This window comes from Salmo salar, unplaced genomic scaffold (genome assembly GCF_905237065.1).
Source record: "Salmo salar unplaced genomic scaffold, Ssal_v3.1, whole genome shotgun sequence".
In the NCBI taxonomy this organism is placed as follows: Eukaryota; Metazoa; Chordata; class Actinopteri; order Salmoniformes; family Salmonidae; genus Salmo; species Salmo salar.
The window spans coordinates 67,700-139,788 of record NW_025548850.1 but is presented as its reverse complement, the minus strand read 5'-3'; the positions used below and the strand labels follow the sequence as shown (position 1 = coordinate 139,788).

The 72,089-nt window shown below is 41.4% G+C and overlaps 1 long non-coding RNA gene and 1 other non-coding gene across 2 annotated transcripts; both read left to right on the top strand.

Moving 5' to 3' along the window:
* Positions 1 to 25,744: 25,744 nt before the first annotated feature.
* Positions 25,745 to 48,320, top strand: LOC123733373 (uncharacterized). The gene is made up of 4 exons (XR_006763747.1): positions 25,745 to 28,088; positions 34,449 to 34,547; positions 47,446 to 47,562; positions 48,257 to 48,320. It is a non-coding gene; the product is annotated as an uncharacterized lncRNA (long non-coding RNA).
* Positions 48,321 to 57,348: 9,028 nt separating this feature from the next.
* On the top strand, positions 57,349 to 57,440 carry trnae-uuc (transfer RNA glutamic acid (anticodon UUC)). Its single transcript is given in 2 exon segments — positions 57,349 to 57,388; positions 57,405 to 57,440. It is a non-coding gene; the product is annotated as a tRNA-Glu (tRNA).
* The last annotated feature ends 14,649 nt before the right edge of the window (positions 57,441 to 72,089 follow it).

The following is a 72,089-nucleotide window of genomic DNA, read 5'->3' as shown; positions in this document are numbered from 1 at the left end:
CGCTACATATTCATTTTCAGAAATGTTGGTAAATTAGCTTTTATTGTTTAAAGAAATTATTAATGAGATTGGTGTGTTTTTCACTATCTAATCATGACATGGTTTCAATGACAGACATGTATTTGTTTAAAATCTATCACTTAATGATTTCATTTCAGAGAGACAAATTTTGTTTTATGTTGGATAAAAGTAGAGACTCAGAGCTACAAAATGGTATATTCTATACACTACATTTGAGGAACAATGGGAAAGTAATTCTGCTTTCAAAGTTGATCAACTTGTAACATCACTTTTGAGAGAATGTCCTTTGAATGTTTTGGTACCTACTGGAGAGCTCTTCTTTGTCTACAGGGCTGTTACTTTGGCAGATAATGTCACCCATCTAAATAAATAGTTTTATATATATAATTAACTAAATGTATGGTGTTTTTGTTTTATGTCAGTTTAATTTTTTGTTATGCTATAAACATTTTATTTTATTATAAGTGGTAAAAGGAACTAGAAAATGTTATATTTTGCGATTCTGAGTAATTACTACTTTAGTAAAGAATTACACATTATTCAGTACTACTGCAGTTGCTACATAATTCCAATAGATGGCAGCATAAGACCACAAATGACATTTCAGAATATTAGTTTAGTTTTCTCCCTGGATGCACCACCACTCCCCCTCACAGGAAAACTCCTGGTGAGCTTCTTTCTGTCCCTTTCCACACTGCTACTGCAAGAGGAAGGACTGAAAAAGCATTTAACAGATTACTGTAAGTAATATAATGATGATTCATGTTTATTATTACCTGTTTTGATACTCATGTATTGAAATTCTACATCATTACTATAACGATTATCAATAAGCCTGAACATTAATTCAGTCACCTCTGGTTGAGAAAATCGTATTTTCCTGGTACATTCATTGTCAAATTCATCAACCAGCATCGAGCCACTCTACCTTCTCTCTCTAACTCAGCCCCGGTAAAAAGCTGGTGTCGTCACTCTGCCTTCTCTCTCTAGTAGTCAACTCAGCCCGGTAAAAAGCTGGTGTCTTCACTCTGCCTTCTCTCTCTAGTAGTCAACTCAGCCCCGGTAAAAAGCTGGTGTCTTCACTCTACCTTCTCTCTCTAGTAGTCAACTCAGCCCCGGTAAAAAGCTGGTGTCATCGCTCTGCCTTCTCTCTCTAGTAGTCAACTCAGCCCCGTAAAAAGCTGGTGTCGTCACTCTGTCTTCTCTCTCTAGTAGTCAACTCAGCCCTGGTAAAAAGCTGGTGTCTCACGCTCTGCCTTCTCCAGGGGCATGTTGAGGTAAATTTACTAACCGGGAGGGTTGAATTATGCAATTTATTGGTGGGCTGGAAGACGCACTCTTGTCTTTTCTATTCCGAGGTTGTTTACTCGCAATATCAGATATTAAGATGACTTTTTATAATGCATGTATACTGAGGTTGAGGTTCTGACTAGTGATAATTTACCCGGGGTTCAATACCTGCTATAGTCACTATTATTTTGCTCTCCCAAAAGCAACACAGCCCTAAAACGAGATATATATTTAACTAAAGTAATGAGTGACCGTTTTAGAAAATCATGGACATATAGTCAGTGGTTGCATGCTATTTTATTTAAATCATATTGCTGCTTGTAGCCTATAACTGATGCTTCATGGTCTTATGCTGCGATCTATTGGAAATATTTAGCAATTAAAAGTTATTAATGCACATTCAGACGTTGGTGAGGCAGCTGAGAATTAAAAAAATGGAATGTGTCCAGCCTACTTGAGGCGCCCGAAAATAATATTCAAAGATTGGTCCTTGGATATAGAGGAGTTAAACACTAAAGTTACCATCCATCTAGTGAAGAGAGGAGAACCGGACAGAGGTAGCCAGCATCCGTCAACGAGAGAGGGAGGATTGGATAACTAGGATGCTGCTGGTAGAGTAGCTAGCTAGTTTACCCAGCTGTACCGACTAGCTAGGATAACTAGGATGCTGCTGGTAGAGTAGCTAGCTAGCTTACCTAGCTGTACCGACTAACGAGGATAACTAGGATGCTGCTGGTAGAGTAACTAGCTAGCTTACCTAGCTGTACCGACTAGCGAGGATAACTAGGATGCTGCTGGTAGAGTAGCTAGCTAGTTTACCCAGCTGTACCGACTAGCTAGGATAACTAGGATGCTGCTGGTAGAGTAGCTAGCTAGATTACCTAGCTGTACCGACTAGCTAGGATAACTAGGATGCTGCTGGTAGAGTAGCTAGCTAGCTTACCTAGCTGTACCAACTAGCTAGGATAACTAGGATGCTGCTGGTAGAGTAGCTAGCTAGCTTGTACCGACTAGCTTGGCTAGCTAGCAGGACGTTCGTCTGTCGTTTGTCTCGATGATGATGACGAATCCGGTGAACCTCAAAATGAAACAAGGATAGAGAGTGAAAAGGATCTGGCTACACTCATACTGTCCCTGACCGTAAAGCAAAAAGCTAATTGAATAATAAACTTGTAGTGAACATCTCAACACGGTAGTGAACTCCACCGTTATTCCCCAAGATCACCACAGCCAACTCTGCGCGTAACCGGGACAATATGCTTGGCGCCACACCCTACGGGGACGCGGACAGTTCTGTATGGGGACGGGGACAGATCCAGAACGCGGACATAAGCAGTGCCACACAATCAACTAAACCCAGTCTTTACAGTGGGTTACATTAGTGATATTCATTTTTATTATTATGTTAAACAAACATTTATTATAACAATATTTTGAGATCTGGGCCCATGTCCACAAAGCGTCTCAGAGTAGAAAATTGGTCATATAAGTGCTGAGAATAAAGACATTTGACACTTATGTGTATAAATTTAAGCTATGCATGAAGTCTCTAGTCCCACCTAGTCGGTAGATATTTAGGACACCTCGTGAGCTGTCCTAAGTAGTTAAGAGTTAACAGCAGGTGTCTTGATAATACTATAGAATAATGCAGCGAGTCAGTGGTTCCTGCTCCACATGTAAATGCTTTGGAGTAGTTAAAAATAATGTTTTATATTTCTATATGATCAATCCATTAATAATATATGTCTTGTGCTTTTGGCAATGATTTTTCAATCCATAAAACAGTGTACGGGTGCTGGAAAAAACAGATGGAATTGATCTGACCACTGGAGGTCTGCTGGGTTCACATCCTCAAAACATTCACCTTTCGTTGATCATAACTCGAGAGATTCTTCTTCACTGAACCCCAAAATATATATAACTTTTAGTGATTCCATATATTAAGGAAGTGATAGAAGCCTTTTTGGTTCTATAAGGAACCTTCTTTTCTAACAGTGTAAAATTAACACGTTTTTCATTTGATTATTTAATTATCTACATCATGTTATTTCAAGATATCCCTTTGGAGCGCAACATCACGTTGTTAAGAAATTATCCTAAATTGGGCATGGCTTTAAAATGGGAAATTGAATGCATCTAGGGTGTTCCAGCAAAACAATGGATATATAGAGTTTTGCAATAAACATTTTTTTATACACAATCTAAAGAAATTCATAAATAATCTGAGAACAGTAATATTGAAGGTACCCATTAGCAACCATTTCTGATTAAAAAACAAATGTGAACATTTTTGGAAATATCATTTTTGAAATAAACTATTCATAATTCTTAAACAAAATTGTCATCTCACCTCTTAGATTTTGTGTCATGTTCCCCAGAGAGACTCATTTTAGAGACAGGCTCCCCCTCCTCTCTCTCCCCAGAGAGACTCATTTTAGAGGCAGGACCCCCCCTCCTCTCTCTCCCCAGAGAGACTCATTTTAGAGAACCGACCCCTAAACAGAGATCCCATGTTGGTTGTGGTTAACACATGACAACTAAACAGAGATCCAGCATGTTGGTTGTGGTTAACACAGTGACAACTAAACAGAGATCCAGCATGTTGGTTGTGGTTAACACAGTGACAACTAAACAGAGATCCAGCATGTTGGTTGTGGTTAACACAGTGACAACTAAACGAGATCCGTGTTTGGTTAACACAGTGACCCTAAACAGAGATCCAGCATGTTGGTTGTGGTTAACACAGTGACAACTAAACAGAGATCCAGCATGTTGGTTGTGGTTAACACAGTGACAACTAAACAGAGATCCAGCATGTTGGTTGTGGTTAACACAGGGCCAACTAATTATTGAAGGTCAATTGTTCTCTTTTATTCATTATCTCTTAGAAATAAAACATTTACTAACAGACATAGAAAGACACATCCAAACAGTCAGGTGATTTAATATTTTTCACAATTTCTCCATGTAGTGGAACTAATAATAATAAAACAATTTAACAACAATAATATTAATAATAATAATGTCTAACTTTCTCTTTTAATAATTTCTCTCATTCTAGTGTGTTGCTTTGTTTAACAGGTATGATATTATTATGCTGTTACTGAATTCAGTTCATAATAACAATGTTAAGAAAAGTATGTTCAGTAGTTTCATACCAAATTACACAGGAAGTAGGAGTTCATTGTAGTTTAGAAAATAACAAATATTCTGATATTCTGAAAGATGATTTACAACTATGATACATTAAAATTTTTACAAATTGTAAAATAACCACAATAAACAAATCGTATAATACGATATATGAACAATATGTTTTTGAATTTGACTTGCCTACGCCCAGTTAGCGCCATTTTGTATGATTGAACTGTCACATAACTGTCCCAGGTGAAATGGACTTTTAAATCTGAGTGTTTTACTGTCAGTCACTATACTAAAATAACACCATACATTTAATTTCTCTACACACTTTACAATAATCACTGGGAAGATTCTTACCTTGTAGCCTGAATTCACAACCAGAACATGTCAAGTCATTGAGATATTTTCCGTTGTGCTGAGAGAGCAGCTTCCTGATAACAAGTGGCTCTGTATCTATGTTCTAGGTACACTTGATCTTTGGATGTAATAATATCTGGTCAAAGTCTAGTGACACAACAGCATAGTATATCATAAACATAACAGTAGTTGGCCAGAAAAGGCCATGACATACTATAAAACAGGGTTTGTCAACTAGATTTGGCTTCGGGTGTCACGGTTGTCATAGAGAGGAGCGGACCAAAGTGCAGCGTGATTATCGTTCCACATATTTTATTGAACTGTGAAACTATGCAATACATACACATAAACTAAAGAATAAAAAAACAACAAACCGTGATGCAGAGGTGAAACATACACTACTCAAAAACAATCTCCCACAAACCCAGGTGGGAAAAACACCTACTTAAGTATGATCTCCAATTAGAGACAACGATGACCAGCTGCCTCCAATTGAAGATCATCCCAAACAAAACCAAACATAGAAATACAAAACTAGAAAACAACATAGAAAAACTAAACTAGAAAACCCCCTGTCACTCCCTGACCTACTCTACCATAGAAAAGAACAGCTTTCTATGGTCAGGACGTGATAGTACCCCCCCCCCAAAGGTGCGGACTCCGGATGCACCTAAAAAAAATTAGAAAAAAAGGGAGGGTTAGGGAGGGTGACTAATGTCTATGGCGGCTCTGATGCAGTACGCAGAACCTTCTCATCCCGCTGGATCCTCCAGCAGAGGCGTCGGCTCCGGTTCGGGGCATAACCCCCTCTCCGCCCGCTGATCCCTCTGCTTTTGTGTCACCGGACCTTGGATCATCACCGGATGTTCTGGACTGCGGACTGTCGCTGAAGACTCTGGACAGCGGGCCGTCTCAGGAGGTTCCGGACTGCGGGCCGTCGCTGCAGGCTCCGCACCATGGATCATCATTGCAGGCTCCGTGCCGTGGATCACCACTGGTGGCTCCGTGCCATGGATCATAACTGGAGTCTTCGTGCCATGGATCATCACTGGAGGCTCCGGGCCATGGATCATCCCAACAGCCTTCTTGCCATGGATTATCACTGGAGACTCCAGGCCATGGATCATCACTGGAGGCTTCGTGCCATGGATCATCACTGGAGGCTTCGTGCCATGGATCATCATTGGAGGCTTCGGACCATGGATCATCACTGGAGGCTTTTTACGTGGAGCCGGAACAGGTCTCACCGGACTGGGGAACGTCGCTGGAGGCTCCGGACTGGGGACGTTGCCTGGAAGCTCTGGACTGGGAAGGCGTACTGGAGGCCTGATGCGTGGGGCTGGCACAGGTGGCGCCAGACTGGTAACACACAACTCAGGGCAAGGAGCAGGAACAAGACACACCGGACTGGGCAGGCGCACTAGAGACCTGATGTGTGGGGCTGGAACAGGTGGCGCCCGACTGGTGACAAGCACCTCAGGGCAAGTGCGAGGAGCAGGAACAGGGCGTACCAGGCTGGATAGACTCACTGGAGGCCTGGTACGTGGGGCAGGCACAGAGCTCACCGGGCTGTGAATGCGCACTGGCGACACAGTGTGCATCACCGCATAACACGGTGCTTGCTCAGTCACTCGCTCCCCAAGGTAAGCATGAGGAGCTGGCTCAGGTCTCCAACCTGACTGTGCCAATCTCCCCGTGTGCCCCCCAATTTTTTGGGAGGGGGTGTCTGCCTCTCGTGCTTCCCCTTGTTGCCGCGCTCTCGCTGCCTCCACCTGTTCTCATGGGAGGCGCTTTTCTCCTGCCCCTAATTCCTCCAAAAGCCCTGGATATACTCCTCCTAATCTCCGCAATAGTCCACAGGTCCATATCACGCTGCTTGGTCCTTTGGTGGTGGGAGATTCTGTCACGTTGTCTTAGAGAGGAGCGGACCAAAGTCCAGCGTGATTATCGTTCCACATATTATATTGAACTGTGAAACTATGCAATACATACACATAAACTAAAGAACAAAAAAACAACAAACCGTGACGTAGAGGTGAAACATACACTACTCAAAAACAATCTCCCACAAAACCAGTTGGGAAAAACACCTACTTAAGTATGGTCTCCAATTAGAGACAATGATGACCAGCTGCCTCTAATTGGAGATCATCCCAAACAAAACCCAACATAGAAATACAAAACTAGAAAACAACATAGAAAAACTAAACTAGAAAACCCCCCTGTCACGCCCTGACCTACTCTACCATAGAAAATAACAGCTTTCTATGGTCAGGACGTGACATCGGGATAATTTTTTTCTGAGTTAAAGTCGGCAGGCCAGAACATAATTAGCATATAATATTAGCACAATTAATACGCCTACACTACAAATTGAACAACATGTTTACAACATTTGATTAGTAGATAGTACATTCAGTGACAATAAATAATTTAGATCTGATTAAGTTCATAAAATCACCATTATCTCTATTCAATTATAACTTTTTGTTTATTTCTCTGTGTGTTGATTGGTGGGGAAAAACAGGTCTACGTAGCCTACTGTAGTCTACACTACTTTATTAATATCAACATTCATTCAGAACAATTAGCTTGATAGCAAGAGAACATGTCGCTCTCAAAAAGTAACAAAAGAAATGTGGATAATGAAAATCAAAGTTTCAGGGAAGAACGGACAGAGAGATATCCATTCATCTGACCATCTTTCTCCAATGCCAAGCCAGTGTGTCTTGTTGTAATAAAAATGTCACTGTTTGCAAAGAATTCAATCTCAGACGGCATTATGAATCTAAGCATGGTACTTTCAAAGTGGACTTCCCGCCCCAGACAGGGGCCCGAAGCAGAAACACTGAAGCATTAACTACAACCTACAAACACAGCAGTAGAATCCTCCTTCGTGGCCTGATCCAACAACAGAAGGTCCAAGTGCTTTCCTAAAAGCATCCTGGGTTCTAACCAAACACAACATGCCCTTCACAGAAGCAGAGCTGTTTAAAAAGAGCATGGTGACAGTTTTGGAGGAATTGGCTACAGACAAGTCTATGGATAGAATAATTGCGTCTGTCAAACAGGTGCCCCTGTCTGTGACAACAGCCAGACAGTGTGTCTGTGCTCTGAAGGATGATCTGCATAGGATTGTTCTGGAGGTGCTCAGTCAGGCTGAGCATTTTCCCCTGGCTATTGATGAGAGAACTGACAACACCGATGTAGCACAGTTGTGTGTATATGTCCGTTATTTTCATGGAAATGACTTTAAAGAAGAGGCCATCCAGGATGATCTCCTGCTTCACAACAACGTGCGCTGGCTGAGTAAAGGAAAAGCAAGCTGGTGACAGAACCAGAGGAGTCCATCCAGGATGATCTCCTGCTTCACAACAACGTGCGCTGGCTGAGTAAAGGAAAAGCTCTAGAGCCATTCTGTGAGCTGCATGACCAGGTTGTGTATTTAGTCAGAAAAATCTAAATGAGGGCAGCAGCTGACCACCTTCGTATTCTGAGGAATTCCTCTCTAATGTTGTTTTTTTTGGCGACATTCTGTAACTTAAACGGGTTAAATCTGCATTTACAAGGAAGAGGGAAAACAGTCGTGGACTTGAGGCCTTTACTAGGAAGCTTGAGTTGTTGGATTTGGACTTGTCCTCTGGAAGGCTACTGCACTTCAGCACACTGAAGAAACGACAGGCAGAGAGAGACCAGGCCGATTTGGAAGATTTCATCAAATAGCTGAGGGACAACTTCTCCACCAGATCTGATATCAGTGCGTTTGTTCGAGATCCTTTCACAGTCCGCCCAGGTGGGGAATTCTCCTCCCTTGCTAAGAAAACGATACCCTCGCTGGATTAGGCCGCAATTCAAACTGATCTGATTGAATTCCAACCATCGAGCCAAATCAGAGATGCACTCATGGAGTGCCGAGTCCTTGTGTGTGTTTTGGGTGGCAGCTCAGAGGAATACAGCACAATAAAGATACTTGCCTTTTAAGTGCTAACAATGTTTGGATCGACTCCTGCAACTCCTCCTTTTACTCTTTGAACGCAATCAAGACTCACGACAGGAACGGCTTAATCAACCACGACGAACGGCTTTCACATGAGTCAATCAAGACTCACGACAGGAACCAGCTTTCACATGAGTCAATCAAGACTCACGACAGGAACCGACTTTCACATTAGTCAATGGAGGACTGCCTGGGCATCAACATCACATCCCTCTCACCTGACATCCACAAGATCGTGTCCGAGGGGAAATGCAACTTTTCCCATTAAGTAAATAACTTAGTTTTTAATAAATAGTCATATAGGCTGCTAACATTATTGTAATTATTATTATTATTATAATTGTTATTATTGCTATTATTATTATTGTGATTGTTAGTGCTTATCAATGGCTATTTTAGGTCTCATGCTGACAGTATTTTCTGTTTGTTTTGTCGTTACAGGAGCAGATTATCCCCAGACTCCTGATACAGGGCTACAGACACTCAGGTTACTATGGTCACTCTGGTACAGGGCTACAGACACTCAGGTTACTCTGGTACAGGGCTACAGACACTCAGGTTACTCTGGTCACTCCTGATACAGGGCTACAGACACTCAGGTTACTCTGGTCACTCTGATACAGGGCTACAGACACTCAGGTTACTCTGGTCACTCTGATACAGGGCTACAGACACTCAGGTTACTCTGATACAGGGCTACAGACACTCAGGTTACTCTGATACAGGGCTACAGACACTCAGGTTACTCTGGTCACTCTGATACAGGGCTACAGACACTCAGGTTACTCTGGTCACTCTGATACAGGGCTACAGACACTCAGGTTACTCTGATACAGGGCTACAGACACTCAGGTTACTCTGGTCACTCCTGGTACAGGGCTACAGACATTCAGGTTACTCTGGTCACTCCTGATACAGGGCTACAGACACTCAGGTTACTCTGGTCACTCCTGATACAGGGCTACAGACACTCAGGTTACTCTGGTCACTCTGGTACAGGGCTACAGACACTCAGGTTACTCTGGTCACTCTGATACAGGGCTACAGACACTCAGGTTACTCTGGTCACTCTGATACAGGGCTACAGACACTCAGGTTACTCTGGTCACTTCTGATACAGGGCTACAGACACTCAGGTTACTCTGGTCACTCCTGATACAGGGCTACAGACACTCAGGTTACTCTGGTCACTCTGATACAGGGCTACAGACACTCAGGTTACTCTGGTCACTCCTGATACAGGGCTACAGACACTCAGGTTACTCTGGTCACTCTGATACAGGGCTACAGACACTCAGGTTACTCTGGTCACTCTGGTACAGGGCTACAGACACTCAGACACAGACATCACCTTTTATTATTTAAATGATTGTTTTATGTAGGATGCTGCCTTTTTGGCCATGTTGCAGTTGTAAGTCGGCCTAAGAAATAAATACAAATCCCTCTTCTATTAGGCCATGTTGTTGTCTTGTGAAAGATGCTGTTCAGCCACACAGCCTAGCTCAGCCAGTTAAGTTATTTATATGGGCCTTCGTCCCCACACAGCCTAGCTCAGACAGTTAAGTTATTTATATGGGCCTTCACCCCCACACAGCCTAGCTCAGCCAGTTAAGTTATTTATATGGACCTTCGCCCCCACACAGCCTAGCTCAGCCAGTTAAGTTATTTATATGGGCCTTTGCCCCCACACAGCCTAGCTCAGACAGTTAAGTTATTTATATGGGCCTTCGCCCCCACATAGCCTAGCTCAGCCAGTTAAGTTATTTATATGGGCCTTCGCCCCCACACAGCCTAGCTCAGACAGTTAAGTTATTTATATGGGCCTTCGCCCCCACACAGCCTAGCTCAGACAGTTAAGTTATTTATATGGGCCTTCGCCCCCACATAGCCTAGCACAGCCAGTTAAGTTATTTATATGGGCCTTCGCCCCCACACAGCCTAGCTCAGCCAATTAAGTTATTTATATGGGCCTTCGCCCCCACACAGCCTAGCTCAGACAGTTAAGTTATTTATATGGGCCTGCGCCCCCACACAGCCTAGCTCAGACAGTTAAGTTAATTTATATGTGCCTTCACTCTGAAGAAATAGACTCCAATTAAGCCCTCTTGTTGTTTTTAAAGTCAAATTAAAAGGAAGATTATTGTTGAAATGAATTACTTGACTGGTGTAGATTTCTCCACCTGTTGATTGGCGCCACTTGCATAACAAGTTAGCTATATTTTCAGCACCAGGTGCTGTTCACCTCCTATTGATTGTGCTGCTATATTATCAGCACCAGGTGCTGTTCACCTCCTATTGATTGTGCTGCTATATTATCAGCACCAGGTGCTGTTCACCTCCTATTGATTGTGCTGCTATATTTTCAGCACCAGGTGCTTTTCACCTCCTATTGATTGTGCTGCTATATTTTCAGCACCAGGTGCTGTTCACCTCCTATTGATTGTGCTGCTATATTATCAGCACCAGGTGCTGTTCACCTCCTATTGATTGTGCTGCTATATTTTCAGCACCAGGTGCTGTTCACCTCCTATTGATTGTGCTGCTATATTTTCAGCACCAGGTGCTGTTCACCTCCTATTGATTGCGCTGCAGTTGCCGCTTTAGGTTTCAGCCCCATAAAATGGTCCTCTACCTGCTTTATTAGTCTCCTACATTCTCTCCTCTTGAATGAAGTTAAAATGTAACTTGTGCATTATTTAGGGAGGTCACATTGTAGATACACTACACCACCATTATTTAGGGAGGTCACATTGTAGATACACTACACCACCATTATTTAGGGAGGTCACATTGTAGATATACTACACCACCATTATTTAGGGAGGTCACATTGTAGATACTCTACACCACCATTATTTAGGGAGGTCACATTGTAGATACACTACACCACCATTATTTAGGGAGGGTAACATTGTAGATACTCTACACCACCATTATTTAGGGAGGTCACATTGTAGATACTCTACACCACCATTATTTAGGGAGGTCACATTGTAGATACTCTACACCACCATTATTTAGGGAGGTCACATTGTAGATACACTACACCACCATTATTTAGGGAGGTCACATTGTAGATTCACTACACCACCATTATTTAGGGAGGTCATATTGTAGATACACTACACCACCATTATTTAGGGAGGTCACATTGTAGATACTCTACACCACCATTATTTAGGGAGGGTCACATTGTAGATACTCTACACCACCATTATTTAGGGAGGTCACATTGTAGATACACTACACCACCATTATTTAGGGGGGTCACATTGTAGATACTCTACACCACCATTATTTAGGGAGGTCACATTGTAGATACTCTACACCACCATTATTTAGGGAGGTCACATTGTAGATACACTACACCACCATTATTTAGGGGGGTCACATTGTAGATACTCTACACCACCATTATTTAGGGAGGGTCACATTGTAGATACTCTACACCACCATTATTTAGGGAGGTCACATTGTAGATACACTACACCACCATTATTTAGGGGGTCACATTGTAGATACACTACACCACCATTATTTAGGGAGGGTCACATTGTAGATACTCTACACCACCATTATTTAGGGAGGTCACATTGTAGATACACTACACCACCATTATTTAGGGGGTCACATTGTAGATACTCTACACCACCATCTAGAATACAGTAGGACCTCTTTCCATTTGTCCTTTTGAAACACACAGAAAACTATAGTATTTAGCCTAAAGCAGCATATGATTTTACAGTAGACTATAGATGTAGGCTACTGTATAGTCACATGGCTCAGTGTTAAAATGTTAGAGCAGCACATTGATCTGAACAAATCCTCTGAGTGAATGTCCCTTAATGAGAAAGAATTATCAAAATGAATGAGAATACTGCATTTTGAAATGCAAATACTATTGAGTCTGTAGACAAATTGAAATAGTGATTCGGATGTCAGTGGATCTGTGTGAGGGATGCATCAGATGAATTAAGGCATTTTGGAGGGGTTGAATGTTGCACCATTGATAAAGCAGATCAACTGAGCTAGGGTTAGAGTTAGGAAGAAAACTACAAAAAGACGCCATATTTGTAGTTCACAACTCTTAAGCAAGACTAACCGATGTCTTTATATAGCCTTGCTACTCTTATTTTCAAATGTATTTTTATTGTTGTTTTATTTCTTTACTTACCTACACACACACACACACACACACACACACACACACACACACACACACACACACACACACACACACACACACACACACACACACACACACACACACACACACACACACACACACACACATACCTTTTTTTCGCACTATTGGTTAGAGCCTGTAAGGAAGCATTTCACTCTAAGGTCTGTTGCATTCGGCGCACGTGACAAATAAACTTTGATTTGATTTGAGACCTATTTATTACAATAAAGTCCACCACTGTAAGAGTCCTCAGTTGTAGTGAGAACATTGTGTCATATGTTTAAGGGGGGTTTCATGACTGTGATTCCAAAATGTTCCAGTGCTGAGGAACTGTGTGTCATTTTTTTCCCAGTACGGGAAAATAAAAATGTATGAAATGTCTGCATTCACTACTGTAAATCGCTCTGGATAAGAGCGTCTGCTAAATGACTAAAATGTAAATGTTAAAACTGTAATGGTTTGAATACACCTGGGCTTTCTGTGAAGAACTACAACTCCCTGTTTCACGTTGCATCGCGTCCAGCGACGGCAACCGGAAATGGCGCCGGAATTGTAGTTCTAACCCCTTTGTGGGTTAGTAGAAAGAGGAGGAAGGGAAGCGCTACTAAGGTACACAATAGTAAATGTTGGTAGACAGAAGGTGCTCTTTGGTAAAAGGGGTGAGTTGGTCATCAAATAGAAAGGAGGACCAAGGCACTCTTCATATAATTGATTAAAATGCCTTTATTAGTATGGCATGTTCAATAGAAACAATGTTTTTGTTTAGAATAATTATTTATTAAATGTGCTACTTTGACCCCACCATGGCCTCCAGTCTCCCCTCTCCTGCAAAGTGAATTTATCTGAAATGACAAGGTTATTTAAAGATGACAATGGTGATCTAGATATTCACATGACAATATTTACACTATAATATACATTGATGATGGTGATCTAGATATTCAAATGACAATATTTGCAAAATAATCTACATTGACTTGCCTATTTAAATAAAGGTTAAATAAAATATATTTACAAACTCCACAACTAACAGGTCAATAAAAAGACAATACTTTAGAGGAAGCAAACCTGTCTATTCCATTAGACTCTTGGGGTATATCAGGCTCAAATCAGGTTCTCCTCACCATGACATCAATAGTAAATGACATGCAACAATGGCCTGTATCACATCTAACAATTAAACAGAAATGTGCTTCTTTCAACCCCAAAAGAGCAAAAAAAACATACCATTATAAACAAAGGGGAGGAATACAATGACATCAATTAAAAAGCAATGGACATGTTAAAAACAACACACCATCAGCCTCATTCATCTATTCCTCCATCAATATCACCATCGTTGTTGTAGTCATCAGCCTCATTCATCTGTTCCTCCATCAATATCACCATTGTTGTTGTAGTCATCACCCTCAGCCTCATTCATCTATTCCTCCATCAATATCACCATCGTTGTTGTAGTCATCACCCTCAGCCTCATTCATCTATTCCTCCATCAATATCACCATCGTTGTTGTAGTCATCACCCTCAGCCTCATTCATCTATTCCTCCATCAATATCACCATCGTTGTTGTAGTCATCACCCTCAGCCTCATTCATCTATTCCTCCATCAATATCACCATCGTTGTTGTAGTCATCACCCTCAGCCTCATTCATCTATTCCTCCATCAATATCACCATCGTTGTTGTAGTCATCACCCTCAGCCTCATTCATCTATTCCTCCATCAATATCACCATCGTTGTTGTAGTCATCACCCTCAGCCTCATTCATCTATTCCTCCATCAATATCACCATCGTTGTTGTAGTCATCACCATCAGCCTCATTCATCTATTCCTCCATCAATATCACCATCGTTGTTGTAGTCATCACCCTCAGCCTCATTCATCTATTCCTCCATCAATATCACCATCGTTGTTGTAGTCATCACCCTCAGCCTCATTCATCTATTCCTCCATCAATATCACCATCGTTGTCATCGTCGTCGTCGACATCATAATAGTCATCCTCCTCTTCATAGTTTCTGCCCTCAATAAAAGCCCTTCTGAACGATTCACATTGTCCTTCTGCGTGCTGTATCTCATCAAGCTTTCCAGCAAGGACAGCTCTTTCCCCAAGACAACATCCATCTTGCTCTGTGTAATGTTGTAAGGCTTCCACGATCAGTTCCTGCTCTGTGTAACGTTGTAAGGCCTCCACGATCAGTTCCTGCTCTGTGTAACGTTGTAAGGCCTCCACGATCAGTTCCTGCTCTGTGTAACGTTGTAAGGCCTCCACGATCAGTTCCTGCTCTGTGTAACGTTGTAAGGCCTCCACGATCAGTTCCTGCTCTGTGTAACGTTGTAAGGCCTCCACGATCAGTTCCTGCTCTGTGTAATGTTGTAAGGCCTCCACGATCAGTTCCTGCTCTGTGTAATGTTGTAAGGCCTCCACGATCAGTTCCTGCTCTGTGTAATGTTGTAAGGCCTCCACGATCAGTTCCTGCTCTGTGTAATGTTGTAAGGCCTCCACGATCAGTTCCTGCTCTGTGTAATGTTGTAAGGCCTCCACGATCAGTTCCTGCTCTGTGTAATGTTGTAAGGCCTCCACGATCAGTTCCTGCTCTGTGTAATGTTGTAAGGCCTCCACGATCAGTTCCTGCTCTGTGTAATGTTGTAAGGCCTCCACGATCAGTTCCTGCTCTGTGTAATGTTGTAAGGTCTCCACGATCAGTTCCTGCTCTGTGTAATGTTGTAAGGCCTCCACGATCAGTTCCTGCTCTGTGTAATGTTGTAAGGCCTCCACGATCAGTTCCTGCTCTGTGTAATGTTGTAAGGCCTCCACGATCAGTTCCTGCTCTGTGTAATGTTGTAAGGCCTCCACGATCAGTTCCTGCTCTGTGTAATGTTGTAAGGCCTCCACGATCAGTTCCTGCTCTGTGTAATGTTGTAAGGCCTCCACGATCAGTTCCTGCTCTGTGTAATGTTGTAAGGCCTCCACGATCAGTTCCTGCTCTGTGTAATGTTGTAAGGCCTCCACGATCAGTTCCTGCTCTGTGTAATGTTGTAAGGCCTCCACGATCAGTTCCTGCTCTGTGTAATGTTGTAGGGCCTCCACGATCAGTTCCTGCTCTGTGTAATGTTGTAAGGCCTCCACGATCAGTTCCTGCTCTGTGTAATGTCGTAAGTCCTCCACGATCAGTTCCTGCTCTGTGTAATGTCGTAAGGCCTCCACGATCAGTTCCTGCTCTGTGTAATGTCGTAAGGCCTCCACGATCAGTTCCTGCTCTGTGTAATGTCGTAAGGCCTCCACGATCAGTTCCTGCTCTGTGTAATGTTGTAAGGCCTCCACGATCAGTTCCTGCTCTGTGTAATGTCGTAAGGCCTCCACGATCAGTTCCTGCTCTGTGTAATGTTGTAAGGCCTCCACGATCAGTTCCTGCTCTGTGTAATGTTGTAAGGCCTCCACGATCAGTTCCTGCTCTGTGTAATGTTGTAAGGCCTCCACGATCAGTTCCTGCTCTGTGTATTGTTGTAAGGCCTCCACGATCAGTTCCTGCTCTGTGTAATGTTGTAAGGCCTCCACGATCAGTTCCTGCTCTGTGTAATGTTGTAAGGCCTCCACGATCAGTTCCTGCTCTGTGTAATGTTGTAAGGCCTCCACGATCAGTTCCTGCTCTGTGTAATGTTGTAAGGCCTCCACGATCAGTTCCTGCTCTGTGTAATGTTGTAAGGCCTCCACGATCAGTTCCTGCTCTGTGTAATGTTGTAAGGCCTCCACAATCAGTTCCTGCTCTGTGTAATGTTGTAAGGCCTCCACGATCAGTTCCTGCTCTGTGTAATGTTGTAAGGCCTCCACGATCAGTTCCTGCTCTGTGTAATGTTGTAAGGCCTCCACGATCAGTTCCTGCTCTGTGTAATGTTGTAAGGCCTCCACGATCAGTTCCTGCTCTGTGTAATGTTGTAAGGCCTCCACGATCAGTTCCTGCTCTGTGTAATGTTGTAAGGCCTCCACGATCAGTTCCTGCTCTGTGTAATGTTGTAAGGCCTCCACGATCAGTTCCTGCTCTGTGTAATGTTGTAAGGCCTCCACGATCAGTTCCTGCTCATGTGAGTAGAACATCTTGGCAGTGAAGACATCATCCTCAATCTACCGCTTCTCTTCACAAAGAGCACCAAGAGCCTTAGCTTGAGGTGCACCTCCCCATCATCCTCTGCTCCTCCTGCTCTCCAGGACCAATCAGTGCTGTCCACCTGCATTGCATCCTCATACACCAGGGCCTGTAGGAGCTGTGAGGACAAACCTCGTCTCCTCAGGTTGTAGTCCTTCACATGTGTTTTTATGCTACTACCGACCGTGGCCTTTTGGACAGGCAGTTGGCAATACCTTGACCATCTATTGATAACAGATAATCAATACCTTGACCATCTATTGATAACAGATAATCAATACCTTGACCATCTATTTATAACAGATAATCAATACCTTGACCATCTATTGATAACAGATAATCAATACCTTGACCATCTATTGATAACAGATAATCAATACCTTGACCATCTATTGATAACAGATAATCAATACCTTGACCATCTATTTATAACAGATAATCAATACCTTGACCATCTATTGATAACAGATAATCAATACCTTGACCATCTATTGATAACAGATAATCAATACCTTGACCATCTATTTATAACAGATAATCAATACCTTGACCATCTATTGATAACAGATAATCAATACCTTGACCATCTATTGATAACAGATAATCAATACCTTGACCATCTATTTATAACAGATAATCAATACCTTGACCATCTATTGATAACAGATAATCAATACCTTGACCATCTATTGATAACAGATAATCAATACCTTGACCATCAATTAATAACAGATAATCAATACCTTGACCATCAATTAATAACAGATAATCAATACCTTGACCATCTATTGATAACAGATAATCAATACCTTGACCATCTATTTATAACAGATAATCAATACCTTGACCATCTATTGATAACAGATAATCAATACCTTGACCATCAATTAATAACAGATAATCAATACCTTGACCATCAATTAATAACAGATAATCAATACCATGACCATCTATTGATAACAGATAATCAATACCTTGACCATCAATTAATGACAGATAATCAATACCTTGACCATCGATTGATAACAGATAATCAATACCTTGACCATCTATTGATAACAGATAATCAATACCTTGACCATGTATTGATAACAGATAATCAATACCTTGACCATCAATTAATAACAGATCATCAATACCTTGACCATTGATTGATAATAGATAATCTGTCACAGCTGTTGAAAGGAGTAGACCAAGGTGCAGCGTGGAAGATGTTCATCTTGTATTTATTTTACTCAGAACACTCTGACAATCAAACAAAACGACAGCAAAACAGTTCTGTCAGGTTTCACCAACTAAACAGAAAATAACTTCCCACAAGGACAAAGGAAAAACAGGCTGCCTACGTATGGCTTCCAATCAGAGACAACGAAAGACACCTGCCTCTGATTGGAAACCATACCCGGCCAAAACATAGAAAATAAAACATAGATTGCCCACCCACCTATCACACCCTGGCCTAGCTAAACAGAGAAAACACAGCTCTCCTAGGTCAGAGTGTGACATAATCAATACCTTGACCATCTATTGATAACAGATAATACAGACAGAAAATATGTTAAAGGTAATCCAATCTAAACAAAAAATAAATCAAAAATGACCTAAAGCTGCTATAAAATTACTCTGATTACCATCCAACAATGGATCATTAGCAACAGAAACCAAGTTCAGAAACAGATACAAATAAACATTATTATTGTGTTTGACCACCCAGAATTATCATAGAACTGATATGAGTTGACTTTTTTCCTATTGTTGAATATATATCTATAACCTGCATATTTTCAGGCCACAGAGGAACCTCCGTTCTAGCAGCAGACTGAAGGTTCCCTCCAGATTGGTCCTCAATCTGTTACTCTGCAGTCTGTGGAGTGCAGTCTGGAAGAGACTGCAGGTGGGGGACCATCAATCTGTTCCTCTGCAGTCTGTGGAGTGCAGTCTGGAAGAGACTGCTGGTGGGGGACCATCAATCTGTTCCTCTGCAGTCTGTGGAGTGCAGTCTGGAAGAGACTGCTGGTGGGGACCATCAATCTGTTACTCTGCAGTCTGTGGAGTGCAGTCTGGAAGAGACTGCTGGTGGGGGACCATCAATCTGTTACTCTGCAGTCTGTGGAGTGCAGTCTGGAAGAGACTGCTGGTGTGGGACCATCAATCTGTTACTCTGCAGTCTGTGGAGTGCAGTCTGGAAGAGACTGCTGATGGGGGACCATCGATGGAGGATGGATGCTGTTCTTCCTCTCCATCGTCTTCAGTTTTCTGTCATCAGAAAGGTTCTAAATACTTTGACCAGGGAGATCAATTATATTCATTGATCTAACAATTACACTGTTAAAAACTGAGTAAGTACCTATCGAACTGCACAAGCTGAAAACCAGCTGTTCCATCTCCACTTTCCTGCTGTACCCTGAAAATAAAACATGGATTACAGAGGGCATACAATAATGCATGTCGAAAAATAACAACTTTGTTTAGTCATTTGAAATGCATTACATACATAGCAATTGTATGTTGCTGGGGCATTGCAACATATTGCTCCTCCCAGCACAGAACAGGTTTTTGCCTCTCAAGGGTGACACTGACATTCCTGCCCCAATCCCTAATGGTGTCCAGTGTTGTTCCTACAACATAACAACACTGACATTCCTGCCCCAATCCCTAATGGTGTCCAGTGTTCTTCCTACAACATAACAACACTGACATTCCTGCCCCAATCCCTAATGGTGTCCAGTGTTGTTCCTACAACATAACAACACTGACATTCCTGCCCCAATCCCTAATGGTGTCCAGTGTTGTTCCTACAACATAACAACACTGACATTCCTGCCCCAATCCCTAATGGTGTCCAGTGTTGTTCCTACAACATAACAACACTGACATTCCTGCCCCAATCCCTAATGGTGTCCAGTGTTGTTCCCACAACATAACAACACTGATATTCCTGCCCCAATCCCTAATGGTGTCCAGTGTTGTTCCTACAACATAACAACACTGACATTCCTGCCCCAATCCCTAATGGTGTCCAGTGTTGTTCCCACAACATAACAACACTGACATTCCTGCCCCAATCCCTAATGGTGTCCAGTGTTGTTCCCACAACATAACAACACTGACATTCCTGCCCCAATCCCTAATGGTGTCCAGTGTTGTTCCTACAACATAACAACACTGACATTCCTGCCCCAATCCCTAATGGTGTCCAGTGTTGTTCCTAAAACATAACAACAGTGACAGATGTGACAACATTTCTAATCAATACTGAAATTCTATGCTTAGATTATTGATACAATGGTTTACCTGGAAGAGACTGTGCAATTTCTTCCATTTCCCTTTTTGCCTCTGTTGCAACTTCTGTTGCTGGGGAAACCCTCTATGGCAGAGAGTCCACTACATCAAAACAACAGGAAATGTTAGGAACATCACTAGAGTCAACCAGCATCAAGTAAATGAATAACAATTCCAAGTGTACTAACGTAGCCTCTGGCGTTTTCCCATGGTGGAGAAGTGCATCAGTCAGGAGGTCAATAAGATGGGACGGCCTCATTTCTTTGGTGACCTTCCCAAAGCGCCTCAGATACGACCACAGCCTCTCCATCTGCTCCCCATCTGCCAGTCAAGCACCTTCCACATATCGGGTGTTGAATTTCATCTAGAAATATAAAATCATGTCATACCATGGTAAAAGGGTTATTTGGTTAAAACCTTATAAAATATGAATTAATACCTACTGATAATATTAATGATCCTGTTCAAGTACCTGACATGGCAAGTCATGTCCATCAGCATGGAAACCTGGAACAACCAATCTGGTCCCATGATTCAATTCAGGAAAGTTTCTCTAAAAAGTTATGGACAAAATGTTCATGTTAAAACTGTTTTTGGAGAAACTGATATTAAAATGTTAAAATCAATGAGATCTTGAATAAATAAAGTTCATTACCATGTAGCTGCATCTGGCATCAATGTCCTCCATGAAGATGAGGTTGATGTTCTGGCCTCTCATCCCCTCCTTCATCTCTCAGCAGGTTCACTGCATCTGGCATCAATGTCCTCCATGAAGATGAGACTGATGTTCTGGCCTCTCATCCCCTCCTTCATCTCTCAGCAGGTTCACTGCATCTGGCATCAATGTCCTCCATGAAGATGAGGCTGATGTTCTGGCCTCTCATCCCCTCCTTCATCTCTCAGCAGGTTCACTGCATCTGACATCAATTTCCTCCATGAAGATGAGACTGATGTTCTGGCCTCTCATCCCCTCCTTCATCTCTCAGCAGGTTCACTGCATCTGGCATCAATGTCCTCCATGAAGATGAGGTTGATGTTCTGGCCTCTCATCCCCTCCTTCATCTCTCAGCAGGTTCACTGCATCTGGCATCAATGTCCTCCATGAAGATGAGGTTGATGTTCTGGCCTCTCATCCCCTCCTTCATCTCTCAGCAGGTTCACTGCATCTGGCATCAATGTCCTCCATGAAGATGAGGTTGATGTTCTGGCCTCTCATCCCCTCCTTCATCTCTCAGCAGGTTCACTGCATTTGACAAACTACAGAAGAAGTACATCATTATCTGCACTAAATAACTAAATACAATTTACTAAATTAACTCAATTAATCAACACTGAAATAAAATACTGAAAAAGAAACTGAAAAAAACTCCTTATTACTGCATCCCACCTTTCACCCTTTTTCATGTTCAGGAAGTGAAGCGGGTGGTCATGCTGGCAGGAAACCCCAACACGCCTGTCTCCTACAATTTCCTTGTTTTGGGTTTGGACCTGATGGCATTGCCTGCTTGAAATCCATGGCAACCCTAAAATATCTATAATAATATAAAGCACAATACAAGTATTATGTACTGAAATGCTTCCTTGCAGGTTAACCTCTTGACAATACAACAACAATAGAACAAGTCAGTAGCTAAGTTAATAAAAAAAGTAATACAATAGTAATAAACCCTTCATTCATCAGTATCCTGAACATAGCTGGGTGTTTCTGGGATAGAGGGTTGATATTAAAGTCAGTACTACAATAGTAATAAACCCTTCATTCATCAGTACCCTGAACATAGCTGGGTGTTTCTGGGATAGAGGGTTGATATTAAAGTCAGTACTACAATAGTAATAAACCCTTCCTTCATCAGTACCCTGAACATAGCTGGGTGTTTCTGGGATAGAGGGTTGATATAAAAGTCTATATATTAAGATGTAAGCAATACAATAAGCAATACCCCCAGGCTATATGAATATAAAGAGACATGAGACAAAACAATCATAATGAATCAGATTACATGGAGAGGGGGACCTGATCCTAGATCATAATGAATCAGATTACATGGAGAGGGGGGACCTGATCCTAGATCATAATGAATCAGATTACATGGAGAGGGGGGACCTGATCCTAGATCATAATGAATCAGATTACATGGAGAGGGGGGACCTGATCCTAGATCATAATGAATCAGATTACATGGAGAGGGGGACCTGATCCTATGTCATAATGAATCAGATTACATGGAGAGGGGGACCTGATCCTAGATCATAATGAATCAGATTACATGGAGAGGGGGACCTGATCCTAGATCATAATGAATCAGATTACATGGAGAGGGGGACCTGATCCTATGTCATAATGAATCAGATTACATGGAGAGGAGGACCTGATCCTAGATCATAATGAATCAGATTACATGGAGAGGGGGGACCTGATCCTAGATCATAATGAATCAGATTACATGGAGAGGGGGGACCTGATCCTAGATCATAATGAATCAGATTACATGGAGAGGGGGACCTGATCCTAGATCATAATGAATCAGATTACATGGAGAGGGGGACCTGATCCTAGATCATAATGAATCAGATTACATGGAGAGGGGGACCTGATCCTGATTCAGCACTCCTCCTTTGAGACACTGCCTTTATGAATAAGGAATGCTGTTGTAAAGTGTAGTTACAGCAGGTGTTTACTGCCATCTAGTGGAAGATACCAATAAAACACTTTATTATCAGGGTGGGGAGACGGCTGAGTGCAGGATCCATGGTGAGATGACAAAAGAGGAAAACACACTATATGGAGAGAAGTACAAATAAAGTATTTCTGAACAATAAAGGACAGAGTTAGAGAATAAATACCTGTAATGACATATTATTACTAGTTAGTAGAGGCTCTTCTGTCATCATTATTTTCCCATACACCAGTGACGTCAGAAGGGACGTGATTTCCTCATATGAAAGTGAAAGTAACTGTGTAGTCTACACCGTTACAAAATGACTGTAGAAAATGTAGCGCACATTTCTCTGCAACATTAGAAGCAGGATAAATGTGTTGATTTGAAGGACAGACTGACAGACTCTGGTAAGTCTTGGCTACATATAACTATTATAAAGTTAGGTCGTAGTCAGACATTCAATAGACAGAGTAACCTTGAGATATGATTCTTTATCATGCTGACCAACCTGGACCCGGTTTCTGCGATAGAATTTAGACTTAACGCTGGAAACGCATAAGAAGTGGTAAACGATCATTAACAAAATACAGTGTTGAGTAAACGCTATTTTACAAATAAAAAGGTGTGTAAGTGCGTTTACGTGGGTTTACCCTCCACCACATCCCCGTTGAGGTGGTGTGCAGCGTAGAGTGCATAGTCATTTAGTCTCTATGGGCCAGATGGTGAGGGCCACAGCATAGTCCTTTAGTCTCTATGGGCCAGATGGTGGGGGCCACAGCATAGTCCTTTAGTCTCTATGGGCCAGATTTTTACATTTTACATTTTAGTCATTTAGCAGACGCTCTTATCCAGAGCGACTTACAAATTGGTGCATTCACCTATAATATCCAGTGGAACAACCACTTTACAATAGTGCATCTAAATCTTTTAAGGGGGGGGTTAGAAGGATTACCTTATCCTATCCCAGGTATTCCTTGAAGAGGTGGGGTTTCAGGTGTCTCCGGAAGGTGGTGATTGACTCCGCTGTCCTGGCGTCGTGAGGGAGCTTGTTCCACCATTGGGGTGCCAGAGCAGCGAACAGTTTTGACTGGGCTGAGCGGGAACTGTGCTTCCTCAGAGGTAGGGAGGCGAGCAGGCCAGAGGTGGATGAACGGAGTGCCCTTGTTTGGGTGTAGGGCCTGATCAGAGCCTGAAGGTACGGAGGTGCCGTTCCCCTCACAGCTCCGTAGGCAAGCACCATGGTCTTGTAGCGGATGCGAGCTTCGACTGGAAGCCAGTGGAGAGAGCGGAGGAGCGGGGTGACGTGAGAGAACTTGGGAAGGTTGAACACCAGACGGGCTGCGGCGTTCTGGATGAGTTGTAGGGGTTTAATGGCACAGGCAGGGAGCCCAGCCAACAGCGAGTTGCAGTAATCCAGACGGGAGATGACAAGTGCCTGGATTAGGACCTGCGCCGCTTCCTGTGTGAGGCAGGGTCGTACTCTGCGAATGTTGTAGAGCATGAACCTACAGGATCGGGTCACCGCCTTGATGTTAGTGGAGAACGACAGGGTGTTGTCCAGGGTCACGCCAAGGCTCTTAGCACTCTGGGAGGAGGACACAAGGGAGTTGTCAACCGTGATGGCGAGATCATGGAACGGGCAGTCCTTCCCCGGGAGGAAGAGCAGCTCCGTCTTGCCGAGGTTCAGCTTGAGGTGGTGATCCGTCATCCACACTGATATGTCTGCCAGACATGCAGAGATGCGATTCGCCACCTGGTTGTCAGAAGGGGGAAAGGAGAAGATTAATTGTGTGTCATCTGCATAGCAATGATATGAGAGACCATGTGAGGATATGACAGAGCCAAGTGACTTGGTGTATAGCGAGAATAGGAGTGGGCCAAGAACAGAGCCCTGGGGGACACCAGTGGTGAGAGCACGTGGTGCGGAGACAGATTCTCGCCACGCCACCTGGTAGGAGCGACCTGTCAGGTAGGACGCAATCCAAGCGTGCGCGGTGCCAGAGATGCCCAGCTCGGAGAGGGTGGAGAGGAGGATCTGATGGTTCACAGTATCAAAGGCAGCAGATAGGTCTAGAAGGATGAGAGCAGAGGAGAGAGAGTTAGCTTTAGCAGTGCGGAGAGCCTCCGTGACACAGAGAAGAGCAGTCTCAGTTGAATGCCCAGTCTTGAAACCTGACTGATTAGGATCAAGAAGGTCATTCTGAGAGAGATAGCAAGAGAGCTGGCCAAGCACGGCGCGTTCAAGAGTTTTGGAGAGAAAGGAAAGAAGGGATACTGGCCTGTAGTTGTTGACATCGGAGGGGTCGAGTGTAGGTTTTTTCAGAAGGGGTGCAACTCTCGCTCTCTTGAAGACGGAAGGGACGTAGCCAGCGGTCAAGGATGCGTTGATGAGCGAGGTGAGGGCCACAGCATGGGAAAAGAAACTGTTCAGATGGGGGTCTATAACATCCAATCACATACTCCTCAAGATGAGGCTCATGATTTATAAGTTATATACCTTTTAATCTTTACATATATTGTCTTTATTTAAACCAAGGTAGTTTGAGTTAGTAGCGATGAAGTAGCAACTGTCAGCTGCTGTAAACCTGTGACAGTCTTCATAAGAGAGTTGATCTCGTATCAGTTTAGCTGTTTATATCATATTGATACTGCTGTTAACCATCTGACAGTCTTCATAGGAGAGCTGATCTCAGATCAGTTTAGCTTATTATATCATATTGATACTGCTGTAAACCTGTGACAGTCTTCATAGGAGAGCTGATCTCGGATCAGTTTAGCTTATTATATCATATTGATACTGCTGTAAACCTGTGACAGTCTTCATAGGAGAGCTGATCTCAGATCAGTTTAGCTGTTTATATCATATTGATACTCCTGTAAAGTCAGGTTACAGCAGGTGTTTACTGCCATCTAGTGGAAGATATTTTATTTTTATTTCACTTTTATTTAACTAGGTAAGTCAGAACAAATTCTTATTAACAATGACGGCCTACCCCGGCCAAACCTTGACGACGCTGTGCCAATTGTGCGCCGCCCTATGGGACTCCCAGTCATGCAGCCTGGACTCTAACCAGGTACTGCAGTGACGCAAGAGGCGGGACTCTGCACCACTCGGGAGGCGGCTGAGCTGAAACAGAAAGTAAAGTTGTTCTTTTGTACAGGATCCATTTTGAGACGACAGAGCAGAAAACACTATATGGAGACTATTGAAAAATGAAGTAAGTATTTCTGAACATTAATTTATTCTAAAGGACAGAGTAAGAGAATGAATACCTGGAATGAGATATTACTAGTTAGAACTGCTACTTGAGCGGAGTTGCTGACAGACAGCAGTTTTCAAAGTGGAAACTAATCAGTAGGTCTACATGTTATCAGTAAAACGTCTGGTAAAGATGGTGGAGGAGCTTTTACATTATATGGTTTAATGTTTATCTCAGGGTTTCTCAATCCTTTAGTTATTATCCAGCACTTACACACCTGATTCAACTAGTCATCAAATATTTTAAGACAGTTTAATATTTGAGGCATACAAATTAACATTCTCAAATGAAAACCTTTTGGGTTTGGTAGGTCTGTTAACAATTATTATAGTCCTACAGTAACTCATATGTTGGAGATTAAAAAAACACACAACTAAACCTGGTTTCGAGTAAATGATAAGTTTAGCTTAAATAATGTAAGAGAGATGTCTCAAAGAAGGACTATAAAAAAAAATGTAAGCAAGATTCGGTACAATGTCACGAGTTACTGATGTCACATGCAACTGACTGTTAGCGCCACCCTCTGGTTAATATTGTTATATAAAGTGAAAGTAAGGGTGTAGTCTACGCCGTTACAAACTGACTGTAGAAACTGTAGCGCACATTTCTCTGCAACATTAGAAGCAGGATAAATGTGTTGATTTGAAGGACAGACGGACAGACTCTGGTAAGTCTTGGCTACATATAACTATTATAAAGTTAGGTCGTAGTCAGACATTCAATAGACAGAGTAGGCTTGAGATATGATTCTTTATCATGCTGACCAACCTGGGCCCGGTTTCCGCGATAGAATTTAGACTTAACGCTGGAAACGCATAATAAGTGGTAAATGATAATTAACAAAATACAGTGTTGAGGAAACGCTATTTTACAAATAAAAGGTGCGTAAGTGCGTTTACGTGGGTTTACCCTCCACCACATCCCCGTTGATGCGGTGTGCAGCGTAGAGTGCATAGTCATTCAGTCTCTATGGGCCAGATGGTGAGGGCCACAGCATAGTCCTTTAGTCTCTATGGGAAAATAAACTGTTCAGATGGGGGTCTATAACATCCAATCACATACTCCTCAAGATGAGGCTCATGATTGATAAGTTATATACCTTTTAATCTTTACATATATTGTCTTTATTTAAACCAAGGTAGTTTGAGTTAGTAGCGATGAAGTAGCAACTGTCAGCTGCTGTAAACCTGTGACAGTATTCATAGGAGAGCTGATCTCGGATCAGTTTAGCTTATTATATCATATTGATACTGCTGTAAACCTGTGACAGTCTTCATAGGAGAGCTGATCTCGGATCAGTTTAGCTTATTATATCATATTGATACTGCTGTAAACCTGTGACAGTCTTCATAAGAGAGCTGATCTCAGATCAGTTTAGCTGTTTATATCATATTGATACTCCTGTAAAGTCAGGTTACAGCAGGTGTTTACTGCCATCTAGTGGAAGATATTTTATTTTTATTTCACTTTTATTTAACTAGGTAAGTCAGAACAAATTCTTATTAACAATGACGGCCTACCCCGGCCAAACCTTGACGACGCTGTGCCAATTGTGCGCCGCCCTATGGAACTCCCAGTCATGCAGCCTGGACTCTAACCAGGTACTGCAGTGACGCAAGAGGCGGGACTCTGCACCACTCGGGAGGCGGCTGAGCTGAAACAGAAAGTAAAGTTGTTCTTTTGTTCAGGATCCATTTTGAGACGACAGAGCAGAAAACACTATATGGAGATTATTGAAAAATAAAGTAAGTATCTTTGAACAATAATTTATTCTAATGGACAGAGTAAGAGAATGAGTACCTGGAATGAGATATTACTAGTTAGTAGAACTGCTACTTGAGCTGAGTTGCTGACAGACAGCAGTTTTCAAAGTGGAAACTAATCAGTAGGTCTACATGTTATCAGTAAAACGTCTGGTAAAGATGGTGGAGGAGCTTTTACATTATATGGTTTTATGTTTATCTCAGGGTTTCTCAATCCTTTTGTTCTTACCAGCACTTACACACCTGATTCAACTAATCATTAAATATTTTAAGACAGTTTAATATTTGAGGCATACAAATGAACATTCTCAAATTAAAACATTTTGGGTTTGTAGGCCTGTTAACAATTATTATAGTCCTAGAGTAAGGAGGGAAAAACACACAACTAAACCTGGTTGAGTAAATTCTACATTTAGCTAAAATAATGTAAAAGAGATGTCTTGAAGAAGGACTATAATAAAAACTGAAGCAAGATTCGGTACAATGTCATGATTTACTGCTGCAGCATGCAACTGACTGTTAGCGCCACTCTCTGGTTACTGTTGTTATATAAAGGTGTGACGAAGAGATCCCTGAAGTCTCCTCTGGTTACTGTTGTTATATAAAGATACTAATTGATTCTTAAAGAATATAACTTATAAATCATGAGCCTCATCTTGAGGAGTCACCTGTGACAGTATTCATAAAGATTAGGAGAGCTGATCTAGGGTCAGTTTAGCCTTTTTGATCATAATGAATCAGATTACATGGAGAGGGGGGGACCTGATCCTAGATCATAATGACTCAGATTTCATCGAGAGGGGGGACCTGATCCTAGATCATAATGAATCAGATTACATGGAGAGGGGGGACCTGATTTTAAATCATAATGAATCCGATTACATGGAGAGGGGGGACCTGATCCTAGATCATAATGAATCAGATTACATGGAGAGGGGGACCTGATCCTAGATCATAATGAATCAGATTACATGGAGAGGGGGACCTGATCCTAGATCATAATGAATCAGATTACATGGATAGGGGGGACCTGATCCTAGATCATAATGAATCAGATTACATGGAGAGGAGAGACCTGATCCTAGATCATAATGAATCAGATTACATGGAGAGGGGGACCTGATCCTAGATCATAATGAATCAGATTACATGGAGAGGGGGACCTGGTCCTAGATCATAATGAATCAGATTACATGGAGAGGGGGACCTGATCCTAGATCATAATGAATCAGATTACATGGAGAGGGGGGGACCTGATCCTAGATCATAATGAATCAGATTAGATGGAGAGGGGGGACCTGATCCTAGATCATAATGAATCAGATTACATGGAGAGGGGGACCTGATCCTAGATCATAATGAATCAGATTACATGGAGAGGGGGACCTGATCCTAGATCATAATGAATCAGATTACATGGAGAGGAGGGACCTGATCCTAGATCAGTACTCCAACTCTGGGACACTGCCTGTATGAAACCGTACACATAGTTATAAAGTCTAGTTACAGCAGGTGTTTACTGCCCTCTAGTGGAAGATACCAATAAAACACTTTATTATCAGGGTGGGGAGACGGCTGATTGAAACAGAAAGTAAAGTTGTTCTTTTTGTACAGGATCCATTTTGAGACGACAGAGCAGAAAACACTATATGGAGAGAACTAAAAACTAAAAACTAAACTAAAAACTATCTTTGAACAATAATTTATTCTAATGGACAGAGTAAGAGAATGAATATCTGGAATGAGATATTACTAGTTAGTAGAACTGCTACTTGAGCTGAGTTGCTGACAGACAGCAGTTTTCAAAGTGGAAACTAATCAGTAGGTCTACATGTTATCAGTAAAACGTCTGGTAAAGATGGTGGAGGAGCTTTTACATTATATGGTTTTATGTTTATCTCAGGGTTTCTCAATCCTTTTGTTCTTACCAGCACGTACACACCGGATTCAACTAATCATCAAATATTTTAAGACAGTTTAATATTTGAGACATACAAATTAACATTCTCAAATTAAAACCTTTTGGGTTTGTAGGCCTGTTAACAATTATTAAAGTCCTACAGTAACTCATATTTTGGAGAGAAAAAAAACACAACTAAACTTGGTTTCGAGTAAATTATATGTTTAGCTAAAATAACGTAAGAGAGATGTCTTAAAGAAACGTGTCTGGGTTTAGAACTCTGCGTCTCAGTGCCCTGCGACAGTGGGAAGTTTGTTTTGCATGGCCCGGTGCTACAGGTGAGTGGAGTTTTATTTAAGGACCAATGGAATGGTCTAAAATGTGCAAACTCTACTCACCCGGGGAGCCGGGCAATGCAAAACAAATTCACCCCAGTGACCGTTACTTTATTTCCTTATATGAAACTGAAAGTAACTTTGTAGCCCACGCAGTTACAAAATGTCTGTTGAAACTGTGGCTCATATGTCTCTAGAACGTTACAACAGTGGTGGAAAAAGTACTAAATTCTCATACTGGAGTAAAAGTAAAGATACCTTCATAGAAAATGACTCAATTAAAAGTGAAAGTCACCCAGTAAAATACTACTTCAGTAGAAGTCTAAAAGTATTTGGTTTCAAATATAATTAAGTATCAAAAGTAAATGTAATTGCTAAAATATACTTAATAAGCATCAAAAGTAAAAGTAAAGTAGTAATAATTAAAAATTCCTTATTTTAAGCAAACAAGACGGCACAATTTTCTTGTTATTTTAATTTACGGATAGCCTTGGTCACACTCCAACACTCAGACATCATTTAAAAATGAAGCATTTGTGTTTAGTGAGTCCTCCAGATCAGAGGAAGTAGAGATGACCAGGGATGTTCTCTTGATAAGTGTGCAAATTGGACAATTTTCTGTCCTGCTAAGCATTCAAAATGTGACGAGTACTTTTGGGTGTCAGGGAAAATGTACGGAGTAAAAAGTATTTCATTTTCTTTATGAATGTAGTGAAGTAAAGGTAAAAGTTGTTAAGTTGATACACCTTCTGCTTTGTGGGGGACTGTCAACCCTTACAATGACACTAATGGCGTCAGTCCAGCAACTGACCCGATGACTCCCACTGGTGAATCACTTTGCGATATCACAGACCGATATCCTCGTCTCAGTTTGCAGGTACTGAAGAGGTTGCCACACACGGACGCGGTGGTGATTGACAGTGAGTCCACCAGATCAGTGAGTCCACCAGATCAGAGGCAGTAGGGATGACCAGGGATGTTCTCTTGATAAGTGATCAAATTGAACAATTTTCTGTCCTGCTAAGCATTCAAAATGTCCTTTTGGGTGTCAGAGAAAATGTATGGAGTAAAAAGTACATCATTTTCTTCATGAATGTATTGAAGTAAAAGTAAAAGTTGTTAAAAATATAAATAGTAAAGTAAAGGACAGATTCCCCAAAAACTACATAAGTAGTACTTTAAAGTATTTTTACTGAAGTACTTTACACCACTGCATTAGAAGACAGATACGTGTGTTGATTTGAAAGAAAGACGGGCAGATTCTGGTAGGTAGGCTACAAACTATTATAAAGTTAGGTCGTCGTCAGACATTCAACAGTCACAGTAGGTTTGAGCTACAGTATGATCACTAATCATGCCGACCAACCTGATGGTCTCTGTTGGAAATGTTGTGAAAAGTATCTGGCCTCGGCTATAAATATATTGCATTACTCATCTCATATGAAAATATACTGTATTCTATACTACTGTATCTTAGTCTATGTATTACTCATCTCATATGTATATACTGTATTCTATCCTATTCTACTGTATCTCTCTATGTATTACTCATCTCATATGTATATACTGTATTCTATCCTATTCTACTGTATCTGTCTATGTATTACTCATCTCATATGTATATACTGTATTCTATACTATTCTACTGTATCTGTCTATGTATTACTCATCTCATATGTATATACTGTATTCTATACTATTCTACTGTATCTGTCTATGTATTACTCATCTCATATGTATATTCTGTATTCTATTCTACTGTATCTTAGTCTATGTATTACTCATCTCATATGTATATACTGTATTCTATTCTACTGTATCTGTCTATGTATTACTCATCTCATATGTATATACTGTATTCTATACTACTGTATCTGTCTATGTATTACTCATCTCATATCTATATACTGTATTCTATTCTACTGTATCTTAGTCTATGTATTACTCATCTCATATGTATATACCTTCCTCACCTCGCTCATCAACTCATCCTTGACCGCTGGCTACGTCCCTTCCGTCTTCAAGAGAGCGAGAGTTGCACCCCTTCTGAAAAAACCTACACTCGATCCCTCCGATGTCAACAACTACAGACCAGTATCCCTTCTTTCTTTTCTCTCCAAAACTCTTGAACGTGCTGTCCTTGGCCAGCTCTCCTGCTATCTCTCTCAGAATGACCTTCTTGATCCTAATCAGTCAGGTTTCAAGACTGGGCATTCAACTGAGACTGCTCTTCTCTGTGTCACGGAGGCTCTCCGCACTGCTAAAGCTAACTCTCTCTGGTGGTATCCTATGATGGTGCCACGTTGAAAGTCACTGAGCTCTTCAGTACGGGTCATTCTACTGCTAATGTTTGTCTATGGAGATTGCATGGCGGTCTGCTTGATTTTATACACCTGTCAGCAACAGGTGAATCCACTAATTTGAAGGTCTGTCCACATACTTTTGTATATATAGTGTAGATGCTCTGTCCTGCTACTGGTAGCACTATAACGTTATGTGAACTGATCTGAACAGGTTTAGACTGGTCATCTATGATATGTAGGTTATATACAGTACATTCTCTGTCCTGCTAGTGGTAGGACTATAACATTATGTTGATCTAAACAGGTTTAGACTGGTCATCTATGGTATGTAGGTTATATACAGTACATTCTCTGTCCTGCTAGTGGTAGGACTATAACATTATGTTGATCTGAACAGGTTTAGACTGGTCATTTATGATATGTAGGTTATATACAGTACATTCTCTGTCCTGCTAGTGGTAGGACTATAACATTATGTGAACTGACCTGAACAGGTTTAGACTGGTCATCTATGATATGTAGGTTATATACAGTACATTCTCTGTCCTGCTAGTGGTAGGACTATAACATTATGTTGATCTGAACAGGTTTAGACTGGTCATCTATGATATGTAGGTTATATACAGTACATTCTCTGTCCTGCTACTGGTAGGACTATAACATTATGTGAACTGACCTGAACAGGTTTAGACTGGTCATCTATGATATGTAGGTTATATACAGTACATTCTCTGTCCTGCTAGTGGTAGGACTATAACATTATGTTGATCTGAACAGGTTTAGACTGGTCATTTATGATATGTAGGTTATATACAGTACATTCTCTGTCCTGCTAGTGGTAGGACTATAACATTATGTGAACTGACCTGAACAGGTTTAGACTGGTCATCTATGATATGTAGGTTATATACAGTACATTCTCTGTCCTGCTACTGGTAGGACTATAACATTATGTTGATCTGAACAGGTTTAGACTGGTCATCTATGATATGTAGGTTATATACAGTACATTCTCTGTCCTGCTACTGGTAGGACAAAGATTTCCCCCTCAGATCAATCATGTCCGTTTTAGCCCTTCTGTCTATATTCTCAGATACATTGAGAAAATAACAGATTGAAAGACAATAAATAGCCTACTGTTAGTGAATACAAATAATTGTGAGACATGTTCGTGTGTTGCTGTACTGTCTATAACTACCTTAACAAACAGTGACAAATTATTATTATTGACAGTTACCATGGAGATCAAATGTCACAACATGTGATGCATTAAATCACCTGACTGTTTCTATGTCTGTTAGTAAATGTTTTATTTCTCAAAGAGATAATGAATAAATGAGAACAATAATTAGTTGTCATTGTGTTAACCACAACCAACATGCTGGATCTCTGTTTAGTTGTCACTGTGTTAACCACAACCAACATGCTGGATCTCTGTTTAGTTGTCACTGTGTTAACCACAACCAACATGCTGGATCTCTGTTTAGTTGTCACTGTGTTGACCACAACCAACATGTTGGATCTCTGTTTAGTTGTCACTGTGTTGACCACAACCAATATGCTGGATCTCTGTTTAGTTGTTACTGTGTTAACCACAACCAACATGCTGGATCTCTGTTTAGTTGTCACTGTGTTAACCACAACCAACATGCTGGATCTCTGTTTAGTTGTCACTGTGTTGACCACAACCAACATGCTGGATCTCTGTTTAGTTGTCACTGTGTTAACCACAACCAACATGCTGGATCTCTGTTTAGTTGTCACTGTGTTGACCACAACCAACATGCTGGATCTCTGTTTACAGGGGTCAGTGCTCTAAAATGAGTCTCTCTGGGGAGAGAGATGAGGGGGGCCCTGCCTCTAAAATACATCTCTCTGGGGGACATGACACCAAAGCTAAGAGGTAATATGACAATTTTATGAATAATTTATTACGTTTATTTCCTAAATAAATAGCTATCTGAAGATGAATGCAGTTACTGTAAATCTCTGGATAAGAGCATCTATAATAATTTAGGATTATTTTTTAACAACGTGGTACTGATCAACGAATGGTGATTGTTTTGAGGATGTGAACCCAGCAGCCCTCCAGTGGTCAGATCAATTCCGCCTGTTTTTGTCAGCCACAGGTCCAAGTCCAATCCTGTTTCTCTTCAGAAATAAGCATGAGTTAATCTGACGAAATGAAGAGCAAATGCTATGCAGACATACATGGTATCGCTTGTTATACATAATTATTAGACATAAATCACTGCCAAAAGCACAATACATACTGTTGCATGTAGGTCTATAATATTTATGGTTTGATTATATAGAAATATCAAACATTATTTTTAACCAATCTTGTAAGGGGTGCGTAACTGGTGGCAGGGAAGTCAGACACAGGAGAGCAGATCTAGGTAATAGACGGAGCAGTTTAATTTCAAATCCAACGTCATAAAGAAAAAACCAACATGGGTACAATACCCGACACGCACCAGTAAACATGAGCACAAGCACTTACAACAAACAATTCCACACAAAGACATGGGGGGAACAGAGGGTTAAATACACAACACTTAATGATGGAAATGAGAACCAGGTGTGTAGGAAAACAAGACAAAACAAATGGAAAATTAAAAGTGGATCGACGATGGCTAGAAGACTGGTGACGCCGACCACTGAATGCCGCCCGAACAGTCCCAAAGCATGGGTACCTTCAATATTACTGTTCTCAGATTTTGTATTAATAGATTTTAGATGTGTATCATTTTTTTTGTAATTAATTGCAAAATGCTATATATCCATTGTTTAGCTGGAATGGAATGTTCGTATCCTGTATATTTGGCTGTGATATGTGGTTGTCTCAGCTACCTATCTTAAGATGAATGAACTTACTGTAAATCTCTCTGGATAAGAGCATCTGCTAAATCAGGGGTTCTCAATCCGGGGTCTGTGGAGGTACTGCAGGGGTTCCACAGCACCCTGACTGTACTCGTTGCAATGTAAGACATTTGATAGCATTTTAACCTCTTGGGGCTAGGTGGGACGCTAGCGTGCCACCCGTGGTGCACTCCATCAACAGCAGGTGCATTTCAAGAGCGGCAAATTTGAATCCAAATAAATGTCAAAATTCAAATTTTTCAAAAATACAACTATGTTACACCATTTGAAAGATAAACATCTCCTTAATCTAACCACGTTTTACGATTTCAAAAAGGTTTTACGGCGAAAGCATAAATTTAGAGTATGTTAGGACAGTACATTTACAAGAGTTGTGTGTAATGTTTTGTCAAGTCAAAGACAGGGTCACCAAAACCATAAAACCAGCTAAAATGATGCACTAACCTTTTACAATCTCCATCAGATGACACTCCTAGGACATTATGTTAGACAATGCATGCATTTTTAGTTCTATCAAGTTCATATTTATATCCAAAAACAGCGTTTTACTATGGCATTGATGTTGAGGAAATCGTTTCCCTCCAATAACCGGCAGTCAAGTCAGCGTCACAAATTAAATAATTAAAATTAGAAAACATTGGTAAAATATTATATTGTCATTTAAAGAATTATAGATTTACATCTCTTGAACTCAATCAACTTGCCAGATTTAAAAATAACCTTACTGGGAAATCACACTTTGCAATAATCTGAGCACTGCGCCCAGAAAAATACGCGTTGCGATACAGACTAGACGTCATGTTGGGGAGATCTAAAATCGAAAATACTATGTAAATAATCCATTACCTTTGATTCTCTTCATCAGATGTCACTTCCAGGTATCACAGGTCCATAACGAATGTAGTTTTGTTCAAAAAAGCTCATCATTTATGTCCAAAAATCTCCGTCTCGTTAGCACATGATGTAAGCCAGCCGGACTTCTCGTCATGAACGAGGGGAAAAAATATATTTCCGTTCGTTCAAACATGTCAAACGTTGTATAGCATAAATCATTAGGGCCTTTTTAACCAGAACATGAATAATATTCAAGGTGGACGAATGCATACTCTTTTATAACGTATTGGAACGAGGGTACCCAACATGAACTCGCGGCAAGGTGTCTAATGGGCCATCATCGTTCCATGGCTCTTGTTCGGTCAGATCTCCCTCCAGAAGACTCAAAACACTTTGTAAAGGCTGGTGACATCTAGTGGAAGCAATAGGAAGTGCCAAAATATTCCTAAACCCCTGTGTTTTTCAATGGGATAGGTTTAAAGTCAATACAACACATCAGGTATCCACTTCCTGTCAGAAAATGTCTCAGGGTTTTGCCTGCCAAATGAGTTCTGTTATACTCACAGACACCATTCAAACAGTTTTGGAAACTTTAGAGTGTTTTCTATCCATATATAATAAGTATATGCATATTCTAGTTACTGGGTAGGATTAGTAACCAGATTAAATCGGGTACATTTTTTTTATCCAGACGTGCAAATGCTGCCCCCTAGACCCAACAGGTTAACATGACACGACCACTTTGCCTACTCTTAATTATTTCCTAATATAATGGAATGCATATTTTCTTTACCAATTCTGATCATTGTTACAAGCAGAATGTTGACAATATTACCGTTATATCAACACACTCTTCACACCCGTTTACCAACTCTAAATAGCTTTGGCTGTCACGTCCTGACCAGCAGAGGGCGTAATTGTGTTAGTTTTGGTCAGGATGTGGCAGGGTTTTTGTGTGTGTTAAGTGTTGTGTTGGCGATTGGACTCCCAATTGAAGGCAGGTGTGTTGAGTTGCCTTTGATTGGGAGTCCTATATAGTAGTGTGTGTTTTTCTTTGGGGTTGTGGGTAGTTGTTTGTGAGCACTGCTTGTTTAGCCTGCCACACTGTTCGTGTCGTGAGTATCGTTGATTGTTTGTTTTCCCATGGATGCTTTGCATATTTCATTAACCTGTTAGGGCTAGGGGGCAGCATTGACACGGCTGGATAAAAAACATACCCGATTTAATCTGGTTACCACTCCTACTCAGTAACTAGAATATGCATATACTTATTACATATGGATAGAAAACACCCTAAATTTTCTAAAACTGTTTGAATGGTGTCTGTGAGTATAACAGAACTCAAATGGCAGGTCAAAACCTGAGAGATTCCTTTACAGGAAGTGGCCTGTCTGACCATTTCTGGAACTTCTTTGCCATCTCTATCATTTACTAAGGATCTCTGCTCTAACGTGACACTTCCCACGTCGTCCATAGGCTCTCATAGCCCGGGAAAAAAGAGAATGTCGTCATTCCAGCCCCAGGCTGAAACACATTATCGCCTTTCTCAAGTGGCCCATCAAGAGACACTAGCTTATGCGCGTGACCCCGACCGCCCCCACCTTTGGGATTTTTTCCTCTGTTTGCCGAAAAGGAGATTCCCTGTCGGAATTTTATCGCTTTTCTACGAGAAAAATGACGTAAAAATTGATTTTAAACAGCGGTTGACATGCTTCGACGTACGGCAATTGAATACTTTGAATTTTATTGTCAGGAATTGCGCCAAGCGCGGACACTTCTTTACTATTTCGGATAGTGTCTGGACGCATACGAACAAAACGCCGCTATTCGGATATAACGATGGATTATTTTGGACCAAACCAACATTTGTTATTGAAGTAGACGTCCTGGGTGTGCATTCTGACGAAGACAACAAAAGGTAATGACATTTTTATAATAGTAAATATGATTATGGTGAGTGCTAAACTTGCCGGGTGTCTAAATAGCGAGCCCGTGATGCCTGGGCTATATACTTAGAATATTGCAAAATGTGCTTTCACCAAAAAGCTATTTTAAAATCGGACATATCGAGTGCATAGAGGAGGTCTGTATCTATAATTCTTAAAATAATTGTTATGCTTTTTGTGAACGTTTATCGTGAGTAATTTAGTAAAATGTTAGCGAATTCCCCGTAAGTTTGCGGGGGTATGCTAGTTCTGAACGTCACATGCTAATGTAAAAAGCTGTTTTTTGATATAAATATGAACTTGATTGAACAAAACATGCATGTATTGTATAACATAATGTCCTAGGGTTGTCATCTGATGAAGATCATCAAAGGTGAGTGCTGCATTTAGCTGTCTTCTGGGTTTTGGTGACATTATATGCTGGCTTGAAAAATGGGTGTCTGATTATTTCTGGCTTGGTACTCTGCTGACATAATCTAATGTTTTGCTTTCGTTGTAAAGCCTTTTTGAAATCGGACAGTGTGGTTAGATTAACGAGAGTCTTATCTTTAAATGGCTGTAAAATAGTCATATGTTTGAGAAATTGAAGTAATAGGATTTTGAAGATTTTGAAAATCGCGCCACAGGCTGGCAGTGGATGTTACGTAGGTGGGACGAATTCGTCCCGCCGGTCCCATAGAGGTTAAATAATATGAGTATCCACATACCCGCTGCGCCTTGGTCCTCCTTTCCTAACGACAATTGTGACAGAACTACCCACCACAAAAGGACCAAGAAGCGGAAGAGGAGGGAGCCACAGGAGAACAGCATGGATGGATGGACGTGGGCGGAGTTAAGGATGAGCGTTTCCAGGGCTATGGAAGAGTTAAGTAAACTCGAGAGGCAGCCCCAATAATTTTTTTGGGGGGGGCACAAGGGCAGTTTTGCGGGGCAGGAATGGAGCCCCAGGCCAGCTCCCCGCACTAGCCCTGAGGTGAGTGTCTCCAGGCTGGCACGTCCAGTACCAGCCCCACGCATCAGGCGTCTAGTGTGTCAGCCCAGCCTCGCCAGTCAAGAGTCGCCAGAGCTGCCCGCCAGTCAAGAGTCGCCAGAGCTGCCCGCCAGTCAAGAGTCGCCAGAGCCGCCCGCCAGTCAAGAGTCGCCAGAGCTGCCCGCCAGTCAAGAGTCACCAGAGCTGCCCGCCAGTCAAGAGTCGCCAGAGCTGCCCGCCAGTCAAGAGTCGCCAGAGCTGCCCGCCAGTCAAGAGTCGCCAGAGCTGCCCGCCAGTCAAGAGTCGCCAGAGCTGCCCGCCAGTCAAGAGTCGCCAGAGCCGCCCGCCAGTCAAGAGTCGCCAGAGCCGCCCGCCAGTCATGAGTCGCCAGAGCCGCCCGCCAGTCATGAGTCGCCAGAGCCGCCCGCCAGTCATGAGTCGCCAGAGCCGCCCGCCAGTCATGAGTCGCCAGAGCCGCCCGCCAGTCATGAGTCGCCAGAGCCGCCCGCCAGTCATGAGTCGCAAGAGCCGCCCACTAGTCAGGAGCCGCCAGAGTGGCCCGTCTGCCCGGAGATGCCAGAGTGGCCCGACTGCCCGAGTCTGCCAGGGTGCCCCGTCTGTCCTCCTGCCCAGCCCGAGTGGCCCGCCTGTCCTCCGGCCCAGCCCGAGTGGCCCGCCTGTCCTCCGGCCCAGCCCGAGTGGCCCGCCTGTCCTCCGGCCCAGCCCGAGTGGCCCGCCTGTCCTCCGGCCCAGCCCGAGTGGCCCGCCTGTCCTCTGGCCCAGCCCGAGTGGCCCGCCTGTCCTCCGGTCCAGCCCGAGTGGCCCGCATGTCCTCCGGCCCAGCCAGAGTGGTCCGTCTGCCAGGGTCAGCCCAAGTGGCCCGTCTGCCCGGCGCAGCTATCGGCGCCACCGAAGTGGGCGACGCCGAAGGTGGAGCGAGGTCCACGTCCTGCACCTGAGCCACCTCTAGGAGAGGTGGGTTGGGGAGGGAGGGTGTAGCACAGTGCCGTCGTTGACGGCAGCCACCCTCCCTTCCCTCCCTTATTGTTTAGGGGGATATTTTTTGTTGTTTGGGGGTTTGTTTTTTCTTTTAGGTGCATTCCGGGGTCTGGACCTTGAGGGGGGGGTACTGTCACGTCCTGACCAGCAGAGGGCGTAATTGTGTTAGTTTTGGTCAGGATGTGGCAGGGTTTTTGTGTGTGTTAAGTGTTGTGTTGGTGATTGGACTCCCAATTGAAGGCAGGTGTGTTGAGTTGCCTTTGATTGGGAGTCCTATATAGTAGTGTGTGTTTTTCTTTGGGGTTGTGGGTAGTTGTTTGTGAGCACTGCTTGTTTAGCCTGCCACACTGTTCGTGTCGTGAGTATCGTTGATTGTTTGTTTTCCTGTGGATGCTTTGCATATTTCATTAAATAATATGAGTATCCACATACCAGCTGCGCCTTGGTCCTCCTTTCCTAACGACAAGTGTGACATTGGCATAGTAGGAATCAAGTCCCTTGCCAATAATGTTGCCTACAACGTTGCATACAAGAAGAATTAGTCAGGTGACACTCAAGTCGTTACTCATGATATCTAGACGGATATCGATGTCTTATTCAGTTGAACTAATAAGTGAAATTGCCAGATTTACATTCTCAAGTGGATCTTTTAAATAATATCCAAATTGATGAGTTTTCTAAATGAGACATTGTAATCTTTTTTCCACATTAACCACATTAACCATTAACCTCTCAGGTTAATTAAAGTTTAAATCCCAAATAGCTTATACAGGTTTGATTTATCATTAAAATGGATCAATCAGTAAAATGTGGTTTTTGTAAAAACCCATTCAGTAATCCAGTACTGACAGAAGTCCCGCCCCAGCGGGAATCCCATGTGGCTTCGGCCCAAGGAAGAAGTGTACCATAGTGGGGAGTGTTCCCAACATTTGATCTACTGTTTACACTTATGAAATCCAATCAATGGAGATTGTATGGATTATCGTCTCATTCAATTTAATAAGTTAAATTGTTGAACATACCTTAATGTTCTTCCAATCAAATGAGACACTTTTAAACTTCTCATATTAACCTGGATGAAGCAACCTCTCAGGTTAATTCAAGTTTAATACCCAGATAGCCTACCCAGGTAGGATTAATCATTGGCATTGATTAATTAATTCAATTTGCTTTTGCAAATTCATTCACGTCCAACTTCCACATTACTGGTACAGTACTGATGGTTCGTCAACATCTATAAATAGATTAAACTTGTCTTTGCAGCTTCCAATGAATTCCAAGCCCAAACATTGAAAAAAAAATAGGAACATTTTTCCTCAAAATAATGTGCTAGCTATCAAAGGAGGTGGTAAACCACTCCTCCGCTAATTAATAACAGCTGAAGCACGTGCAAGACATGGCTAACATGAGGGCACAGGTGGAGAGAACTGAGCAATTATTGACAAAAGCAGGAAATGAAAACATTCGGCTAGTCGAGGAACTGCGTTTGAAATCTGAACAATTAAAAGTAATTGCAAATACTTATGACGATGAACGAGCACAAACTCTTCAACAAAATCGTTGTCTCCAGGAACAACTCGATTTAGCCAAAACTAAATACGATGTAGTCCACTCCAAACTAGATAAATCTGTCGAGTTATCTATAAACAGGAGCGCACAATTTGATAACATGCAGGCAGTTTTGTTGAACGTTACTCAAGGTAACAATGTTCTACTCCAAATTCTGCAGACCAAAGACGATCAGTTAATGAACACAATGACAAAGTTGGATGACAAATCAGCAGAACTTATTGAAGTCGCTGACCAAATGAATGATGAGAGAACTCAGGTGATGAGGATGGAAATATTGATTTCTAAGCAAGCAGAGGAAATCTCATCACTGAATCTCTCGCTCCGTACTCAAGACCTCTATCTGCAAACCATGACAGATAAGTTTGAGACTGAAAAGAGCAGAGGTGACACTCACGTGTCCAAAATCAGTACTCTAAGTACTCAAGTGGACTCTGCCATGCAGCAGAATACCACCCTTAGGTACCATCTGGAGGAAGTCCAGAATGGTCACGTTTTACAGCATGACTATCCATCCAAGCAACCGGAGTCTGGTACTCAAAGGAGTGATGACGATAGGTTTCAGACATTGCCTCCATCATGTGTCCTTCAGTCTTCTCCTCTTGGCCATTCGGCACTGAGTAATATGGAGCCTCTTGGCCAACAAAGCCAAAGCTTGGCTTCTCCTCTTGGCCTTTCGGCCCCAATTTCTCCACAGGATGAAGCCAACCCTCTCCGCCAGCTTGGCGCGGAATACCTTGACAAACTCGTCAAGAATTTCCCCACCTTTGACCCCGTTCCAGGTCAGCCAAACGATACTGAGACGTTCCTAGCTGACATAGAGGATGCGTTGGGTGGCTACCCGAATGCTACGGGTTCTGACAGGGTTTACCTGTTGAAGTGAACGTCGAATAGACACGTGACAAGGTTCATTCGTCTACCACAGCAACACGTGCTAAATGACTACGCTAAACTTGCCACAGCTTTGAAATTAGAATTCAGTGGTTCTGCGACTCGCAAACGCGATAGCTCACTGGCTAACACGGTCAAACAAGCTCGGAACGAACACCCACAAGCTTTCTATCATAGGCTTCGTTCAGCTTACTTTGGCCTACTCACGGAAACAGGAATGGAAGAGCTGTTACCATTCAAACAAATGTCTTTGTCGAACATGTATCCCACCTTCATTACCTACTTGGGCCCTGCAGCCCACGTTGGCTTGCCTATCTTACAACTCAGAGAGCTTGCAAGCACAGCTTTTGAGGCATCACAAGCTCGCAACGCTAAGAGCCCTGACCACTTGGTTTTGAAGTTTGACCAGGAGCACTCACTCCAGTTAGAGGGTACATTATCAGGTATTGGAGCATCGAGAGATGACGCACAACAACAGTTTCTACCACGAAACCATGATTCCAATAACCGCCGCGGTCAAAATAACTGTAAAGTACGTCGCCTTCAAAACAACTACAATCGACCTGTTCGCTACATTCCTGCACCCAACTCACACAAAGTGTCAGAGCACAAGGGTAACAAAGGGTTGAGGGACGATCAAAACGTAGACCAATGTTCCCCAGAAGTTCCACTTCATGAAGAACTAAAGCGAGAAACATTTGAGAAAAGGGTAAAAGATAAGTCACAAGGACTAGACGAGGAATTACCGGACACCAGGTCTGCAGGAATTAACACCCATAGCAAGGACGTTAAAGTTCAAATTTCTCCCACTCTCATTCAAGACCCTATCCAGGGCCCTTTGGATCAAGAAACAAGCTTTGTCTATAGACTCTGATACAAAGGTTGCGAAGAAAAAGGTCAAATGCTTCGTTAAAGCCAAGTCCAATCAAAATCGGAAAAGTCAATCTGCTTCCACCTTGAACAGAAATGGCACATCACGTCGTTGCGAACGACCACTCCACTTTGTGGGGAATATGTCCACTAACCACGAATCTAAACGGCCATACCTGGAAACAGTCCTGGAGGACTGCTTAACTTGTCATGCGCTAATTGATTCGGGTGCGACAATATCACTCATCTCTCAAACATTGTTCGATGATCTCAAAAGGGCTTTGAAGCCTACTAAATGTTGGTTAAAAGTGGAACGATGCGACACTACACTTCGAGGGGTCACTCAGACTACCTCGCCTCTCACATTGAGAGTCATGCTGAAACTACACTTCAAGGACGTATCGCTTGTTCACCCTGTGTATGTTACCAGCCTCAAAACTGTAACCCTGCTACTTGGAGCAGACTTGATGGATCGGTTACTCCCATTGATGGATTGGAAAACCAACCAGGTATGGTCACAGGCCACAGTGCCTTCACTGACCACACTGTCTTCCCCTAACGCTAGGGGTATCTGTCGAAAGCACCCCTTGGGAAAAAGACGTTTAGAAACCTCTTGGTGCAGAATCCGATCCAAGGAGATATTACGATATCTCGACACATTCCATCAGCCAATCTGATTGACCATTCTTTTCATGATTTCGAGCCAGCTGTCTCTGTGAATAAGCAACTTCTCTCCTCCTTGCAGTCGTGCAATACGGTAGTTGAGATGAACTTCTCTTGCCCTTCGGACACTTCCACAAGCACTGCGGCCGTCTCAGCAAGAAAAACATTGATGCGCAGAGTATACTCTGCTTCCGATGATACACCTTCTGCTTTGTGGGGGACTGTCAACCCTTACAATGACACTAATGGCGTCAGTCCAGCAACTGACCCGATGACTCCCACTGGTGAATCACTTTGCGATATCACAGACCGATATCCTCGTCTCAGTTTGCAGGTACTGAAGAGGTTGCCACACACGGACGCGGTGGTGATTGACAGTGAGTCCACCAGATCAGTGAGTCCACCAGATCAGAGGCAGTAGGGATGACCAGGGATGTTCTCTTGATAAGTGATCAAATTGAACAATTTTCTGTCCTGCTAAGCATTCAAAATGTCCTTTTGGGTGTCAGAGAAAATGTATGGAGTAAAAAGTACATCATTTTCTTCATGAATGTATTGAAGTAAAAGTAAAAGTTGTTAAAAATATAAATAGTAAAGTAAAGGACAGATTCCCCAAAAACTACATAAGTAGTACTTTAAAGTATTTTTACTGAAGTACTTTACACCACTGCATTAGAAGACAGATACGTGTGTTGATTTGAAAGAAAGACGGGCAGATTCTGGTAGGTAGGCTACAAACTATTATAAAGTTAGGTCGTCGTCAGACATTCAACAGTCAAAGTAGGTTTGAGGTACAGTATGATCACTAATCATGCCGACCAACCTGATGGTCTCTGTTGGAAATGTTGTGAAAAGTATCTGGCCTCGGCTATAAATATATTGCATTACTCATCTCATATGTATATACTGTATTCTATACTACTGTATCTTAGTCTATGTATTACTCGTCTCATATGTATATACTGTATTCTATACTATTCTACTGTATCTTAGTCTATGTATTACTCATCTCATATGTATATACTGTATTCTATACTATTCTACTGTATCTTAGTCTATGTATTACTCATCTCATAAGTATATACTGTATTCTATACTATTCTACTGTATCTTAGTCTATATATATGACTCATCTCATATATATATATATATACTGTATTCTACACTATTCTACTGTATCTAAGTCTATGCCGCTCAGACATTGTGACCAATAACATTTGATTTGATTTGATTTAGATTAGGCTATATACACTACATGACCAAAAGTATGTGGACACCTGCTAGTCAAACATCTCATTCCAAAATCATATGCATTCATATGGAGTTGGTCCCCCAGTTTGCTGCTATAACGGCCTCCACTCTTCTGGGAAGGCTTTCCACTAGATGTTGGAACATTGCCGCAGGGACTTGCTTCCATTCAGCCACAAGAGCATTAGGGAGGTCGGGCACTGATGTTGGGTGATTAGGCCAGGCCCGCAGTCAGCGTTACAATTAATCCCAAAGATGTTCGATGGGGTTGAGGTCAGGGCTCTGTGCAGGCCAGTCAAGTTCTTCCACACCGATCTTGACAAGCCATTTCTGTATTGACCTTTGTCATGCTGAAACAGGAAAGGGCCTTCCTTCCACAAACTGCCCAAGACCATTTTTCCTCCGCTACCAAACTTTACAGTTGGCACAATGCATTCAGGCAGGAAGCGTTTTGCTGGCATCCGCCAAAATGAGATTCGTCTGTCGGACTGCCAGATGGTGAAGCGTGATTCAAAACTCCAAGAACACGTTTCCACTTCTCCAGAGTCCAATGGTGGCGAGCTTTACACCACTCAAGCTGATGCTTGGCATTGCATATGGTGATCTTGTGTGCGGCTGTTCGGCCATGGAAACTAATTTCATGAAGCTTCCGACTAACAGTTAATTTGCTGACGTTGCAGTTTGGAACTCGGTAGTGAGGGTTGCAACCGAGGACAGACCATATTTATCCGCACTCGGCGGCCCGTTCTGTGAGCTTGTGTGGCCTACCACTTCACTATTGAGCCGTTGTCGCTCCAAGACGTTTCCACTTCACAATAACAGCAGTTACAGTTGACCGGGGCAGTTCTATCAGGGCAGAAATTTGACGAACTGACTTGTTGGAAAGGTGGTATCCTATGACGATGCCACATTGTAAGTCACTGAGCTCTTCAGTACGGGTCATTCTACTGCCAATGTTTGTCTATGGAGATTGCATGGCGGTCTGCTCGATTTTATACACCTGTCAGCAATGGGTGTGGCTGAAATAGCCGAATCTTCTAATTTGAAGGGGTGTCCACATACTTGTGTATATATAGTGTAGATGCTCTGTCCTGCTACTGGTAGGCCTATAACATTATGTGAACTGACCTGAACAGGTTTAGGCTGGTCATCTATGATATGTAGGCTATAGGCGAGGTATAGACCTTGATGTGCATATCACTAACAACCCACTACTATACATTATAACCTAGCCTACTTTACATAATATAAAATATCTTACTTGATGCAAAAAACCTTTCTAAATGGATCAAAGATCTCCCCCTCAGATCAATCATGTCCGTTTTAGCCCTTCTGTCTACATTCTCCGTTACTTCAGGCTCTGATCAGTCCCTACACCCAAACAAGGGCACTGCGTTCATCCACCTCTGGCCTGCTGGCCCCCCTACCTCTGAGGAAGCACAGTTCCCGCTCAGCCCAGTCAAAACTGTTCGCTGCTCTGGCACCCCAATGGTGGAACAAGCTCCCTCACGACGCCAGGACAGCGGAGTCAATCACCACCTTCCGGAGACACCTGAAACCCCACCTCTTTAAGGAATACCTAGGATAGGATAAAGTAATCCTTCTAACCCCCCCCCCCCCCAAAAAAGATATAGATGTACTATTGTAAATCGGTCACATTTGAGAGTGAGGGAGATATATAGTATTTAGAAGAAAAAAACATCTAGTGATAGATTTTAACCAAATACATGTCATTGAACAACCCCATGATATGATTAGACAGTGAAAAACACACCAATATCTTTCAGAATTTCTTTAAACAATAAAATCTCATTTACCAACATTTCTGAAAAGTAATGTATAACGTTTTGGAATGAAACTCTTCTTATGTTTCCCATCTGAGATCAGAGTAGATGAGAAATGTAATGTTTGTCTCTGTTGTGTTGAAGACCAATCAAGCAGGAGAGACCAGCCTCCCCTGTATCCAGCTGTGTGTCCATGAAGAGTGATAAGTCTATGTATCGACCTATAATGTTTAGAGAGGGAGACTTTTCTACTGAACAAAGGTAAGAAGAACTCATTGTCAGTGAGTTAAAAACACTGTCTCTAGTCATTTCTCCTCTCCCATTTTCACATTTATTTTTGTTGTTTTCATAATCCATAGGCTAATCCTTTAGTCCATTTTCATAGTCCTAAAACAATATTAAACAAACACCACATTCCCTGTGTGTGTGTGTGTGTGTGTGTGTGTGTGTGTGTGTGTGTGTGTGTGTGTGTGTGTGTGTGTGTGTGTGTGTGTGTGTGTGTGTGTGTGTGTGTGTCTGTGTGTCTGTGTGTTTGTGTGTGTTTACTGTAATCTCATGTTTTGTCCACAGAAACCAAATGTTATCACTTACAATCATAAAATAACAACTTATACCATAACAAACAATTAAACTGACATAAACCAAAATCACTATATATGTAGTTATTTAGTTAATTACCAAATTGAGCCGGTCGGTCACATTTGAGAGTGAGGGAGATATATAACATTTTGCAAAAAAAAACATGATTTTTTGTCTCTCTGAAATGAAACCATCAAGTGATAGATTTTAAACAAATCCTTGTCTGTGAGAGATGTAATAATTAATACATCATTTCTTTAAACAATAAAAGCTCATTTCTGTAAAGTGATATGTTGCGTTTTGGAACTCTTCTTATGTTTCCCATCTGAGATCAGAGCAGATGAGAGATGTAATGTTTGTCTCTGTTGTGTTGAAGCCCAATCAAGCAGGAGAGACCAGCCTCCCCTGTACCCAGCTGTGTGTCCATGAAGAGTGACCAGTCTATGGACTATCCTATACACTTTAGAGAGGGAGACTTTTCTACTGAACAAAGGTAAGAAGAACTCATGGGTCATGGTCAGTGAGTTAAACAACACTGTCTCTAGTCATTTCTCCTCTGGCATTTTCACATATCTTTTTGTTGTTTTCATAATCCATAGGCTAATCCTTTAGTCCATTTTCATAGTCCTAAAACAATATTAAACAAACACAACATTCCCTCCACGTGTGTGTGTGTGTGTGTGTGTGTGTGTGTGTGTGTGTGTGTGTGTGTGTGTGTGTGTGTGTGTGTGTGTGTGTGTGTGTGTGTGTGTGTGTGTGTGTGTGTGTGTGTGTGTGTGTGTGTGTGTGTGTGTGTACTCCCTGGATGAGGAGATGTAATCTCATGTTTTGTCCACAGAAACCAACAGGAGAGATCAGAGTCAGAGATTCTCAGTGGTCAGTCTTCCCAGAGTCATCAAACAGACCTGGACTCTATATTCAGTGTATGTGATCCTGTTATGAACATTTGTTTTTGTTTACCTCAAGTAAAGTTGATCTGTCAATCATTCATTATTGTGTTAATGAGAAAGCATTTCTTCTCTTGCTTAACTTATTTACTTTATTTATTTCAGTTGCTTGAAGAGAAAATTATGACATTTGTGAAGAACGAGCTGAAGATGTTCAAGAGGATTCTTAGTTCTGAACTCCCAGAAGGCTTTGAGAGTCAGAAGCTGGATAAGGAAGTGGTGGATGCTGAAGATGAGAAGCAGGAGAGCAGTGCCAGAGAGGGGGCTCTGAAGATCACACTGCACGTCCTGAGGAAAATGAACCAGAAGGAGCTTGCTGAGACACTGGAGAAAAGTAAGATCTGTCTGCCTCATGTTGAATGCTGTTTTATAACATTTAAAAGCTGTAGCTAAAGTACAGCTAAAGTAGCTGTGTAACTCAATGATATTGTAGCAGCCTTAACACAACACCTAGTGACCTCATCAAGTAGCAGCAGGGATGTATTGTGTTGATTAATTTAGAGAGAGAGACAGAGACAGAGAGAGACAGAGAGAGACAACATTAATAATACCATCAATAATACCAATAATATAATAATCAGTCACACCAGTCTGTAATGCATTATGAAAACATTTACACATTTATACAGTCAGTTAAGAGAATAAATGATTATAATTTAAACTTTATAACAGTCCTACAATACTGTAGGCATTAAAACAGATGTAATATTAATATCCTCTGTGCTATTTCTTCATTCAGATGAGCTTGCTGTGATTTGCCAACGTGAACTCAAATCTAATCTAAAGAAGAAGTTTCAATGTGTATTTGAGGGGATCGCTAAACAAGGAAACCCAACACTTCTCAATAAGATCTACACAGAGCTCTACATCACAGAGGGAGGAACAGGAGAGGTCAATAATGAACATGAGCTGAGACAGATTGAGACAACAACCAGGAAACAAGCAAGACCAGAGACTGCAATCAAATGTAACGACATCTTCAAACCCTTAACTGGACAAGACAAACGTATCAGAACTGTGCTGACAAAGGGAGTTGCTGGCATTGGAAAAACAGTCTCTGTGCAGAAGTTCATTCTGGACTGGGCTGAAGGAAAAGCAAATCAGGATGTTCAATTTGTATTTTCATTCCCTTTCCGGGAGCTGAATTTGATGAAAGAGGACAAACACACTTTCATTGAACTTCTCAATAACTTCTCAATGGAAACCAAACAATCAGGAATCACCATCTACAACAAGTACAAAGTTCTGTTAATCTTTGATGGTCTGGATGAGTGCCGACTGCCCCTAGACTTCCAGAAGAACAAGATCTGTTGTGACGTCACAGAGTCAACCTCACTGGATGTTCTGCTGACAAATCTCATCAAGGGAAATCTGCTTCCCTCTGCTCTCCTCTGGATAACTACTCGACCTGCAGCAGCCAATAGGATCCCTTCAGAGTGTGTTGACCAGGTGACAGAGGTACGAGGGTTCAATGACCCACAGAAGGAGGAGTACTTCAGGAAGAGATTCAGTGATGAGGACCTGGCCAACAGAATCATCTCACACATAAAGACATCAAGGAGCCTCCACATCATGTGCCACATTCCAGTCTTCTGTTGGATTTCTGCAACAGTCCTCGAACACATGCTGAAACATAAGAGAGAAGAGATGCCCAAGACTCTGACTGAGATGTACACACACCTTGTGGTGTTTCATACCAAACAGAAGAATGAAAAGTATCTTGGGAAAGAAGAGACAGGTCCACACTGGAATAAAGAGAGCATTCTGTCACTGGGAAAACTGTCTTTTCAGCAGCTTCTGAATGGCAATCTGATTTTCTATGAAGAAGACCTGAAAGAGGCTGGCATTGATGTCAATGAAGCCTCAGTGTACTCAGGATTGTGCACACAGCTCTTTAAAGAGGAATGTGTGCTGTACCAGGACAAGGTGTTCTGCTTTGTACATCTGAGCATTCAAGAGTTTCTGGCTGCTGTGTATGTGTTCCTCTCATTCATCAACAACAATGAGAATCTAATGTCCGAACCGCAAGTTACTGAACTTACTCTCTACAAGAGTGCTGTGGATTTAGCCTTACAAAGTGAGACAGGAAACCTGGACCTTTTCCTCCGCTTCCTTCTGGGCCTCTCACTGGAGTCCAATCAGAAGCACTTACGAGGTCTACTGACAAAGACAAGAAGCAGCTCACAGAGCCATGAAGAGACAGTCAAGTACATCAAGGAGAAGATCAGGGAGAATCCCTCTCCAGAGAGGAGCATCAATCTGTTCCACTGTCTGAATGAACTGAATGACCATTCTCTAGTGCAGGAGATCCAAAGCTTCCTGAGCTCAGGAAGTCTCTCAGAACCCAACCTGTCACCTGCACAGTGGTCAGCTCTGGTCTTTGTGTTGCTGACTTCAGAAAAGGAGCTGGATGTGTTTGACCTGAAGAAATACTCCAGATCAGAGGAAGGTCTTCTGAGGCTGCTGCCAGTGTTCAAAGCCTCCAGAGCTGCTCTGTGAGTAAATAAAATGACATATAAGAACTAATCATCAGGAAGAAATATTAAGTTTATAGAAAAATATGTATTATTATTAGTATTAAATATTTATTATAATATGTATATAATATTATATTGATAAACATATTGAAGAAATGCATTGATTTTCACACTAGTATAACATTATGAACATACAATTCTAGGAGACGGAAGATGAATCTAAATGTTGTTTGAGAGAATAAACCAAATGCATCTGCCATTGTCCTTCTACACTACTCGTTAACTCAACAGTGTGTTTGTGAAGTCTGTCATCTCTTTGTCAGCTTGTCAGGCTGTGGAGTCACAGAGGAAGGCTGTGCTTCTCTGGTCTCAGCTCTGAGGTCAAACCCCTCACACCTGAGAGAGCTGGATCTGAGTAACAATGACCTGAAGGATTCAGGAGTGAAGCTGCTCTCTGCTGGACTGGGGAATCCCCACTGTAAACTGGAGACTCTGAGGTCAGTATTCCAGTAGTTGGTCAACAAGTGATAACTGTTCACCAGATCCACATGTGTTTACCAGGCACACATAGTCCACACCATATGTGTTTGGACAGTGAAGTTTACAGTTTTTGCTCCAGCATTTTGGATTTGAGATAGAATGTTTCATATTAGGTGACAGTACAGAATGTCTCCTTTATTTGAGGTTAATGGTGAGAGGTTAGCATGTTTTGTTGTAGCATCTGTTATTGGTAATGGTGAGAAGTTAGTATGTTTTGTTGTAGCCTCTGTTATTGGTAATGGTGAGAGGTTAGCTTGTTTTGTTTGTAGCCTCTGTTATTGGTAATGGTGAGAGGTTAGCGTGTTTTGTTGTAGCCTCTGTTATTGGTAATGGTGAGAGGTTAGTATATTTTGTTGTAGCCTCTGTTATTGGTAATGGTGAGAGGTTAGCATGTTTTGTTGTAGCCTCTGTTATTGGTAATGGTGAGAGGTTAGCATGTTTTTTGTAGCCTCTGTTATTGGTAATGGTGAGAGGTTAGCATGTTTTGTTGTAGCCTCTGTTATTGTTAATGGTGAGAGGTTAGCTTGTTTTGTTGTATCCTCTGTTATTGGTAATGGTGAGAGGTTAGCATGTTTTGTTGTAGCCTCTGTTATTGGTAATTGTGAGAGGTTAGCATGTTTTGTTGTAGCCTCTGTTATTGGTAATGGTGAGAGGTTACCATGTTTTGTTGTATCCTCTGTTATTGGTAATGGTGAGAGGTTAGCATGTTTTGTTGTAGCCTCTGTTATTGGTAATGGTGAGGGGTTAGCATGTTTTGTTGTAGTCTCTGTTATTGGTAATGGTGAGAGGTTAGCATGTTTTGTTGTAGCCTCTGTTATTGGTAATGGTGAGAGGTTAGCATGTTTTGTTGTATCCTCTGTTATTGGTAATGGTGAGAGGTTAGCATGTTTTGTTGTAGCCTCTGTTATTGGTAATGGTGAGAGGTTAGCATGTTTTGTTGTAGCCTCATTATTGGTAATGGTGAGAGGTTAGCATGTTTTGTTGTAGCCTCTGTTATTGGTAATGGTGAGAGGTTAGCATGTTTTCTTGTAGCCTCTGTAACTTTCTCACTCATTATTATTCATGATCTTTCTCAATCTTTGCAGTCAAAGAATATGTGACCAAATACTAAACTTTTGACTAATTTAATACACTTTAAGTGACTTTGTCAGAATACTTATGACTTCTTCAAATAGGGCGACTACATACATAAAGTGCTTTTATTTTTCTAAGTGGTGAAACAAATATGTATTAAAATATCCTCAAATAAAAGGTGACATTATATACTGTCACCTCATATGAAACATTTGATCTGAAATCCAAAATGTTGGAGTTTAGAGCCACATTTAAAATGTTATCTTCACTGTCAAAATAGATATGGTGTGGACTGTATACTCAATACAATCTAAATCTGATACCTCACTGTCTGTCTTTTGACTGATACTGCTTTTAAACTGGTCTAGTCAGTCTACTCAAATATTTGTACTATACATTTTTCTTTCCACAAGTAATATTATGATCGTTTATAATAATGATACCTTCATTTTTTTATGAATAGATATGGCAGGTTTCAGGACACTGATGTATCTGAATATGTTGAAAAATATACTGCCACTATTTTCACCACCAAAGAATAGCAGTGTGATTTTAATATGATTTGACTCTTTGCAGGCTGTCAGGCTGTCTAGTCACAGAGGAAGGCTGTGCTTCTCTGGTCTCAGCTCTGAGGTCAAACCCCTCACACCTGAGAGAGCTGGACCTGAGCTACAATCACCTGAAGGATTCAGGAGTGAAGCTGCTCTCTGCTGGACTGGGGAATCCCCACTGTAAACTGGAGACTCTGAGGTCAGTATTCCTGTAGTTGGTCAACAAGTGATAACTGTTCACCAGATCCACATGTGTTTACCAGACACGCATACTCCACACCATATGTGTTTGGACAGTGAAGCTTACAGTTTTACATTTGTTGCTATGCTCTAGCATTTTGGATTTGAGAGAGAATGTTTCATATTAGGTGACAGTACAGATTATCACATTTTTATTTGAGATTAATGGTGAGAGGTTAGCTGTTTTGTTGTAGCCTCTGTTATTGGTAATGGTGAGAGGTTAGCATGTTTTGTTGTAGCCTCTGTTATTGGTAATGGTGAGAGGTTAGCATGTTTTGTTGTAGCCTCTGTTATTGGTAATGGTGAGAGGTTAGCATGTTTTATTGTGGGCTCTGTTATTGGTAATGGTGAGAGGTTAGCATGTTTTGTTGTAACCTCTGTTATTGGTAATGGTGAGGGGTTAGCATGTTTTGTTGTATCCTCTGTTATTGGTAATGGTGAGAGGTTAGCATGTTTTGTTGTAGCCTCTGTTATTGGTAATGGTGAGAGTTTAGTATGTTTTGTTGTAGCCTCTGTTATTGGTAATGGTGAGAGTTTAGTATGTTTTGTTGTAGCCTCTGTTATTGGTAATGGTGAGAGGTTAGTATGTTTTGTTGTAGCCTCTGTTATTGGTAATGGTGAGAGGTTAGCATGTTTTGTTGTATCCTCTGTTATTGGTAATGGTGAGAGGGTAGCATGTTTTGTTGTAGCCTCTGTTATTGGTAATGGTGAGAGGTTAGCATGTTTTGTTGTAGCCTCTGTTATTGGTAATGGTGAGAGGTTAGCATGTTTTGTTGTAGCCTCTGTTATTGGTAATGGTGAGAGGTTAGCATGTTTTATTGTGGTCTCTGTTATTGGTAATGGTGAGAGGTTAGCATGTTTTGTTGTAACCTCTGTTATTGGTAATGGTGAGGGGTTAGCATGTTTTGTTGTATCCTCTGTTATTGGTAATGGTGAGAGGTTAGCATGTGCTGTTGTAGCCTCTGTAACATTTCTCACTCATTATTATTCATGATCTTTCTCAATCATGGCTTGGTGTAGTCATTGCGTTCAAAGAATATGGGACCAAATACTAAACTTTTGACTACTTCAATAGACTATAAGTGAATTGTTCAGAATACTTATGACTTCTTCAAATAGGGGGACTAGATACATTGATGGGTTCTGATTTCTTAACTTTTGAAATCATGAAGTATACTTATTCATGTCACTGAGGGAGAGAGGGTAATGTATAATGTTTTCATTCTGTCAGGATATGTCACTGAGGGAGAGAAGGTAATGTATAATGTTTTCATTATGTCGGGATATGTTATTGTTAGCCATCAGGGATCCTCTGGGAGGAGAAGAGACACAGTCTGGTACAAGTCACCATGACAGCCGTGATGTGAGGAATGTGGGCAGAGGTCAGGTTAGATTAAGTGAGGAAGAACATATATCACTAATCTTCTGTCTAGCAACAGAGGTGTATTGGCTGTTCAGGTGTGTAGGAGGAGACTCAGCGTAGGAGAAAGGGTTAAATACTGGTGCTCGTGTGAATAACTTTGTCTTATGCAGCTGTATGGCACAGTGGGTGAATAAACTTGGTTTGAGCTAATAATCCTCCCTGAGTTTATTACTCGTATTATTTACAACTTAACAACATAAAGTGCTTTTATTTCTCTAAATGGGGAAATGTCCTCAAATAAAAGGTGACATTATATACTGTCACATATAAAACATTTTATCTCAATTCCAAAATGTTGAAGTATAGAGCCACATTTAAAATGTTATCCTCACTGTCAAAATAGATATGGTGTGGACTGTATACTCAATACAATCTAAATCTGATACCTCACTGTCTGTCTTTTGACTGATACTGCTTTTTAAACTGGTCTGGTCAGTCTACTCAAATATTTGTACTATACATGTTTCTATCTGCAGGCAAAACTTTGATAATTTGTAATTTATAATATGATACATTCATTAATGAATAGATACCGCAGGTTTCAGGACACTGATGTATCTGAAAATGTTGAAAAACATTTACTGCCACTATTTTCACCACCAAAGAATAGCAGTGTGATTTTAATATGATTTGACTCTTTGCAGGCTGTCAGGCTGTGGAGTCACAGAGGAAGGCTGTGCTTCTCTGGTCTCAGCTCTGGAGTCAAACCCCTCACACCTGAGAGAGCTGGACCTGAGTAACAATGACCTGAAGGATTCAGGAGTGAAGCGGCTCTCTGCTGGACTGGGGAATCCCCACTGTAAACTGGAGACTCTGAGGTCAGTATTCCTGTAGTTGGTCAACAAGTGATAACTGTTCACCAGATCCACATGTGTTTACCAGTCACACATAGTCCACACCATATGTGTTTGGACAGTGAAGCCTACAGTTTTACATGTGGTGCTATGCTCCAGCATTTTGCATTTTAGATAGAACGTTTCAAAAATCGGTGGATGTCGAAATACCCGTGCACTTTGTTTTCCCGGAGCTAGGATTTTGGAGTTTTCAGAAGTCATGCCCACCATCAAGAAACAGATTCCTGCTCTGAAAACAGTGGTGTTGCATATTGGGTCTAATGACATCATGTGCAATCAGTAAAGCTAAGAGACCATTTCTTACAACTCTTGGAGAATGCTCAGAAATTAGCAGAACATATAATTGTCTCGGGCCCAATTCCATCTCCGTTGTGGGACTGAGTGTTTTAGCCGTCTTTGGTCTCTTCACCAGTGATTAATGCATCTGACCGAGGACTCGGGTATGTCCTTCGTCGACTATTTTGACTCCTTCTGGAATAGGCCTAACTACTTTGTGGAAGATGGAATTCACCTGGGTGAGAATGGCTCCCGGGTGTTGTCATCAAACATTGGAAAGGTTCTTGGTCAACTAAATTGATGTGAGGAAAATATTAGCATTACATGGAAGTACGTTTTTACAATCTCCTCTTTGGTCACTGTGAGAGTTCCACATGTTGTACCTGAAAGTGGTGACATGCCAAATGGTGCTGTCGTAGCGTTGACTATCATTAAATGGTGCTGTCGTAGTGTTGACTATCATTAAATGGTGCTGTCGTAGTGTTGACTATCATTAAATGGTGCTGTCGTAGTGTTGACTATCATTAAATGGTGCTGTCGTAGTGTTGACTATCATTAATTGGTGCTGTCGTAGTGTTGACTATCATTAAATGGTGCTGTCGTAGTGTTGACTATCATTAAATGGTGCTGTCGTAGTGTTGACTATCATTAAATGGTGCTGTCGTAGTGTTGACTATCATTAAATGGTGCTGTCGTAGTGTTGACTATCATTAAATGGTGCTGTCGTAGCGTTGACTATCATTGGGCCGATGCTCACCGAACCTGCACCTCCTATACAATATTTTCTCTTTAAAGGGGCAGTTTAAATGTGAGTTTCCTGTTTTTTAAATGATATTTACATACTACGAGGTCGAAATAACACCCTGACATTGTGAAAATGATTGAATAATGATAATGCCCTTTCTGTGTAAAAAAAAATATATATAAAAAAAAATACCTGGAATTTAAGGCTGTTCAGGTGGTATGGAACTTTTGGCCCACATCATGACATCACAATGTGATCTGTTTATAATAGAGCTCATCAGATAGTCGTGAAACCCGGAAATTAGTTACCTCTGGTTTGTTCAGCCATCCCTATGGGAAATAGCCTTCCCTGTAGCTCAGTTGGTAGAGCATGGTGTTTTCAACGCCTGGTGTTTGCAACGCCAGGGTTGTGGGTTCGATTCCCATGGGGGGCCAGAAAAGAAATGTATGAAATTAATGAAATGAAATGTATGCATTCACTACTGTAAGTTGCTCTGGATAAGAGTGTCTGCTAAATGACTAAAATGTGCTGTTGTAGTGTTGTCTATCATTAAATGGTGCTGTCGTAGCGTTGTCTATCATTAATTGGTGCTGTTGTAGTGTTGACTATCATTAAATGGTGCTGTCGTAGCATTGACTATCATTAAATGGTGCTGTCGTAGCGTTGTCTATCATTAATTGGTGCTGTTGTAGTGTTGACTATCATTAAATGGTGCTGTTGTAGCATTGACTATCATTAAATGGTGCTGTCGTAGCATTGACTATCATTAAATGGTGCTGTCGTAGCGTTGACTATCATTAATTGGTGCTGTCGTAGCGTTGACTATCATTAAATGGTGCTGTCGTAGCATTGTCTATCATTAAATGGTGCTGTTGTAGTGTTGACTATCATTAACTTTTTAAGGTTTAGGGGGCAGTATTTTCGATTTCGGATGAAAAGCGTGCCCAGAGTAAACTGCCTAATACTCGGGCCCAGAGTCAAATATTTGCATATTATTAGTAGATTTGGACAGAAAACGCTCTGAAGTTTCTAAAACTGTTTGAATGATGTCTGTGAGTTTAACAGTACTCATATGGCAGGCAAAAACCTGAGAAAAATCCAACCAGGAAGTGGGAGATCTGATGCTTGTAGTCTTTTCAAGTCATTGCCTATCTAACACACAGTGACTTAGGGTTCATTTTGCACTTCCTAAGGCTCCCACTAGATGTCAACAGTCTTTAGAACCTTCGTTCAGCCTTTTGCAGTGAACAGAGAGCGAACAAGAAGGCCGGGAAGTTGGTGACCCAGAAAATGACATGAGTTTAGTGGCGCGCATTCACGTGATGTGGTAGCTGTGTTCCATAACGTTTTTCAAGACATTGGAATCGTCCAGTTGGAATATTATTGAAGTATTATGTTAAAAAGGCCCAAAGGATTGATGCTTTACAACGTTTGACATGTTTCAACGAACGTAAATATAACTTTTTTTGACTTTTCGTCGTGATATTTTCGGTGCGCTTCCTACATTTGGAGTAGCTTCCTGGAATGCGCAAACAACAAGGAGGTATTTGGACATAAATTATGGACTTTATCGAACAAAACAACATTTATTGTGGACCTGGGATTCCTGGAAGTGCCTTCTGATGAAGATCATCAAAGGTAAGTTAATATTTATAATGCTATTTATGATTTTAGATAACTTCAAAATGGCGGGTATCTGTATTGCCTGATGTATTTTTCTGAGCGCCGTACTCAGATTATTGCAAAGTGTGCTTTCCCCGTGAAGCTTTTTTGAAATCTGTCACAGCGGTTGCATTCAGGAGATGTTTATCTATAATTCTTTGAATAACAGTTTAATATTTTATCAACGTTTATTATGAGTATTTTTGTAAATTGTTGTGCTGATTCACCGGCAATTTTGGAGGAAAAATATTTTCTGAACATCACGCGCCAATGTAAAATGCTGTTTTTGGATATAAATATGAACTTTATCGAACAAAACATACATGTATTGTGTAACATTGAGTTCTAGGAGTGTCATCTGATGAAGATCGTCAAAGGTTAGTGCTTAATTTTAGCTGAATTTCTGTTTTTTGTGACCCCTCTCGGACAATGTGGTTGGATTAAGGAAAGGTTTATCTTTAAAATGGTGTAAAAGAGTTGTATGTTTGAGAACTTTGAATTATGACATTTTGTTGTTTTGAATTTGGCGCTCTGACTTTTCACTGGCTGTTGAATAGTGTGAACCGTGGGTGGGACGGTAGCATCCCACTTAGCCCTGAGAAGTTAAATGGTGCTGTCGTAGCGTTGTCTATCATTAAATGGTCCTGTTGTAGTGTTGGCTATCATTAAATGTGAAGACTGTATATTATTAAATACATTCTCTATCTGTAATTGAATATCCCGATTTAAACTAATCATGTAACTTTAACCTCTATGGGCTAGGTGGGACGCTTGCATCCCACCTACTCAACAGCCAGTGTAATCCTGTGGCGCGATATTGAAATACCTTAGAAATGCTATTACTTCAATTTCTCAAACATATGACTATTTTACACCATTTTAAAGACAAGACTCTCGTTAATCTAACCACACTGTCCGATTTCAAAAAGGCTTTACAACGAAAACAAAACATTAGATTATGTCAGCAGAGTACCCAGCCAGAAATAATCAGACACCCATTTTTCAAGCTAGCATATAATGTCACATAAACCCAAACCACAGCTAAATGCAGCACTAACCTTTGATGATCTTCATCAGATGACACACCTAGGACATTATGTTATACAATACATGCATGTTTTGTTCAATCAAGTTCATATTTATATCAAAAAACAGCTTTTTACATTAGCATGTGACGTTCAGAACTAGCATTCCCACCGAACACTTCCGGTGAATTTACTAAATTACTCACGATAAACGTTCACAAAAAACATAACAATTATTTTAAGAATTATAGATACAGAACTCATTTATGCAATCCAGGTGTCCGATTTTAAAATAGCTTTTCGGTGAAAGCACATTTTGCAATATTCTGAGTACATAGCCCAGCCATCACGGGCTAGCTATTTAGACACCCACCAAGTTTAGCCCTCACCAAAGTCAGATTTACTATAAGAAAAATTGTATTACCTTTGCTGTTCTTCGTCAGAATGCACTCCCAGGACTTCTACTTCAATAACAAATGTTGGTTTGGTTCAAAATAATCCATAGTTATATCCAAATAGCGGCGTTTTGTTCGTGCGTTCAAGACACTATCCAAGGGTGACGAAGGGTGACGCGCCCGACACGTTTCGTGACAAAACATTTCTAAATATTCCATTACCGTACTTTGAAGCATGTCAACCGCTGTTTAAAATCAATTTTTATGCTATTTTTCTCATAAAAAAGCGATAATATTCCGACCGGGAGTCGTTGTTTTCGTTCAAAGACTGAAAGAAGTAAAATGGACTCTTCACGGGCACGCGCGTGCCAGTCTCATCGTTTTCAGATGGCCACTTACAAAATGCGCTACTGTTTTTCAGCCAGAGAGAGCAGAGTCATAATTCAAAGTTCTGCCGCCTTCTGAGAGCCTATGGGAGCATCAGAAAGTGTCACGTTACCGCAGAGATCATTTGTTTTGTATAGAGATGGCAAAGAAGGCCAAGAAATGGTCAGACAGGGTACTTCCTGTACAGAATCTTCTCAGGTTTTGGCCTGCCATTTGAGTTCTGTTATACTCACAGACACCATTCAAACAGTTTTAGAAACTTTGGAGTGTTTTCTATCCAAAGCTAATAATTATATGCACATTCTAGTTTCTGGGCAGGAGTAATAACCAGATTAAATCGGGTACGTTTTTTATCCGGCCGTGAAAATACTGCCACCTAGCCATAAAAGGTTAAGAATTATAGATACAGAACTCCTTTATGCAATCGCTATGTCAGATTTTAAAATAGCTTTTCGGCGAAAGCACATTTTGCAATATTCTGAGTACATAGCTTAGCCATCACGGCTAGCTATTTTGACACTGGCCAACTTCGGCGCACACTACATTCAGAATTACTATTAGAAAAATGGTATTACCTTTGCTGATCTTCATCAGAATGCACTCCCAGGACTGCTACTTCCACAAGAAATTTTGTTTTTATTCCAAATAATCCATAGTTATGTCCAAATTCCTCCATTTTGTTCGTGCGTTCAGGTCACTATCCAAAGGGTAACACGCGAGCGCATATCAAGACCAAGAAATTCAAAATGTTCCTTTACCGTACTTAGAAGCATGTCAAATGCTGTTTAAAATAAATTTGTATGGTATTTCTCTCGTAAAATAGCGATAATATTCCAAACGGACAATAGTGTATTGATTCAAAGAGGAAAAAAAAAAGAGCGTGGTCTCGTGAAAGCGTATCTCCAATCTCTTAGTCACCAGGCAGACCACTAACAAACTGAGCTACCATACAATGCCCAGAGACAGGAGACGCCTCAATCCGCTTTCTGGAGGCTTTAGAGAGCCAATGGAAGCCTTAGAAAGTGCTACGTAACAGCACAGATACTGTAGTTTTGATAGAGAAGCAAAAGAAGGACTACAAATTCGCAGACAGGCCACTTCCTGCTTGGAATCTTCTCAGGTTTTTGCCTGCAATATGAGTTCTGTTATACTCACAGACACCATTCAAACAGTTTTAGAAACTTTAGAGTGTTTTCTATCCAAATCTACTAATAATATGCATATTCTCATTTCTGGGCAAGAGTAGTAACCAGTTTAAACCGCGTACGTTTTTTTCATCCAGCCGTGAAAATACTGACCCCTATCCCAAACAGGTTAATTAACTAGGAAGTCGGGGCACCACGGGAACATGATGTTTATAGAGTGTCAATTTCCAGAATATAACTCTTCAGATATTTTCATATCTTATCGATTACAGTCACTTATTAATGAATTGTATAACATCGTCAGTTGCATTACTGAACGTAGCAAACCCTTGGCTATCTGCACAAACCCTAACATAGATCATGAATCAGCAATATACAAATTGGCACATTTTTTTATTTACTAACTAACTTGATCAATCACAGAATTACATAAACACATACACACAATTGGTCATACATTGGTTACTACATGACACAACGGAAAATTCCCTAGCGGACGAAACCGATATGACTGCTTGGTAGACAAAGGAAAGGGGGTGGAGACCACTCAAGAGCGGGGAAACTCAGAGTGGATTCAAGTACATCCAGTTGAATACACTACACTTATGGAAATGCCTACACTGTGACCATGAACAGCCGTGTATTGGACTCAATACAATCTAAATCTGATATCTCACTGCCTGTCTTTTGACTGAAACTGCTTTTTTCACTGGTCTGGTCAGTCTACTCAAATATTTGTACTATACATTTGTCTCACTACAAGTAAAATTATGATCATTATAAAAATGATAGATTCATTTATGTATGAATAGCTATGGCAGGTTTCAGGACACTGATATATCTGAATATGTTGAAAAATACACGGCCACTATTTTCACCACCAAAGAATAGCAGTGTGGTTTTACTATGGTTTGACTCTTTGCAGGCTGTCAGGCTGTCTAGTCACAGAGGAAGGCTGTGCTTCTCTGGTCTCAGCTCTGAAGTCAAACTCCTCACACCTGAGAGAGCTGGATCTGAGTAATAATGACCTGAAGGATTCAGGAGTGAAGCTGCTCTCTGCTGGACTGGGGAATCCCCACTGTAAACTGGAGACTCTGAGGTCAGTATTCCTGTAGTTGGTCAACAAGTGATAACTGTTCACCAGATCCACATGTGTTTACCAGGCACACATAGTCCACACCATATGTGTTTGGACAGTGAAGCTTACAGTGTTAAATGTGATGCTATGCTCCAGCATTTTTCATCATAGATCAGTGGAGGTCGAAATACCCGTGCACTTGTTTTCCCGGAGCTAGGATTTTGGAGTTTTCAGAAGTCATGCCCACCATCAAGAAACAGATTCCTGCTCTGAAAATAGTTGTGTTGCATTTTGGGTCTAATGACATCATGTGCAATCAGTAAAGCTAAGAGAACATTTCTTACAACTCTTGGAGAATGCTCAGAAATTAGCAGAACATATAATTGTCTCGGGCCCAATTCCATCTCCGTTGTGGGACTGAGTGTTTTAGCCGTCTTTGGTCTCTTCACCAGTGATTAATGCATCTGACCAAGGACTCGGGTATGTCCTTCGTCGACTATTTTGACTCCTTCTGGAATAGGCCTAACTACTTTGTGGAAGATGGAATTCACCTGGGTGAGAATGGCTCCCGGGTGTTGTCATCAAACATTGGAAAGGTTCTTGGTCAACTAAATTGATGTGAGGAAAATGTTATCATTACATGGAAGTACGTTGTTACCATCTCCTCTTTGGTCACTGTGAGAGTTCCACATGTTGTATCTGAAAGTGGTGACATGCCAAATGGTGCTGTCGTAGCGTTGACTATCATTAAATGTGTAGACTGTATATTATCAAATAAATTCTCTATCTGTAGTTGAATTACGTGATTAAACTAATCTTGTAACTTTAATTAACTAGGAAGTTGGGGCACCACGGGAACATGATGTTTATAGAGTGTCAATTTCCAGAATATAATTCTTCAGATATTTTCACATATCTTATCGATTATAGTCACTTATTAATGAATTGTATTACCTCATCAGTTGCATTACTGAATGTAGCAAACCCTTGGATATCTGCACAAAACCTAACATAGATCATGAATCAGCAATATACAAATTGGCTTAATTATTTATTTAATATCTAACTTAATGAATCACAGAATTACATAATTACACACACACAATACATCATATATTGGTTACTCCATGACACAACGGAAAAGTCCCTAGCGGACGAAACCGATGTGACTGCTTGGTAGACAAAGGAAAGGAGGTGGAGACCGCTCAAGAGCGGGAAACTCAGAGTGGATTCAAGTACATCCAGTTGAATACACTACACTCATGGAAATGCCTATACTGTGAACATGAACAGCCGTGTATTGGACTCAATACAATCTAAATCTGATACCTCACTGCCTGTCTTTTGACTGATACTGCTTTTAAACTGGTGTGGTCAGTCTACTCAAATATTTGTACTATACATTTTTCTTTCTACAAGTAATATTGTGATCGTTTATCATAATGATGATACATTAATTTATGAATAGATATGGCAGGTTTCAGGACACTGCTTTATCTGAATATGTTGAAGAAATATACTGCCACTATTTTCACCACCAAAGAATAGCAGTGTGGTTTTAAAATGATTTGACTCTTTGCAGGCTGTCAGGCTGTCTAGTCACAGAGGAAGGCTGTGCTTCTCTGGACTCAACTCTGAGGTCAAACCCCTCACACCTGAGAGAGCTGGATCTGAGTAACAATGACCTGAAGGATTCAGGAGTGAAGCTGCTCTCTGCTGGACTGGGGAATCCCCACTGTAAACTGGAGACTCTGAGGTCAGTATTCCTGTAGTTGGTCAACAAGTGATAACTGTTCACCAGATCCACATGTGTTTACCAGGCACACATAGTCCACACCATATGTCTTTGGACAGTGAAGCTTACAGTTTTCAATTTGGTGCTATGCTCCAGCATTTTGGATTTGAGATATAATGTTTCATATTAGGTGACAGTACAGATTATCACATTTTTATTTGAGATTAATGGTGAGAGGTTAGCATGTTTTGTTGTATCCTCTGTTATTGGTAATGGCGAGAGGTTAGCATGTTTTGTTGTAGCCTCTGTTATTGGTAATGGTGAGAGGTTAGCATGTTTTGTTGTATCCTCTGTTATTGGTAATGGTGAGAGGTTAGCATGTTTTGTTGTATCCTCTGTTATTGGTAATGGTGAGAGGTTAGCATGTTTTGTTGTAGCCTCTGTTATTGGTAATGGTGAGAGGTTAGCATGTTTTTTTGTATCCTCTGTTATTCGTAATGGTGAGCGGTTAGCATGTTTTGTTGTGGCCTCTGTAAACTTTCTCACTCATTATTATTCATGATTCATTCATGATCTTTCTCAATCATGGCAGTCACCGGCTTGGTGTAGTCATTGCGTTCAAAGAATATGGGACCAAATACTAAACTTTTGACTACTTCAATACACAATAAATGAATTCGTCAGAATACTTATGACTTCTTCAAATAGGGGGACTCGATACATTGATGGGTTCTGATTCCTTAACTTTTGAAATCATGAAGTATACTTATTCATGTCACTGAGGGAGAGAGGGTAATATATAATGTTTTCATTCTGTCAGGATATGTCACTGAGGGAGAGAGGGTAATGTATAATGTTTTCATTATGTCGGGATATGTTATTGTTAGCCATCAGGGATCCTCTGGGAGGAGAAGAGACACAGTCTGGTACAAGTCACCATGACAGCCGTGATGTGAGGAATGTGGGCAGAGGTCAGGTTAGATTAAGTGAGGAAGAACATATATCACTAATCTTCTGTCTAGCAACAGAGGTGTATTGGCTGTTCAGGTGTGTAGGAGGAGACTCAGCGTAGGAGAAAGGGTTAAATACTGGTGCTCGTGTGAATAACTTTGTCTTATGCAGCTGTATGGCACAGTGGGTGAATAAACTTGGTTTGAGCTAATAATCCTCCCTGAGTTTATTACTCGTATTATTTACAACTTAACAACATAAAGTGCTTTTATTTCTCTAAATGGGGAAATATCCTCAAATAAAAGGTGACATTATATACTGTCAGATATAAATAATTTTATCTCAATTCTAAAATGTTGGTGTCATGGTTGTCGTCGGTGAAGGAGGACCAAAATGCAGCAGGGTTGTGATAGTTCATTTTTGAACCTTTAATAAACTCAAAAAACGAACATACAAAAATAACAAACAAGAGAACGAACGATCAACAAACAGTCTGGTAAGGCGCAATGCTAAACACAGAACAATCTCCCACAATTAAACAGACAAACACACCCAACTAATATAGGACTTCCAATCAAAGGCAACACCACACAGCTGCCTTCAATTGGAAGTCCACCCCAATTAACCAAACATAGACATACAACTAATTAGATCAACATAGAAATACGTGAAACTCAAACAGTGCCCAAAAACCCCGGAATACTACATCAAATGCCCTTACAACAAAAACACCACCCTGAACCACATAAAACAAATACCCTCTGCCACGTCCTGACCAAACTACAATACCAATTAACCCTTATACTGGCCAGGACGTGACAGTTGGAGTATAGAGCCACATTTAAAATGTTAGCTTCACTGTCAAAATAGGTATGGTGTGGACTGTATACTCAATACAATCTAATCTGATACCTCACCGTCTGTCATTTGACTGATACTGCTTTTTAACCTGTTGGGATAGGGGGCAGTATTTGCACGGCCGGATAGAAAATGTACCCGATTTAATCTGGTTACTACTCCTGCCCAGTAACTAGAATATGCATATAATTGTTTGATTTGGTTAGAAAACACCCTAAAGTTTCTCAAACTGTTTGAATGGTGTCTGTGAGTATAACAGAACTAATTTGGCAGGCCAAAACCTGAGAAGATTCCAAACAGGAAGCGCTCTCTCTGACCATTTCATGGCCTTATTGATCATCTCTAACAAAAACAGGGGATCTCTGGCATGACGTGAAGTTTTCTAACGCTCCCATAGGCTCTCAGAAGGCGCCAGAAAGCTGAATCGTGGCTTTGCAGCCCATGGCTGAAAAACATTAGCGCATTTTGTAAGTGGCCAATCTGAGGACAATGGGACGGGGCGTGCGCGCCCGAGTCGACTCAATGTTTACTTTCTCTCTCTTTGAACCAAAACCACCACTCCCGGTCAAAATATTATCGCTTTTTTACGAGAAAAATGGCATAAAAATGGATTTTAAACAGAGGTTGACATGCTTCGAGGTACGGTAATGGAATATTTACAAATTCTTTGTTACGAAATGCGTCGTGCGCGTGACCCTTATTTACACTTCGGATAGTGTCTTGAACGCACGAACAAAACGCCGCTATTTGGATATAACTATGGATTATTTGGGACCAAACCAACATTTGTTATTGAAGTAGAAGTCCTGGGAGTGCATTCTGACGAAGAACAGCAAAGGTAATAACATTTTTCTTATAGTAAATCTGACTTTGGTGAGTGCTAAACTTGCTGTGTGTCTAAATAGCTAGCCCTGTGATGCCGGGCTATCTACTTAGAATATTGCAAAATGTGCTTTCACCGAAAAGCTATTTTAAAATCTGACATAGCGAGTGCATATAGGAGTTCTGTATCTATAATTCTTAAAATAATTATGTTTTTTGTGAACGTTTATCGTGAGTAATTTAGTAAATTCACCGCAAGTGTTCGGTGGGAATGCTAGTCACATGGTAGTCACATGCTAATGTAAAAAGCTGGTTTTTTATATAAATATGAACTTGATTGAACAAAACATGCATGTATTGTATAACATAATGTCCTAGGTGTGTCATCTGATGAAGATCATCAAAGGTTAGTGCTGCATTTAGCTGTGGTTTGGGTTTATGTGACATTATATGCTAGCTTGAAAAACGAGTGTCTGATTATTTCTGGCTGGGTACTCTGCTGACATAATCTAATGTTTTGCTTTCGTTGTAAAGCCTTTTTGAAATCGGACAGTGTGGTTAGATTAACGAGAGTCTTGTCTTTAAAATGGTGTAAAATAGTCATATGTTTGAGAAATTGAAGTAATAGCATTTCTAAGGTATTTGAATAACGCGCCACAGGATTCCACTGGCTGTTACGTAGGTGGGACGATTTGGTGCCACCTACCCTAGAGAGGTTATCGAGAGTCTTGTCTTTAAAATGGTGTAAAATAGTCATATGTTTGAGAAATTGAAGTAATAGCATTTCTAAGGTATTTGAATATTGCGCCACAGGATTACACTGGCTGTTGAGTAGCCCATAGAGGTTAAACTGGTCTGGTCAGTCTACTCAAATATTCGTACAATACATTTCTCTCTCCAAGTAATATTATGATAATTTATAGTAATGATACATTGATTTATGAATAGATATGGCAGGTTTCAGGACTCTGATGCATTTGAATAGGTTGAAAAAATATGTACCCCAGTATTTTCACCACAAAGAATAGCAGTGTGATTTTAATATGATTTGACTCTTTGCAGGCTGTCAGGCTGTCTAGTCACAGAGGAAGGCTGTGCTTCTCTGGTCTCAGCTCTGAGGTCAAACCCCTCACACCTGAGAGAGCTGGACCTGAGTAACAATGACCTGAAGGATTCAGGAGTGAAGCTGCTCTCTGCTGGACTGGGGAATCCCCACTGTAAACTGGAGACTCTGAGGTCAGTATTCCTGTAGTTGGTCAACAAGTGATAACTGTTCACCGGATCCACATGTGTTTACCAGACACACATAGTCCACACCATATGTGTTTGGACAGTGAAGCTTATAGTTTTAAATGTGATGCTATGCTCCAGCATTTTGCATTTTGGATAGAACGTTTCATAGATCGGAGTCCCAGTATACTTTGTTTTCTTGGAGCTAGGATATTGGAGTTATCAGAAGTCCCCCACCATCAAGAAACAGATTCCTGCTCTGAAAATAGTTGTGTTGCATTTTGGGTCTAATGACATCATGTGCAATCAGTAAAGCTAAGAGACCATTTCTTACAACTCTTGGAGAATGCTCAGAAATTAGCAGAACATATAATTGTCTCGGGCCCAATTCCATCTCCGTTGTGGGACTGAGTGTTTTAGCCGTCTTTGGTCTCTTCACCAGTGATTAATGCATCTGACCAAGGACTCGGGTATGTCCTTCGTCGACTATTTTGACTCCTTCTGGAATAGGCCTAACTACTTTGTGGAAGATGGAATTCACCTGGGTGAGAATGGCTCCCGGGTGTTGTCATCAAACATTGGAAAGGTTCTTGGTCAACTAAATTGATGTGAGGAAAATGTTATCATTACATGGAAGTACGTTGTTACCATCTCCTCTTTGGTCACTGTGAGAGTTCCACATGTTGTATCTGAAAGTGGTGACATGCCAAATGGTGCTGTCGTAGCGTTGACTATCATTAAATGTGTAGACTGTATATTATCAAATAAATTCTCTATCTGTAGTTGAATTACGTGATTAAACTAATCTTGTAACTTTAATTAACTAGGAAGTCGGGGCACCACGGGAACATGATGTTTATAGAGTGTCAATTTCCAGAATATAATTCTTCAGATATTTTCACATATCTTATCGATTACAGTCACTTATTAATGAATTGTATTACCTCATCAGTTGCATTACTGAACGTAGCAAACCCTTGGATATCTGCACAAAACCTAACATAGATCATGAATCAGCAATATACAAATTGGCTTAATTATTTATTTAATATCTAACTTAATGAATCACAGAATTACATAATTACACACACACAATACATCATATATTGGTTACTACATGACACAACGGAAAAGTCCCTAGCGGACGAAACCGATGTGACTGCTTGGTAGACAAAGGAAAGGGGGTGGAGACCGCTCAAGAGCGGGAAACTCAGAGTGGATTCAAGTACATCCAGTTGAATACACTACACTCATGGAAATGCCTATACTGTGAACATGAACAGCCGTGTATTGGACTCAATACAATCTAAATCTGATACCTCACTGCCTGTCTTTTGACTGATATTGCTTTTAAACTGGTGTGGTCAGTCTACTCAAATATTTGTACTATACATTTTTCTTTCTACAAGTAATATTGTGATCGTTTATAATAATGATGATACATTAATTTCTGAATAGATATGGCAGGTTTCAGGACACTGATATATCTGAATATGTTGAAGAAATATACTGCCACTATTTTCACCACCAAAGAATAGCAGTGTGGATTTAAAATGATTTGACTCTTTGCAGGCTGTCAGGCTGTCTAGTCACAGAGGAAGGCTGTGCTTCTCTGGTCTCAGCTCTGAGGTCAAACCCCTCACACCTGAGAGAGCTGGACCTGAGCTACAATCACCCAGGAGACTCAGGAGTCAGACTGCTCTCTGCTGGACTGGAGGATCCACACTGCAAACTGGAGAAACTCAAGTATGTAGAGGGTTTATGTCAATGTTCATATCAGACATGTTTGACTTTTCAGGCTAGTTAATACAAACATTCTTACCACCACTTGGACAAAGTTATATGCTGACTGTGTGTGTGTGTGTCTGTGTGTGTGTCTGTGTGTGTGTGTGTGTGTGTGTGTGTGTGTGTGTGTGTGTGTGTGTGTGTGTGTGTGTGTGTGTGTGTGTGTGTGTGTGTGTGTGTGTGTGTGTGTGTCAGGTGTATCCCTCAATGACTGTCTGTTTTTCTGCTTACCGCTACAGTGTGGAACTTGGTGGAGAGAACAGAATGAAACCTGGACTTAGAAAATGTGAGTGTTGACTGCTGTGAAGAATATGACTAAGAATAAGTCTTAATTCAAGTTAAGTCAAAGACCACCATCATTACTTACTTGGTCATATTAAATATCATCTGTATTTCTACAGAAGCACAAATCAGGGACACCAACATTTACAAAGAGTTGCTGTGTGTGTGTGTGTGTGTGTGTGTGTGTGTGTGTGTGTGTGTGTGTGTGTGTGTGTGTGTGTGTGTGTGTGTGTGTGTGTGTGTGTGTGTGTGTGTGTGTGTGTGTGTGTGTGTGTGTGTGATCATTCAACAAGTCTCAAGTTATCTTAACTTCTCCTTTTGATACCTAGAAACATCTACATTAAATGAATTAGTGAAAAGTGAGTTAACATTCTAATGTGAATGATGATGATTTCTAATATTGTGTCTGGTTTCATCCATCAGATGTCTGTGATCTCACACTGGACCTAAACACAGTAAACAGACTCCTCTCTCTGTCTGAGGAGAACAGAAAGGTGACATGGAGGACAGAGGAGCAGCCGTATCCTGATCACCCAGAGAGATTTGAGGACTGTGAACAGGTGCTGTGTAGAGAGGGTTTGACTGGGCGCTGTTACTGGGAGGTAGAGTGGAGTGGGATAATGGGGGCTGGTATAGGAGTGACATATAAAGGAATCAGCAGGAGAGGATGGGGTGATGACTGTTGTCTTGGATACAATGACAAGTCCTGGAGTCTGTTCTGCGATGACGACAGATACATTGCCTGGCATAATAATAATCCCACTACCATAGACGTCCCCTCCTCCAGCTGGTATAATAATAACTCCACTACCATAGACGTCCCCTCCTCCAGCTGGTATAATAATAACTCCACTACCATAGACGTCCCCTCCTCCAGCTGGTATAATAATAACTCCACTACCATAGACGTCCCCTCCTCCAGCTGGTATAATAATAACTCCACTACCATAGACGTCCCCTCCTCCAGCTGGTATAATAATAACTCCACTACCATAGACGTCCCCTCCTCCAGCTGGTATAATAATAACTCCACTACCATAGACGTCCCCTCCTCCAGCTGGTATAATAATAACTCCACTACCATAGACGTCCCCTCCTCCAGCTGGTATAATAATAACTCCACTACCATAGACGTCCCCTCCTCCAGCTGGTATAATAATAACTCCACTACCATAGACGTCCCCTCCTCCAGCTGGTATAATAATAACTCCACTACCATAGACGTCCCCTCCTCCAGCTGGTATAATAATAACTCCACTACCATAGACGTCCCCTCCTCCAGCTGGTATAATAATAACTCCACTACCATAGACGTCCCCTCCTCCAGCTGGTATAATAATAACTCCACTACCATAGACGTCCCCTCCTCCAGCTGGTATAATAATAACTCCACTACCATAGACGTCCCCTCCTCCAGCTGGTATAATAATAACTCCACTACCATAGACGTCCCCTCCTCCAGCTGGTATAATAATAACTCCACTACCATAGACGTCCCCTCCTCCAGCTGGTATAATAATAACTCCACTACCATAGACGTCCCCTCCTCCAGCTGGTATAATAATAACTCCACTACCATAGACGTCCCCTCCTCCAGCTGGTATAATAATAACTCCACTACCATAGACGTCCCCTCCTCCAGCTGGTATAATAATAACTCCACTACCATAGACGTCCCCTCCTCCAGCTGGTATAATAATAACTCCACTACCATAGACGTCCCCTCC